The sequence below is a fragment of the Harpegnathos saltator genome, unplaced genomic scaffold (genome assembly GCF_003227715.2).
Source record: "Harpegnathos saltator strain DR-91 unplaced genomic scaffold, Hsal_v8.6 scaffold144, whole genome shotgun sequence".
In the NCBI taxonomy this organism is placed as follows: domain Eukaryota; kingdom Metazoa; phylum Arthropoda; class Insecta; order Hymenoptera; family Formicidae; genus Harpegnathos; species Harpegnathos saltator.
The window spans coordinates 380,044-451,821 of NW_020229922.1; the positions used below are offsets into that span (position 1 = coordinate 380,044).

The window sequence follows — 71,778 nt, forward strand, 5'->3', positions numbered from 1 at the left end:
ACCTTTTCTGCTGATGGAACCGTCTTTGCCTTCTTTGGTGCACGTCCACCGGCTTCAATCCATTGTTTTGACTGTTCTTTTCGCTCTGGTGTATAGTGGTGGATCCAAGTTCCATCAACAGTTATGAAAAGACGCTTGAAATACATTTTATTTTGTTTGAAACGATCCAAACACGCCTGAGAAATACGCATTCGAATGCGTTTCTGGTCAATTGTTAGCAAATGCGGCACCCATCTCGCACAAAGCTTTTTCATATGTAATTCTTCATGCAAAATATTTCCAATTCGTTCTTTTGATATGTCTATGGCCTCAGCTATTTCACGCATTTTCACTCACCGATCATCTAACACTATATCATGGACTTGTTGAATGTTTTGTGGTGTTGTAGCAGTTTTTGGCGACAACCTTCGCATGGATCATCTTCCAGGCTTGTACGACCAGATTTAAAAAGAGCAGCCCATTTTTTCACAATGGAAAGTGAAGATGATGCATCCTTATACACTTTTAACAATTTCGGATGAATTTCTGTTGGTGTTAAACCATCCAAAACAAAGAATTTAATCACTGCACGATATTCAATTTTTTCCATTTTAGAAAAGACAATGACACGTCAATATTAAACTGGTGCTACTATTCGAATGACTTGACAGATCGAAATAAAATTTTACATGGGTTTATATCAGGGATGCCACTTTCCAATACAATTATAGTTTGACAGTTTCTAATGCCATCTATGTGTCAGGCCAAGAACTTTTCAGACTGCCCTCGTAATTAATGCATTATTCATAGAGAAATATTAGGAAAAGATTAAACGCAGGTGAAATATCGGGGGATCGAGCCGAATGTGAAGTAATTCCGAGACGAGTGTTTTCAAGCGGTCTTGAAGCATCAGCATGGAGAAAACAGCGATGGGTAGCCGTTCGTAGCGTCGAATGTGGCACAATAGCCTGTGTATAAAATGTTATATCTCGAGACTCTCCATTTTGACCCTTGTCGAAAAATCGCAAGGTCAATGTGGAAGCAAAATTTCGAGTCTGGCAAAATTTCGGCTCTGTGATTGTAGTGCCTTTAAGAGAAGGGGAGGGGGATAATCAAGATCTCTAAACACACGCGATGAAAACGATAATTGACGTGAAAGATATGCTACGAGATGTAAAGTTACAGGGAAATTTTATTACGTTACAGATATCGTCCGTGAAGGACACTTCTGACGCAAAGGAACATTTGATTTGCGGTAGACGTAACAGGCGCGAGTTGCGAAATGACATGAAACTGTAAAATGTTCGCGTCTTTGCTCTTTTTTCCGTCTCTTCTTGAATTTACCCCCGTTGTTACCAATGCGCTCGTGTTGGCTCGAGATGGCGATTGCGACACACATACACATCTGTGTATATGCATACACAGAGAAAGAGAGAAAGAGAGAGAAGGGGAGAGGGGTAGAGGGAGAAAGAAAGAAAGAGAGAGATAGATTTACCGTGGGAATCGCGGCGATGGAGCCTATTGCCGGCGCGCAATTCCATCATGGTCGCGGATGCGATCGGTGCGCGATGGCGGCGTGAGTCACACGTGGCGGTTGCTACACTTTCTATGATTCAACGTGAAAAGAGAGTCGAGAGTACTACGTGTGTGTGCGCCATGCCGCGCGAACCGGCATTGCGAAACTATCGCCGATCGGCGGATTATTATTAGGAAGGTACGAGAGCGCATGAGCGTGAGCGCTCGTTTACACGCGCGAGAGCGGGCAATCAGCCTGGAAAGCGACGCGTGAAATTGCAACGAATAAGTTCCGCTGCGGACGACGGTGATACGCCAGCGGAAGTGACTAACGCGATTTTTAACCCTCCACCACGCACGGCGTCATACGCACGTCGCTTATGACGTCCATTGCGCCCCCTCCCGCTCCTTGCTCCCTTTGCTCCGGAACAACGGACATTATTTTCTTGACTATTGACGTGCTAGATCGAGCGGAGAAAGGCCGAGCTTACTTTGTTTATGTCGCGAATACAGCACCGCGAGAAGTACTCCGAGAAGTCGGTGTTACAATCGAGGCAACATCGAGGGTGAATTTGTCGCGGGATACGCCGTCCTAAATACGAATCCTATCGATTCTGTGCGACTCATTATATTTCGGTGAAGAAATTTGAAAAAATTGCATGAGGGAGATTCTTCCAAGTGGAAGAAAGAACACTTCATCGGAGATGCGTTGTCTCTACGTTTCCGACCGTCTTTATTCCAGAGAAGCAAAAGAGAGATGAAATATCGAAAAGAATAATCACACGATAGAAGATTAATCTCGGGTAATGATAGCGCTATATCGTAGAGTAATTTTTGTTCCAACGCAGAGAGAGGGAGAGAGAAGGAGAGAGATACGGACAAAGACGCCGCTTGGAAAACTCGTCTGTTACATAACGCTGTCGGTAATTGCAATTACGGTTTATCCTTCGTACTAATGCACAAACGCGATTGCGCACGCCTAAAAAATACGAGATGATCGGCGACGCCGCTTATATGTACACAGCGATCGATCGCGTCTCGGAGAGAACACGGCGCGGCGACGCTTCCAGTCTCCCTTCCAACAAGCTCGGAAAATCCCAAGACGATCGTATCTGCTCCTTGTTTTCTCCGCTTACACGATCTTCCGCGCTGCATGTATCGAACTACCGCAGGATCGTATCACGGATCGGAGATCATGGAATTGCGTCGATTTAACGATCTAATCGATAAATTAAACATTGGTTGGCCGGTGACGAGGTGCTTATCGGTATCTTTCGTGCCCTGCGGCGAAGTCGAGGGGCGTTACGCTTTCGCATAATTTTGCGTTCAGCTTTTCGATGAGCGAAAATCGCGCAGTTAACAATTAACTCTGTGCTTTTCGCTTCCGATCCACCGATCTTCGCGATAAACGCAAGTCTAAAGTCGCTGAGGAGGCCGTTTAACTCCGAGTTGAAATTCCTCCATAGCCCGCTCTAAATAAAAATCGGTATTTAATCTCGAGTCATCCGGCGTTAACTCGAAACAATCTTCGGCCGTGCAGTCGCGAGCGAATGGTAAGAATTATGACCATTAATAAAAATAGCCATTAATCGCAATTACCCGGCGAGCGTTCGCGGAATTTGTTCGAGTATACTCCTTCTTTTTCTTCAACTCGGTGAAAGTACTGGATACGCTCGGGGGCTCCGTTAATTTATTTAAATTGCCACGGTCTCTCTCTCTCTCTCTCTCTCTCTCTCTCTCTCTCCCTCTCTCTCTTTCTTTCTCTCTTCCATGTGCTTCCCGACGATTCGATTCGCCATTGTCGGTGAACGGTCGTTATTTATCGGCGCGTAATTTCGTTTCACAGTTACCAATTTTTGCGACGTTGACGTTGAAATTACGGCACGAGGGGGAGATTAAGACCGTGCTCTTCGTTTAAAGCGAAGATGCGTAGCGTACGAATATGGAGTAGATGAAGTCTTGAAAATAGTAGACAAACTAATAATATTTGCGTGCAATACGAACGGATGAAAGAGTCGGGTACAAAGTAACCGACGCAAATGTAAATTACTAATGTCTACTCGCACGTACGTCGAAATGCATTTTTAATGCATAACGTTGCAGGCTTATTACATGCATTAAAGCATGTCTACTTTTATATGTGTCTACTTGTATGCGTCCCGTATATGTTTATCGTGATACATAGCATGCACGTAGTGTCTCGTGAGTCAAATTATCCAATTATCTGTAATCGGAACTGTATTTTCAAGATAATTGAACTTCCCCGAATTTGGAATATTATCATCAAGCCTATAATTATCGACGTCGTGAAATCAGAATGGAATCGTGCAAGTGAAATCATATTTTTAATTAAAAATATATGTATAAAACAGCTATTCGCTAAAATATGTACATACACTGTAAATTAATCGAATATTATGATGTGATCAAAACATGAAAAAAAGGAAAAAAGGAAAAATGGAAATAAGAAAAAAATCAAAATGACGTATTTTAGCGGAATAAAAATAGAACATGTTATGCGTCACACACGCCGTAGCGCAAAAAATTTTTATCATACACATAAGGAAACTTTCAGTACTGCAGCGAAGGTTCCCTCGCGCTGCAAGAAGCTCGCGGCGGGAATAAACAGATTAATCTCAGAGTCACGGAAACTGCGCGAAAAAAGGCGCATCAGCGGCAATTAGATTGTTTTACGAGATATGGTGGAACTCGATTTACAATTCGTCCGCGCGATTATGTACGCGGACCGCCCGAGTATCCCATTAATAATCGACGCGTCCTTGTTTTTTGTCGCGCAGGAGAAAACCCGATCTGTTCCTCGCGCGGCAGATATTCGCGCGTAAACGCGCCGATATCGAGTCAATTATGATTAATCTCCGATCTGTTCGATGCCCCGTACATGCACGCGGTATGAGAGACAGGGGGAGGAAGGAAGAGAGGAAGAGAAGGACAGGGAGGAGGCCTCGTCATTTTCCGCTGTTCGACCGTTTGACGACTCCGTCGTCAATATGTCATCGCGAATAATTAATGCTCCAGAATCAAACCGGTGTTTTTCGCAACGACGAGAGGCAAAGAGCGAAGTGAGCGACAGAAAAGTTGGTCGCTCCAGCCGGTTTGGCGTTGCAACAAAATCAAGAAGAACTTCCTTCATTTCAAAACGAACACGCGAAATGATTCTCGCTGGTATACCCGCGCGTCACGTTGCGACATTGTGCATACGTTACGCACAACCGATTGTTTACGCGATGCTTGCGTATAAAAATAATGAAAACTTATCTTTCAGGTATAAGGGATGGATTATTACCTGTTTAGAATCAAATGAAAAAGCACCAACCCGCGCCATCTTTAGATTTATCGTGTTGAGTTGTATTATGACCTCGTGTCGTTGTAAAGATCAGTGGCGGCTCCTAGCGGAAACTTTGAAACTTTGAAACCAATGAAAGCAACATGTCGAAGAGCTCGGGCTTATGAGCACTGAACACAGAGAATCTTAAGCGATAAAGAAATTGACCAATCACAGCCCAGACAACACCGGACATCCAATAGATGTTCACGTCCAATTTATATCCGTGTATGTCCGATTTACGTTCGTGGATATAAATTGGACGTAACAAGGATGTCCTTATTGGACATCGGACCTGTAGGACGTCCGATGTCCGAAGTTGTGACAAACGTACGTCCTATGGACGTCCAATGGACATCCATGTGCTGTCTGGAAGTTGAATATTTCTGAGCCGTAAGAAAAATAATCAATTTTGATTAGTCAATTTTCTAACTGTTTTTGTATCTTAATGTTTAAGTTTTCCTGCATGTTCGGACTCTAATTATAACAATTTATTTCGCCACTGAAACAAAAGAGGAATCTTCTTTGATTTCACTGAACCAAGACCCGAACCACCGACGAGACACTAATAAAAACCATTGATCTTACGAGACTAAGAATACCAGAGAAATTTTGCTGAGCGTTACCGCCTTCTTAGGAATATCGTGGCTGAAATATGAAGCTCGAAATACGAATAATAGTAATAAATATTATAGGCAATTATAAGGAACAAATTAATTTATTCTGTGCGTGGCCCTCGTCTAGCGCCCTCTGTCGTACGGAGCATGAGTCGTGTAGACGAAACAGAAGATGATCCAGAGTAGGCAAGGAGTGTATGGCGGAGAGAGTATATGTCGCGACAGAGAAGGACGGAACGGCGAATAAAGAGGATCATCCTGTACGTTAACTGTATCGTATCGTATTATCTTATTGAGTACCGATTGCCAGATCAGTGTTTCCGATCCTTCCTCTTTCAAATTGTGACCACGCTCGATTGATATTGAGATTGGATATTCCCACAGAATCAGAAGTGAGATATGAACATGGGACATTAATTAACAATGTTCCTATCTCTCAGAAGTGGAATACTGTTTCCCACAATATGGAGTAATGGAAAAAGATACAGAAAAATATGAATATTGACAAGGTAATGCTAAAGACTGTCAGTCCTGAGTAAATTTTCATATGGGCAAAAAGGTTCAAGAAGAACATAACATTTGTACCTTTGCATAATATTAATTAACAAGTTCAGGCAATTTAAGTTTACGTATACGTTAATTATAACCTCTCAGGGACTACTTCTCTTCTTTGCTCTCTGCTTCAGAAATGAAAATTAAATTCTATAAAACATAAAAACAAAGAAAAGACAAATATTCATGTTATCTTCGGTGTAACTAAAATCATCTGTATTACTCTGACTTTTGAACTAGCTGAAAATCCCTCGGAGCCTTTTGTCAATATAAAAATTTATTTAGGACTGATAGTCTTTAGCATTACTTCGTCGGTGCCCAAACTATATTCAGTCCCACGAATCGCAATTAGCAAAGATTCAAACCTCCCAGGTACTCAATTTTTCAGAATTGCTTAGATGGCATTAGGCAAACCATTTGTTTTTCATTCAAATACTATACAAAACTTGGTATATATATTGATTAGTTATTTAAGTTATTTAATATGAAGATTTTTTTTAAATAATTTTAAAAAATAAAATGAATTCCAACAGTACATGATGTTCCCAAGTGGTCATCCATCCAAGTACTAACCGTGCCCAATGCTGCTTAACTGCAGTGTTCGGATGAGAACTGGTGTTTTCAGTGTTTTTTTTTAATTGTTTATTTATTCGACAACAGAATATATTCTATACATAGTATTTACTCCAATAAACAAAAGTATTTAATATCCGAACACTTAATATAAGATTTGTCAACTTCTAGAGTTATTTCGCAGATATTTTATCTTAACACTTTACTTACTACTAAGATTATTCTTAACTTATGCTTATATAATTATATGTTCTCAGGAACTGGGAACACTACTAAAGTGCTTCAGATACTCATTCCCAAAAAAAGTCGCATAAAAGGAAACTAATATATTGTTATATTTTAACATTTAATGTAAAAATTAACTATAGTTTAATTAATATTAATTAACTATACTAAAAAATAAAAAACAAAACATAAACATATATATCATACATTTTATTTATTCTTTATTATTTTTTTCATCCACCAATATTTCTCTCTATGTTTACTATATATATTGTGCTTATCTTTGGACGGTATTGCTTTATTGTATTTTAAGAACTTATCTTTTTTACTATCTAAATATGAATTGTATTCAATCTTTTTTCTGGCTTTATGTCTCGGTACGTGATAAATAATCGGCACTCCATGTTTATCCTGAATGTATCCATTCTTGTCTAGTATATGAAAGTATATGAAAGCTTCAGGAGGGATAAATCCAGTTGTCAATGTGTTTTTAATATAATTGTCATCCGGATAGGCAATCAAATATATCATGTTGTTATCTATTATTTCTGAGGATCTGAGAAAAGTCTCTCGTGAGTTTTATAATAAAATTATCAATTCTGCTGATGTTTGCCTTATCGTATATTATTTCATTACTTATATACTTTTGATAATTAGATTCTTTGGATCTGTAACTCTTTAGGCACGCTCTAAGACATCTTCTTTCGAATTTCCTAATTAATTCCATCATTGAGGCACTAATGTTATACCATATTTCACATCCATAAGTAATAATCGGCCTAATTAACAGTTGATAACATATGAGTTTTACATCGCTATTTAATCTCTTAGAATAGAATAGTCTTCCATAACTTAAGAATATCTTTTTTGCTTTGTTAAGTTGGATAAAATGATGTTCGTTAAATAGAAATCTCTCATCTATATGAACACCAAGGTATTTTACTGTTTTTTTGTGTTTTATATTTTCTTCATTTTCTTTGCCTCCTTTTAAATTAAAAAACTTATATTGTCTAGCTATATTCTGAGACGCAGTTCTAATTGATGGCCTGGATGGAATAAGATCGATTCACATTTTTCCACGTTAACTTTTAATTCCACGCATTATAATAATTGAATATCTTTATTAGCGCTTTTTGTAATTTGTCTTGTACATTTATCGGTTTTTTATCTGCGTAATATACAATGAGATCATCTGCATATGCAATAAGCGAACAATCCGTGTTTTGAGGTCCGAATAGGTTTATAACATCACTTGTAAAAATATTAAATAATATGGGTGAGTTGATCGTACCTTGTTGGAGACCATTCTTAAAAATGAAACTTCTTGATGAGATTTCGTTCTCACAGTACGCTTGGAAGGATCTGTTTACCGTCATGTTCCATATTAACTTTATTAAGAAAGTCGGAAAATTTTTTTATATTAACTTAAATATTAGTCCCTCAAACCATACTATGTCGAACGCTTTCTCTAAATCAACCAGGCATGCTCCTACACATTTACCACCGTTGAGTGCCCAGTTTATATCTGAAGAAAGTTCATTAATAGCGTGTACCGTGGAATGAAATCTACGAAAATCGAATTGAGTGTCTGGAATAATTTTGTTCTCATAACAAAATTGTACTATAATATCATTTATTATTCTTTCGTAAACTTTACCAATATTAGGTAATAAACTAATAGGTCTGTAACTATTGGGTTTTGATCTATCTTTATCTTTTTTTGTTATAGAAATTACCTTAGCTTTTTCCATTTATCTGGAAAATACATATGATTTAACATATTGTTAAAAAGTATTGTGAAATAATATATTAGTTTTTTGGGAATATTCTTAAGCGCTATATTAGGAATATTATCGTAACCAGCAGATTTTTTATTATTTAAAGTCTTAAATTTATTTACAATTATAATTTCATTTGAAAAATATAACGGAATATTATCTATTTCCTTAGGATTATTACCAAGATTGTTTTCATTAAAAATACAGACTGTGGCCTCAACCTTTTTATCTTGCAAAATATCGTTTTTCATTTTATTGCAAACGCTTTTTACAATATTGTTTAATGGCCTATTCCCCAAATTTTGATTTTGATTGTTGATTGAAGCAAAATGCGAACCCATGATATCGAGTTTATGATTTAAGTTAGTTATTAAATAATTTTCCTCGGAATCTATGTATGTTTTAGTCAAAAGATCAATGTTAATATAAGCTTCTTCTAGTAAGTTTTTGCTTTTTGTCGGAATCTTTAAAGTGGACAGAACGAAATAATCTTTTTTTCTAAATAGTTTATTAATTTCTGGGAACATTTTCTTCGATTCCTTCGGGTTGATTTTACTAATTCTGTTAAACTAATATTTACTGACCGATTCTTCAATTTTTCTTCTCAAGTTTATTCTTACTAGCTTGATTTTTCTTTTGAGCAATTTTAAAGATTGCATGGTTTATCTGTCTGTGTTGAATGATCTATTTAGTTTATGAATTTGAGAAAGTAGCTTACTTTTTTCTTTTTGTAATTGTCTAATTTCTTTATTAATATATTTATCAATGGAATTACTGTTATTACTTTTTGGGATTGAGATTTCTAAGGCTTCGGAGATTTTATTATTAATTTTTTCTAGAAAAATATCGATTTCAGATAATGTCAAGTTTCTATCGTTCGGTATATTAAAATCTAATTCGTTTAGAATTTTAGTAAATTCTTCCCACTTTACTTTGTTAAAATTTAATCTGCCTAAATTTGGAAAGGTGGTCATGTCAATTAATGTCTTTGCTTTCGACATTGAAAAGCAATGCTTCATGGTCACTTTCAAATGAAATATTATGTATTCTGTTATGTATGGTATCTGTAAAATTAAGTCTAGCATCCGCGAATACTAGATCTAGGTAAGATCCATTCTTAGGATATGATGGTTTTAGAGTGTGATAAATATTTATGCCATAATCAATTTTGTTATCTTCGAGCCAATTATTGAGTGCAATTCCCCTTTCATTATTCGTTGCGTTAGACCAGCTATGTCGAGCATTAAAATCGCCGGCTATGATATAATAATTCGAAGGAGGGTTGAGATTTAGCTCTTCATAAATTGCTTGAAATTCAGTAATAAATTTGTCGTTATTTCTTTTACTCATATATACGCATATGCGGAAATAATATAAAGTTTTATGTTATTTGTTAATTTAATTCTTATAATTGAATGCTCTAATGATTCATATTCTTTTTGTAGTTTAATTGTTGTAAATTTGATATTTTTTTTTAATTAGAATAGCGGTGCCCCCTCTTGTATTATTATCTCTATCGTTTCTGACTGTGTTAAAATCTTTAAAATAAAGCACATGTTTTTCGTTCAATTTTGTTTCACATAGAGAAACTAAATCCGGATTGTTATTATCAATTAAATTGAGTAGAGCCATTCTTTTAAAGTTGCTAATCATGGAATTTACATTTACAGAAATACATCTGAACGTTAATGTGTTAATATTTAATATTTTATTATTATCCATTATCTGTTACTATTTTTTTCTAATTGCCCCGCTATTATGTCAAAGTGAGAATATATATTTTCAATCGATTTTTCCAGAGATTCAATTCTAATTAAATTTTTAGTAATAAGATATGAAATGGGCTCAGATCTATTTTTACGGATTCTTTAACTATATTGAAATCCTTTATTTGTGTCTTTCCAGGATATACCCTTAAGAGATTAGAGTTATCCGATGCTACACTATTTGGTTTTCCTTTCTTGGTAGTGTCTGCATATGTCACGCCTGGTTTTATGTTTGAAATATTTTTGTTTGAAATTAAAACAGGACTGTTCGCTTGTTTGTTTTTATTATCTAACCTAAGCCTTATTTCTTTAATTTTTGGACAACCTCTGTAAGATGCTGGGTGATCAAAATCCTTACAGTTGATACAGTACACTTGTTTGACATCCGAGTTCAATATTTTACACTCTCCCGGCTGGTGCATTATTACATTTAACACATCTATACTGCATATTACAGTTCACTGCTGCATGCCCCATTCTTTGACATCTTCTGCATTGTATGATTTCTCTCTTTTTTAATTTTTCCCAGTAAATTACGTGGTGATTTAAATATTTGATTTCTTTTAATTTTGATAAATTGCTATCTGCTGCTAGCTGAACCATAAAGATAGGTAAGATTTTGTTATTCTGATTTGAGTGTTTTGTAGAGAATCTGTTAACTTTAATAAATTTTAGGCCCTCAATATCTTGACCCTGAAGCTCCTTAATTACTTCATTTCCTGTGTAAGTGAAATTTAGTCCTTTTAGTAAAAATACTGGATTTTTTCTGTTTTAGCAATATAAGAATAAAAATTTGTATTAGCTTTAGAGAGAACCTCTTTTGCTCTTTTAAAATTATTCAGTGTGTGAAATTGTGCAATATGTTTACTGTTATTTAATCTTTTAATATGAAAATTGTCAACTTTTAGTTCTTTCTCAAACAAGCATACTGTATCTTTAGGATCTTGGTATATGTTTATCGGTAGTGGTTTATCCTTAATCTTTATACCTTCACTAATGTTATACTTCTCTCTACATGTCCTGTTACTCGGCTTGTCTTTTTCGGTTGATTCCATTCTGTTTCTTGCCCTATGTGATTCTGATTGAGCCATGAGCGTTGAGGTTTTATCTGTGGATTTAGTCTTCTTTTTATTTTTCTTATTCAGCTGCTTAATAAAGGATTCCCCAGAATCTGAAGAACGTTCCATCTCTTGAGTAGATATCTCAACCTTTCTTTCCTTATCTAAAATTTTTGATTGTTGAGAAAGCCTCTCAATATTTTATTGTAGGGTTTCAATAGTTTTTTTAAATCTGCTATCTCTTCTTTTAAGTCCTTATTTTCCTTTATTATTTCGTTGTTATACGGTGATTGTTCATATTCCATACTACTCTTTGCAACAGATGTACTTGTTGACTCTGACCTGTTGTTTCTATTTTGTTTAACTATTTTGAAGTTTGGAGTGGGTTCACTTTTTCTTTTGTATGTATCTGTTGTCCTATTTTGTTGTAAAAACGAATCCATTTTTGATTGTGAAATAGGATTTTCAATTAATTTCTGTAATTCTTTATGTTGAGTATCCGTTCTTGGTTCAATATTTGAGGTTAAGTAAGGCTGTTATTATCGACTTGCATATCTATATTTAATCCAATGCTTGGATTTAAGTCTAAATATTTATTATTGTCCTTTTTAGCTTAAGCCAGTATGACTTAGACACCTGGCTATTATAATGCTTTTCAAACATTATTAATTTAATTTATTCGCACTCTAGATCGTAGACACACTATGTATTCAACGGCGTCCGGTGCGACACTGGTGTTCTCAGCGTGGTATGACCGTTGACGATAGCAGTATCTTGTTTTATGCGTAAATTGCGGAATTGAGAATCATTGCACAATTCCAAAGTTTTGACCATGTGTATTAGTAATAAATAAACATACGATTAATATAAAAAAAACACGGAGCAATAATTGAGAAAGAAAGAAGAAAAATTAGAAAGCTCATTTCTTTCTCAATTTCGTAAACAGTGGTTTGAAAAATATAGCACCGTTGCAAAATTTGTCTCGATCGAGTGTGCTAAATAAATAAATGTATAGAAGCTGTACACAGGAATCTCGAAAAATTATTCAAATAAATAAAAAGAATTTACGCCAACAGTACACGGTGTTCCCAGGTGGTCACCCATCCAAGTACTAACCGTGCCCAACGCTGCTTAACTGCAGTGATCAGACGAGAACTGGTGTTTTCAGCGTGGTATGACCGTTGACGAAAGTAACATCTTTTTTTAAGCGTGAACTCGCCAACTGAGAATCATTATATAACTCCAAAGTTTTCACCATGTGTATTAGTAATAAATAAACATACGATTAATATAAAAAGAGACGAAGAAACAATTGAGGAAGAAGGTAAAGAAAATTAAAAAGCTCATTTCTTTCTCAATTTTGTAAACAGTGGTTTGAAAAATATAGCACCGTTGCAAAATTTGTCTCGATCGAGTGTGCTAAATAAATAAATGTATAGAAGCTGTACACAGGAATCTCGAAAAATTATTCAAAAAAATAAAAAAAATTTACACCAACAGTACACGGTGTTCCCAGGTGGTCACCCATCCAAGTACTAACCGTGCCCAACGCTGCTTAACTGCAGTGATCGGACGAGAACTGGTGTTTTCAGCGTGGTATGACCGTTGACATTAGTAGTATCTTATTTTAAGCATAAATTGTGGAATTGAGAATCATTGTACAATTCCAAAGTTTTGACCATGTGTATTAGTAATAAATAAACATACGATTAATATAAAAAAAATACACGGAGCAATAATTGAGAAAGAAAGAAGAGAAAATTAGAGTTCAACTCACTTTCTTAATATTGTAAACAGTGGTTTCAAAAATACGGCACCGCTGCAAAATTTGTCTCGACCTTGTGTGCTAAATAAATAAATGTATGAAAATTGTATACAAGAATCTCGCGAAAATGTTGAAAAGAACAAAAAAAAATGAACGCCAACAGTACACGGTGTTCCCAGGTGGTCACCCATCCAAGTACTAACCATGCCCAACGCTGCTTAACTGCAGTGATCAGACGAGAACTGGTGTTTTCAGCGTGGTATGACCGTTGACGATAGTAACATCTTTTTTTAAGCGTGAACTCGCCAACTGAGAATCATTATATAACTCCAAACTTTTCACCATGTGTATTAGTAATAAATAAACATACGATTAATATAAAAAAAACACGGAGCAATAATTGAGAAAGAAAGAAGAAAAAATTAGAAAGCTCATTTCTTTCTCAATTTCGTAAACAGTGGTTTGAAAAATATAGCACCGTTGCAAAATTTGTCTCGATCGAGGGTGCTAAATAAATAAATGTATAGAAGCTGTACACAGGAATCTCGAAAAATTATTCAAAAAAATAAAAAGAATTTACGCCAACAGTACACGGTGTTCCCAGGTGGTCACCCATCCAAGTACTAACCGTGCCCAACGCTGCTTAACTGCAGTGATCGGACGAGAACTGGTGTTTTCAGCGTGGTATGACCGTTGACAATAGTAGTATCTTATTTTAAGCATAAATTGCGGAATTGAGAATCATTGCACAATTCCAAAGTTTTGACCATGTGTATTAGTAATAAATAAACATACGATTAATATAAAAAAAACACGGAGCAATAATTGAGAAAGAAAGAAGAAAAATTAGAAAGCTCATTTCTTTCTCAATTTCGTAAACAGTGGTTTGAAAAATATAGCACCGTTGCAAAATTTGTCTCGATCGAGTGTGCTAAATAAATAAATGTATAGAAACTGTACACAGGAATCTCGAAAAATTATTCAAAAAAATAAAAAGAATTTACGCCAACAGTACACGGTGTTCCCAGGTGGTCACCCATCCAAGTACTAACCGTGCCCAACGCTGCTTAACTGCAGTGATCAGACGAGAACTGGTGTTTTCAGCGTGGTATGACCGTTGACGAAAGTAACATCTTTTTTTAAGCGTGAACTCGCCAACTGAGAATCATTATATAACTCCAAAGTTTTCACCATGTGTATTAGTAATAAATAAACATACGATTAATATAAAAAGAGACGAAGAAACAATTGAGGAAGAAGGTAAAGAAAATTAAAAAGCTCATTTCTTTCTCAATTTTGTAAACAGTGGTTTGAAAAATATAGCACCGTTGCAAAATTTGTCTCGATCGAGTGTGCTAAATAAATAAATGTATAGAAGCTGTACACAGGAATCTCGAAAAATTATTCAAAAAAATAAAAGAAATTTACACCAACAGTACACGGTGTTCCCAGGTGGTCACCCATCCAAGTACTAACCGTGCCCAACGCTGCTTAACTGCAGTGATCGGACGAGAACTGGTGTTTTCAGCGTGGTATGACCGTTGACGATAGGAGCATCTTGTTTGAAGCATAAATTATGGAATTGAGAATTATTGTACAATTCCAAAGTTTTGACCATGTGTATTAGTAATAAATAAACATACGATTAATATAAAAAAAATACACAGAGCAATAATTGAGAAAGAAAGAAGAGAAAATTAGAGCTCATCTCTCTTTCTTAATATTTTAAATAGTGGTTTGAAAAATACAGCACCGCTGCAAAATTTGTCTCGATCGGGTGTGCTAAATAAATAAATGTATAGAAGCTGTACACAGGAATCTCGAAAAATTATTCAAAAAAATAAAAAGAATTTACGCCAACAGTACACGGTGTTCCCAGGTGGTCACCCATCCAAGTACTAACCGTGCCCAACGCTGCTTAACTGCAGTGATCGGACGAGAACTGGTGTTTTCAGCGTGGTATGACCGTTGACGATAGGAGCATCTTGTTTGAAGCATAAATTATGGAATTGAGAATTATTGTACAATTCCAAAGTTTTAACCATGTGTATTAATAATAAATAAACATACGATTAATATAAAAAAAATACACAGAGCAATAATTGAGAAAGAAAGAAGAGAAAATTAGAGCTCATCTCTCTTTCTTAATATTTTAAATAGTGGTTTGAAAAATACAGCACCGCTGCAAAATTTGTCTCGATCGGGTGTGCTAAATAAATAAATGTATAGAAGCTGTACACAGGAATCTCGAAAAATTATTCAAAAAAATAAAAAGAATTTACGCCAACAGTACACGGTGTTCCCAGGTGGTCACCCATCCAAGTACTAACCGTGCCCAACGCTGCTTAACTGTAGTGATCGGACGAGAACTGGTGTTTTCAGCGTGGTATGACCGTTGACAGCAGTACTGTCTTTTTTAAGCATGAACTAGTTAACTGGGAATTATTGACAATTATTAAACACAACTTCAAAATTTAGACAATGTGCGTTAGTAATAAATAAATATACGATTAAAATTTAAAAAAACTCGAAAAAATAATTGAGGAAGAAGAGAAAATTAGAAAGCTCACCTCTCTTTCTCAATTTCGTAAACAGTGATTTGAAAAATACAGCACCGCTGCAAAATTTGCCTCGGTTGTGTGGTGTTACGTCCTGCGGACTCCGCGTACTTTGAATTTGTTGTCAAGTAGGGCGGGTTGTATTTTATATTATACGATCAAATGTTCATATTCCGCGACCTTCCGAGAACAGTGATGTCACACACACAGATTTCTCTTTCTTTTTCTCTCTGCTTTAATCACCGGAGTTTCCTCTATTTCCGTCGGAAAAGATCCGCTGAGTTATTTTGGCCATATATCTCCTCTCCAAATAACCTTAAATAACTTCCCGTTCGGAGCAATAATTTTCTTTGAAGACGGACTGACCAGACAATCTTTCATGCTATTATATGATATTACTAGCCTTTGATCTTCGGAAACTCATGCTTTCCCATGTTATTTATAAATTCTTATCGCGCACAACCTCTGACTAACCCTAGCGGACCCTAGGCTTCTTTTATAAATAAGGGAAATCGAATTTATTACTTATCATATGGCCGAATGCGTTCAAGCATGATACCGCACGACGATATCTCTGGAATTTTCGATACCCCGAAAATACTAACAATCTTGAATCAACTCCTATCCCGTTTCCCACGCGCTTAATCATTGATAACAGTACCACGACATCGTTCTTAGAAATATCGATATTTAGTTCTTAAGATAACTGCCACGTTTTTTTATTTACAAAAGACTTTCGAAATCCTCTTATTGCCACATGCATCTTATCTCCTATAAAATAATCTTCTGGAACATTTCCCCCAAAACTCCACTCTCTCAACCGAGTTGACTTTTTGAGAAAAGTCAAAAGACTCACTCACTTCTCGCCGATCCAGCAACCAGGACAGACGCTTCTCTCCAGCACCCCTTCAGGGTTTCTTAACAATCAAGCCAACTTGTGGCTTAGACCGACCAGTATTCTTCACTTGTTAATTATTCGGTGTAACGATCTTGTGCCTTCTTGGGCCATTGAGAGCGATCCTGCCGAAACCAGTTGCCTGTCCTTGGCGCAGAACTTGAGGCATCTATCCTCACGGAGACGCAGCAACCACACCTTTCATTGTCTATCAAGATCAGAGAAGTCCAGCAGTAAGTTATTTATATTTTCTTTTACCTGAGTGACCTTTTTCGTTTCATTTCTTTTTATCTTTTCTTCTCTCTCTTTTCTTTTCCTTTCGTTTTACTTCCGTTTTCTATCCCCCTTGGCATTCCTCTTTAATTGTTAAATCAGACGCCAGTGGCCAATCTTTTCGATCACAGTCGGACATAACGAACATGGAATTTTGCTTAGACCGCGATTGTTTATACATATATATATATACGTACACATTATAAAAGCTTATAAATTTTATTTCATTGTGAATATCCGTCTAATTACTAATAAAACAAGTTGTTTGTAATTGTAAGCCAATCACGGTTTCCAAATAATTATTCTCAACCAAAAAATTCTCCCTTCCCTCAACCGTCGCTCCTATCCCAGGTAAAAGGATTCAGTTCCTTAACCCAAATAAAGGACCACCGACGTACGTCCACGACAGATAAAGGGGTCATTCCGGTCCTTGATCTGTATCGCAGACTTGCGAGTACGTCGGAGCTTGCGAAAGCAAGCGTCAAGTTGCGTTCCTCCTCCAGGACGTAACAGTGGGCTAAATAAATAAATGTGTGAAAGCTGTACACAGGAATCTCGAAAACTTATTCAAAAAAACAAAAAAATATGAACGCCAACAGTACACGGTGTTCCCAAGTGGTCACCCATCCAAGTACTAACCGTGCCCAACGCTGCTTAACTACAGTGATCGGACGAGAACTGGTGTTTTCAGCGTGGTATGACCGTTGACGGTAGTACTATCTTTTTTTAAGTATAAACTATCTAACTGGGGATCATTGTACAATTCCAAAATTCTAATTATGTGTTAGTAATAAATAAATGTACGATTAATATAAAAGGAGATACGAAGAAACAATTGAGGAAGAAGGAAGAGAAAATTAGAAAGCTCACTTCTCTTTCTCTATTTCGTAAACAGTGGTTTGAAAAATACAGCACCGCTGCAAAATTTGTCTCGGTTGTGTGTGCTAAATGAATAACATGTGAAAGCTGTATACTGGAATCACGAGAAATTATTTAAAAGAAGAAAAAAGAAATGACGCCAACAATACACGGGGTTCCCAGGTCACCATTCAAATACTAATCAATGCTGTTTAACTGCAGTGATTGGACGAAAATATTTTTTTTAACGAGAACTTTATTTCATATATAAACGAAATTTAACAAACAATTATCACAAATTATTCACTGTATTGCAGTTCGCTTTAACCAAACTTAGTCTAACTTTAACCTATGGTTGATACTTATTTTGTAAGTAAGATAACAAATTTATACTCATTTTTCGTTAATATAATTATTTTCTTTGGTTTTGTCTTATTTTTTTAACGCTTTATTGTAATTTATAGGAAAAAATAAAATAAAAAAACCTATAATGCTATTTGCATTTTCCGCATATTTGTTGCAGTACTTAAGTAATATGTTTTAATATTTTTGTATATTGCTTTGTAAAATATGGGTAATTTTTGATATGGCAATTTGTACTTAAAGTTACTAGGTATGTTACTAGGTCTTTGCGTATTGTTGTTATGTTTTCAGATAATTTATTATTTTGTAATTGAGTGTTATAGAATTTTTCTGCTATATCCATTATATATTCTTTTATAGGCATTATTTTCGCTTCATTGTGTAGACAATCAATTTTACTGTATCTGTCCCTATTCAGTACTAGTCTTAGACATTTATTTTAAAATCTTTGCAACGGTATTATTCTGGTCTTTGCTATATCACAACACACTGCAGCTGCATATGTGATAGCTGGACTTTTTATGATTTTGTATATTAACAATTTATTGTATTTACTGACTGCGGAGTCCTTTATCATTAATGGGTACAGTTGTTTTACTATTGCATATGTTTTTCTTAAGACAGCACTTATGTGTGTATTGTACGTTAACTTATTATCTATGTTAACACCAAGGTATTTGACAAAGGTTTTACACTAGGTTTTTTATTTGTATATTTCTACTGGCTGAATAATTTTAGAGTTTTTAAACTTTCTGCTGAATACTGTTACTTTTGTCTTTTCGGTATTAATTATAATTTTCCATTTATTAAAATATTCTTCTAATAAATATAAATTAATTTGTATCTGTTTAGCAGCAACTATGGCACTAAATAAGTGCGCAAAAATTGCTGTGTCGTCAGCATATAGCGCCATCTTAATTTTTTCGAATTTAATTATATCATTTATAAAAATTGTGAAGAGTGCTGGCTCAAAGACGGACTCTTGTGGTACTTCAGCCTTTATTCGTCTTTCTTTTGAATATGTATTATTTATTTTAACCTGCAATTTCCTATCGTACAAATATGAATGCATGAGTTTAACTATAAATGGGGGATATTTATATTTTATCATTTTGTATAATAGACCATCCAGCCATACTCTGTAGAAAGCTTTTTCTATGTCTAATAATATCATCAACGTTACGTTATCTTTGTTGAAATTATACCTTATGTCATTAACAATTCTGACCGTTTGTTAAACAGTATTGTGTCCCTCTCTGAACTCGAATTGCTCATCCATTATAATTTTGTTCTGCTTTTCGTGTTTCCTGATCTTAGTTAATATTAACTTTTCCACAACCTTACTTATATTTGATAATAAACTGATTGGTCTGTAACTGGCTGGTTTTGTGAGGTTCTTGTCAGGTTTTGGTATTGGTATAACTATTGCTATCTTCCAGTCTTTCTGATAGTATCCTATTCTCAATATTGCATTTGTAATATATATTAGCTGTACTTTTGCCTTTTCACTTAAATTTTTAATTAATATATTTTGTATGCCATCTTTACCAGACGCTTTTAATGCAGAAAGTGCAGGAAGTGCTAGTACTATTATCAATATCACTAGGCGTTACTGAGATATGCTTGTAATTTTGTTTTTTCTTATTTCCCTTATTGTTTTATTTACTATTTTTATTACTTCTTTTTGTTGTAAGTTATTATTTGTTAAATCTATATCGTGAGCTCTTTCATACTGTGTCGCTAATAATTTTACCTTTTTCTCATCAATGTAAGCTTCTGTATTACCCTCTTTGAGTACTGGTATTGGTTGAAATTTCTTTTTAAATATTTTTGTAGTTTTCCATAGAGAATTATCATGTATACTTATCTTTGAGTCTTTTTCTCCAGATCTCATTTCTGTATTTCTTTATTTGCATTCTTATTTATTGTGTTTGTTGCGTATGTCTTTTTTATATATTGGATTCCTATTTCTTTGCCAGTATCTTCTATTTTTATTTTTTGATTTATTTAAATTTAAAATATCTTTGGGAGGATCCTTCTCTTCACTTTTTATTTTATTTTTCTTTGCCATCTTATTGATAGCTTCTTCTACTTGTAAATTTTATTATTTCTACATCTTCTTTTGTACGATTATTTCTATATCTTCTTTTGTACGAATTTTATTGTTAATTGCTATGCTTGAATCTAGTTTTCCTCTAAACTTAACCAAGTCTATTTCTTGTAGTTATAGTTATATATTTGTAGCTCTGGTTTATTATCCTTTAATTTTCCAATTGTAAATATAATGGGTCTATAGTCTGAATCCATTTCATCAAGTATTTTAGGTTGTGTAGCAGCTCTTACATTCTTATTAATAATAATATCTATTGTTGTAGGTATGTCTCTGTTCTCTGGATAGTGTGTAGGTTCATCAGGGAAGACAATATTGCAATTATTCATTTGGCTGTATCTATACAGAGTATGTCCATTTTTATTATTGATATGGCAGTTCCAAGCCTTGTGTCTTGAGTTGAGATCACCTATTAAAAGAACTTTTTCTCCTAAATTAAATAATGTGTCTAGGTCTCTCTTAGTATAACTTGAGGATGGTCTATTATAACCTGCTATTATATAAATACCATTGATTAGTTTGATGCATACGTTTTCAATTATAACATTCTTAGTTTTAATTAGTTTATAAGATAAATTGTTCTTAATTAATATCATAACTCCTCCTGCCGCGTTGTCCCTATTATATCTTTCACATTTATAATTTCTGATATTATATTTATTCCTAACACTTAGCTTTGTCTCATTTATAATCATAATATCTATCTTATGACTATTAAGAAATTCTATTAGTTCATATGTTCTGTGTCGAATACCATTTGCATACCAAATGCAAATCTTTATTTCATACATTCTGTTTCTAACGTTTGACAAAATTCAATCAATATTTGAAACATTTCAACCTGCTCATTACACTGTTCCATTTCCTGATTTAATTGCTTTACTAACATTAGCATATTCTTTACGTTAAGTTTTGCATTTAGTTTTTTAATATCATTTATGAGTTTAATAAAATCTAAGAAATCATTGTTTGCATTTTGTACATTTTCAGTGACCTCAATGTCCTTTTGCTTACCTCCTATTCTATAATTACTATTATTTTTTATGCAGTCTTTATCACTCATTTTCCATCCACTCCCTATCTCACTTGTTCTTATTGTTTTTAATGTAGGGAATTGTATTGCATCCTTTAAATCAGGTTTATTGAATCCTCTCTCAGCATGATCAGTTCTTGCTTTCTTTGTATCTTGCATTCTTTCCACCCTTATCAGCCTCTTCTTGTATGCTTCACAAATTGTAGCATTAGCAAATGATTCTTGCCGCAGTTAATACATTTAGCTGGTTCGCTGACAGGCTTCTTGCATTCCTTAGTCAGATGCTCTCCTGCGTATTTTAGACATGTTGGATCTGCATAACAATTTATTGTAGCATATCCACGTTCTTGACATCTGTGACACCGTGTGTCTTCTGTTGTTAATATAATTATCCCATACTACCTTAGTGTAGTAACATATTGTGCCTTTTGTTTGAGCATTCCTAATTTTATTTTGTCCACTGTTAACAGAAACATTGATTTCATAGTTCCTTTCATTAGACTAACATTATATACTGCTATACCTAGTAGTTCAAAGCTTTCTTTGACTTCATGTGATTCTAATCTATTATGTAATCCCTTAACTATATACATTCTTCTATTGTCCTCCCTAGATGTGTATGTGTGAAATTTAATTTGTCAACTTTTTCAGATCCTGTATAATGTATCATAGCCCTTCCTGTTGTAGAGAAATACTTCCACACATTCTTCATGATATTTTAAATGGAACTTTTCGTCCACAGTTTGCTCAATAGTTTCTACAAATTTTTTATGTTCCTTTATGTTGCCATGTAATACTAGAGATGGTGGCTTCCTCTCCTTTACCTTCTACCTATTGTTTCTTTCATTACTGTCTTCTTCTGTGTTCATATCAGAATCTTCTTCTCTAGATTAGCTAGCTGTGCAAATTTATTTTTGATTTGTATGTATTTCAGAGTCGCACCTCTGAGTCCGTTTTTCTGCTCATTTTTCTAACTGCTTGTCCACTAATTTCAATATTAGTTTTCTTTATATATTAGCCTTAGAATAAACGTTATATTTTGTTATGTGTCACTATGATGTGTTATACCATTATAACCTCCTTTGCCATTGAGGTTATTTTGTATACTTTTACTGTTCCCAATATTTTCTTTGATGTTTTCTTTTGTTTTATCTTCCGACAGCTTTACCGTTGCTGTTATTTTGTACTTTATTTAATTAGCAATATATTGTATTTTACCCAAATATGCTATTTCTGTAATTTTTACCAGAGCACGCGTGTTATTCACAAGCGGGTTTCTCCGGACAAGAACTGATGTTTTCAGCGTGGTATAATTGTTGACGATACTAGCATGTTTTTTAAGCATGAACTATCATTGTACAAGAATCATTATACAACTCCAAAATTTTAGCAGTGTGCGTTTATAATAAATAAATATACGATTAATATAAAAGAAACACGAAAATATAATTGAGGAAGAAGGAAGAGAAAATTAAAAAGCTCATCTCTTTCTCAATTTCGTAAACGGAGATTTGAAAAATATAGCACCGCTGCAAAATTTGTCTCAAGTGTGCTAAATAAATAAATGTATGAAAGCTGTGCTCAGGAATCTCGAGAAAATATTCAAAAAAATAAAAAAAAATTAACGCCAACAGTACACGGTGTTCGCAGGTGATCACCACCCACCCAAGTACCAACCGTGCCCAACGTTGTTTAACAGCAGTGATCAGACGAAAACTGGTGTTTTCAGCATGGTATGACCGTTCATAGTACTACTATCTTTTTTAAGCATGAATTAGTCAACTGAGAATCATTATACAACTCCAACATTTTAACCGCGTGCGGTAATATTAAATAAATATATGATTAAAATAAAAAAAACTCGAAGAACTAATTGGGGAAGAAGGAAGAGAAAATTAAAGCTCATCAGTCTTTCCCAATTTTGTAAACAGTGATTTGAAAAATATAACACCGCTGCAAAATTTGTCTCAATTGTGTGTGCTAAATAAATAAATGTATGAAAGCTGTGCACAGAAATCTCAAGAAATTATTCAAAAACACAAAAAAAAATGAACGCCAACAGTACACGGTGTTCCCAGGTGGTCACCCATCCAAGTACTAACCGTGCCCAACGCTGCTTAACTACAGTGATCAGACGAGAACTGGTGTTTTCAGCGTGGTATGACCGTTGACAGTAACACCATCTTTTTTAAGCAATAACTATTTAACTGAGAATTATTGTACAACTCCAAAATTTTGACAATGTGCGTTAGTAATAAATAAATATATGATTAAAATAAAAAAAACTCGAAGAAATAATTGGGGAAGAAGGAAGAGAAAATTAAAACTCACCTCTCTTTCTCAATTTTGTAAACAGTGATTTGAAAAATATAGCACCGCTGCAAAATTTGTCTCGATCGTGTGGGCTAAATAAATAAATGTGTAAAAGCTGTACACAGGAATCTCGAGAAATTATTCAAGAAAATAAAAAAAATAAGCACCAACAGTACACGGTGTTCCCAAGTGGTCACCCATCCAAGTACTAACCGTGCCCAACGCTGCTTAACTGCAGTGATCGGACGAGAACTGGTGTTTTCAGCGTGGTATGACCGTTGACGATAGCAGAATCTTATTTTAAGCATAAACTGCGGAATTGAGAATCATTGTAGAACTCCAAAATTTGACCATTTGTGTTAGTAATAAATAAATATACGATTCATATAAAAATAAGACGAAGAAATGACTGAGGAAGAAAGAAGAGAAAATTAGAGTTAAGCTCACTTTCTTAATATTGTAAACAGTGGTTTGAAAAATACAGCACCGTTGCAAAATTTGTCTCGGTCGTGTGTGCTAAATAAATAAATGTATGAAAGCTGTACATAGGAATCTCGAGAAATTATTCAAAACAAACAAAAAAATGGATGCCAACAGTACATGGTGTTCCCAGGTGGTCACCCATCCAAGTACTAACCGTGCCTAACGCTATTTAACTACAGTGATCCGACGAGAACTGGTGTTTTCAGCGTGGTATGACCGTTAGCAGTACCAACCGTTCTTCATACATAATTCTGTGGATTATGCAAATAGAACAGTCGCATAATTAATATATGCAACATATGTAAAGAAATTTACCTATGCTTAACATAACATTGTATTCAGTTTTTAAAAATAATATGATCTTCAGATCTGCTCAATTGTATAACTAGTTTTAATTGTTTTACACTCGCGACTGTTAAGCGTCGTCTACAATGGCAGTAAGCAGTAAGAAGTAAGGGTGAACAATAAGAAATATACCAACCACAGTTGATTATTTTTGTCATAATCGATTGTGATTGGTTTATTTCTTACCGCTTACGCTTATTTCTTACTGCTTACTGCCATTGTAAGCGACGCTTATATGTTAAATGAACTGTATACGTTAATTCCTTCGATCGCAAGTTTTTACGCATTTTACAATAATAAGAAAAATCTGTAAAGATATATAGTTGAGGTTAGCTGTTATATCATTGTGTACTTCTAAAGTCTCCGTTACGAGCCGCCACCGTTCCTATCGACAAATCAAGCGTAGTACGACTCAACAACAAATCAGCCCGACTTTTACTTTTAAGTAGCATGACTCAACTTAAGTAGAATGACTCAGAATGTCTCATTGCCATCTATTATTTTTAAGTATCGACAAAATAGAGACACAAATCGCTATGCAATCAAAAAGGGGAAGGACACATTTGGTCATTTGAGCTTCGTATACACCTACAAGGAGTCAGTCAGTGGTATTGACGAGTAGCAGAGACGACGTTACTTCAATGGCGCGCAATGATTCAGCCGTCGCTTTGCGCGACGGTGAATCACGTACCAGCGACTGTAAAATCCTTCGCTGAAGGTTATGCTGGATCTAACGTGGATCACATGGTAATTGCCGTTTGCGTGTACAAGTACCCTCTGCCACTAACTCATGTATATTTTTATACGCCTGTATACGTACATAATCCGCAGAACCGTGAAACTGCAATTAACAAAACCACAGTCGCGAGGAATACTTCTAAAACTGTCTCCTTTTCGAGCGTGGCCTTTCCTCGCTTATTTTTAGCTGCGGATAATTATCTTCTCTATTATTACTTACTCCTTTTGTTAGATTGCTGTTTTCTTTTCAGTATTAATTAATAGTCTCTTTGATACTTCTACAGTTCCACCTACATCCTAATAGTATACGAAAATACAGACATAATATAAAACATACATAGTTACAAAATTACAAATATATGTAATATATATTTTATTTACATATATATTTTATGGTTACATATATTTTAATTGGAAGCCACCAGGAATATGTTATAAGAAGTAGTGACAAGCGTCAACGGTTATACTACGTTTTGGAGTTGTACAATGACTCTTAAGGCTCGTATACATTAGCTGTAAGAATAAGTCTGCAAGGTTGCAAGACACGAAATGAAATATTTTCATTCGCTGACAGCTTACGTTACAGCCTTACAGCCTTATCCTTACAGCTATTGTAGACGAGCCTTTAGACTTAGACGGGCAGTTCACGTTTAAAAAGCACACTCGTATCGTCAAAGGTCATACTACGCCGAAAACACCAGTTCTCGTTCGATCAGTGCAATTAAGCAGCGTTGGGTACGGTTAGTACTTGGATGGGTGGTGACCACCTGGGAATACTGTGTACTGTCGGCGTTCATTTTATTTTTGTTTTTTGGAATAATTTCTCGAGATTCCTGTGCACAGCTTTCATACATTTATTTATTTAGCACACACGATTGAGATAAATTTTGTAGCAGTGCTGTATTTTTCAAATCCCTGTTTACAAAATTGAGAAAGAAATGAGCTTTCTAATTTTCTCTTCCTTCTACCTCAATTGTTTCTTCGTATCTCCTTTTATATTAATCGTACATTTATTTATTACTAACACACATAATTAGAATTTTGGAATTGTACAATGATCCCAGTTAGATAGTTTATACTTAAAAAAAGATAGTACTACCGTCAACGGTCATACCACGCTGAAAACACCAGTTCTCGTCCGATCACTGCAGTTAAGCAGCGTTGGGCACGGTTAGTACTTGGATGGGTGACCACCTGGGAACACCGTGTACTGCTGGCGTATGTTTTTTTTATTTTGTTGAATAATTTTTCGAGATTCCTGTGTACAGCTTCTATACATTTATTTATTTAGCACACTCGATCGAGACAAATTTTGCAACAGTGCTATATTTTTCAAACCACTGTTTACAAAATTGAGAAAGAAATGAGCTTTCTAATTTTCTCTACCTTCTTCCTCAATTGTTTCTTCGTCTCTTTTTATATTAATCGTATGTTTATTTATTACTAATACACATGGTGAAAACTTTGGAGTTATATAATGATTCTCAGTTGGCGAGTTCACGCTTAAAAAAAGATGTTACTATCGTCAACGGTCATACCACGCTGAAAACACCAGTTCTCGTCTGATCACTGCAGTTAAGCAGCGTTGGGCACGGTTAGTACTTGGATGGGTGACCACCTGGGAACACCGTGTACTGTTGGCGTAAATTTCTTTTATTTTTTTGAATAATTTTTCGAGATTCCTGTGTACAGCTTTTACACATTTATTTATTTAGCCCACACGATCGAGACAAATTTTGCAGCGGTGCTGTATTTTTCAAATCACTGTTTACAAAATTGAAAAAGAAATGAGCTTTCTAATTTTCTCTTCCTTCTTCACCAATTATTTCTTCGAGTTTTTTTTATATTAATCGTATGTTTATTTATTACTAATACACATGGTGAAAAGTTTGGAGTTATATAATGATTCTCAGTTGGCGAGTTCATGCTTAAAAAAAGATGTTACTATCGTCAACGGTCATACCACGCTGAAAACACCAGTTCTCGTCTGATCACTGCAGTTAAGCAGCGTTGGGCACGGTTAGTACTTGGATGGGTGACCACCTGGGAACACCGTGTACTGTTGGTGTTAACTTTTTTTTTGTTTTTTTGAATAATTTCTCGAGATTCCTGTGCACAGCTTTCATACATTTATTTTTTTAGCACACACGATTGAGACAAATTTTGCAGCGGAGCTGTATTTCTCAAACCGCTGTTTATAAAATTGAGAAAGAGAAATGAGGTTTTAATTTTTTCTTCCTTTTTACTAAATTATTTCTTTTCATATTGTCTTTTTAATCGTATATTTTTAATATTTTAATATTTTTAATCGTATATTTGTTTGTTATGGTCATACACAATCAAAATTTTGGAGTTGTATAATGATTCTCAAATGAATGCTTCAGTGCTTAAAAGAACGCAAATTAGCGTCAACGGTCATATCAAGGTGAAAACACCAGAAGAGTGGATAGAAGACAATGTTATAAAATATAAATTAAAATTATACAGATCTGACACACCTTCCTACCTTAGGGGAATATCTTATATAAATCTTGTTTTAGCAGGTATAAAGATAGGCCTTCAGTCAATTTCAGATGGAGTTCTTAGTACATTATCTCTTGATAGATCTCCTTTAATTTTTCCTTTTGTAATGAATAGCTAGAAATAAATTCTGTTGAAAATGATAATTTTAACTATAACAAAGTAAATGGGATAAAGTTTCATAACTTATCTACAAATTCTAAGTTTGAAGTTCCAAATAATAGGAACATCAGAATCTTAGCATCAAAGAAATAGATGATTTTATACATTTGTTAGAATTTATTATTAAGGATACAATGACTAAAATTATCCACCAAGTCAAAAACCCAAACTAGATAGATAGACAAATATGTAAATGCCGGAGTCAGAAAATTGCAAAAGCAATAAAATTACGTGTTGTTTTTAATTCAACGTTGAGAAAGAAAATTTAAACCTATAGATTCAGAAATAAAGGGACTTGGGAGATTGCTTCATGACCTGAAAATAGAATTAAAACATGAAATTACCAAATCAGTGAATTTTTACTGGGAGGAGAGAGTTAAAAGTATATCCCACACCAATTCTAAAACATTTTTCCCCAAGATCAATAAAATATTTGGACAAAACAACATATAAAAACAACATAGAAATTCCCTATCTTCGTATACCTGAAAACAAAAAAAATATATTAGGCCTGGCTAACATCAATAATCACATAATAACATAATAAAAGATAACCTAATAACTTTCTGATTCAAGAAATGGAATTAATGTTAGATGTACCTGGCTCTCACTTCGCCTTGATTAATGATTAAAATAAAAACATGGGTAAATCCAGATTTAATGAAATCATAAACAAGAAATCAGATAAAATAAAAAGTGAAGCAGAATCGTATAACAAAAATAATATTACTTAAAATAATATTTACACCTTTAATGATGATAATACTGCCGACATGCCATCGGAACAACTGATCACATCATACTATTTTACGAACAAAACAATTTTAACAAAAAAATTTAAATATCTTAATATAAAAAAATCTTCGGGCTTAAATGGTACACCAAACATTGTCTTAAAACATATACCTGCTAAAATCATACATATATACACGATTCTTTTTAATAATATGATAAATCATTGGTATCTTCCCCAAAGTGGAAGTGACAAGAAGCAAAAGTAATCTCATTACTAAAAAAAGACAAAGATAAAGTGCTTCCTTCTAGCTATAGACCTATTAGCCTCTTTCCAAATATAGGCAAAATATATGAGATAGTCATAAATGATATTATTGTTATATTCTGTGACAAGAATAACTGTGATAAAATAACATACTTCCAGAAAATCAGTATGGTTTCAGAGCGTGACATTCCACAATACACGCAATTAATAAACTAGTTTCGGACATCAACTGGGCTCTGATTAATAATGATTGTCTTGGTGCCTGTCTAATAGATTTAGAAAAGGCTTTTGATACTGTCTGAAGGGACTTATCTTTAAATTAAAAAAAAAAACTTTCCTTCAAATCTTGTTAAATTCATCTGGAGTATGATCAAAGATAAATCATTCGTGACCAATCACCTCAATATGACATCCAAAAATAAATATACATTGTCGGACGGTTTACAACAAGGTACAATTAATTCACCTATATTGTTCAAGATATATATACGGCTGATCTCCTCCAACTCTTCGATCCTAATATTAAATGTTCATTGATTGCGTATGCCGATGATGACCGTTTTTTGTTAGCGATTAAAATAAAAAATCTATGTTTTTCCTCCTAATTGTATCCTGTGCTATGTTATAGTGCTATAAATTTGTGTTGTATTATGGTGCGTTTTGTGAGTGCCAATCAGGCCGTCGAGAACAATCTTATGTTAAATTTATTACTGTTTATTGTAATTGTAAATCACACGATTATTTGCATTGGTTCTTCAATAAACACCTTAAAAATAAAAACATAAAAAAACGCTGAAAACACCAGTTCTCGTCCGATCACTGCAGTTAAACAGCGTTGGGCATAGTTAATATTTGGATGATGACCACCGGGGAACACCGTGTACTGTTAGCGTATTTTTTTTAATTATTTTTTGATAATTCTTGAAGATGGTAATTTTTTCTATCTAATTTATATTATTAATAATTTTTAAGACAATTTAGTATATTTTTTCTTTTTAATATTTTAATTCATCTTTCATACACATACACACACACATACACACACACACATATATATAAAAGTTACTTTTCAAATATATATCTAAAGCTATTCTATTTTTTCAGAGATTTTCAAGAAATTAGTGTTTTAAAAATTTCGGCAAATTACTATCATAACTTGGTTATTTATAAAACTTACAGCCGGTAACAGTCAGTGATTAATAATTTTTACAAGTCTAAGCTCGGTTGTGTATTTAGTTTGATTTCATATATGTGAAATTTGTCTGTGAGTAATGTTGAATGAATGAATAATGAGAGTACTCAGTTACTCTTGGTTGCTGCAAAATACGAGTAATCGTGAGAGCTTCAAAGCTCGAACGAGGCGAGAGCACGGAACATCAATTTGCTGCGATCTTTCAGTCATGGGTGGTGGAATTTTTGAGAGTCAAAGTTTCGTCTGAACTTGATTATTCCTGACCCGATTCTTCTTCCGGAATTCCAATTGTTATTATTGTAATGAATGTAATTTTGCCGGCCTCGTGATATGAAAAGCGCTCGAAAATTTATATTAGAAGCTTGCAAATGCTCATAGAGTTGCCGATAATTTCATCAACTCTAAAGAGGAATTATTTTACAAACGTGGAATCAAACGATTGCCAAAAAATACTAGCAGGAAGTACTAGATTATGATGGCAAATATTTTGATGTTTGATCGTTTTATCGCTATCAATAGAAGAAACATAAGTAGAAATCCAACGATCGCTTGCAAACCACTAATAGATGTGTAGACACGAACACGCAAACACCTGCATAAATTTAATCCTGAATAGAATTCCGTCACGAATCCTGTCGCGCGAATAATAAACGGTCTCTCTATCTTCAAATGATATCGACGGAATTTCTCCGTAAATTTTATGTGCCACATAATAGAGAAAGTGTTCGGGAATTTATATTGAAAGTTCATAGGATTGTCGATGCTTTCATCGGCTCAAAATATGAGTTATGAGTACACAAATGCGAAATCTGGCAATAATATGGAAGGTAACGAAAAGTGATAGATACAAGTACTTTGATTACACATAACACTTATTACTCTGCACGACTTTTCATAAAAAAATCATGCTTGAAGATCCAACGAACTTGTATAATGCTTTAATAGATATGTAGAGGCACAATACACGTTTAAATTTAACTCGTTGAAGATCACAATTATTTCTCAAACACTTTTTGTTAAAAGATTAATCCGTTTATTTCCTAGATTAGGAAGTCTCAGATTGGTTGTAGCACAATTATTAAAAGTACAAGTACAACAGGGTATATATATCCAACGCTGGAAAAATACCGAAATGAAATCATATCTTATGACCTAACAATTTCATTCAATAAAAAAGAAGCATCCCATAAACAAGGCATCGTCCATTAGCAGGTTAATCTCAAGTAAAATTCCGCTCAGAGATCTGTCGCGACGATAATAAACGAATTCTCCCTCTCTCTTTTTCCTTCTCTCAATGTCCAAATAATATCGTCGGTAGCTTTCGAGGACGAGACAGAAATTGATCGCGCATACATCCTCAACGTTCTGCGTCCCGGACGAGGCGTGCTACGCGACGCTACATATGGATAACCCGCGGCATCGCGTCGCGTCGCGCCGCGCCGCGCCGCACCGCGTTGCGTTGCGTCGCGTCGCGTCGCGTCGACCGGTTACTCACCGCGGGCGACGCTCCATCGATCGTGTCGGTCGCGAGGGACTGCAGGGGTCGAGAAAGAGAGCGCGAGAGACGAGACAGGGGTGGGATAGCCCCTCCGGCAGCGGTGTTTGCCCCTGCGGAGAGCGCGTCTGCACGGGGGTGGATATACACTCGCCGGCGAAATAAAGGAGTTGCCGGCAACGCGCGAGATAAGAAATTAACGCGTGATGGAGGGAGGAAGAGAGAAAGAGAAAGAGAGACAGAGTGAGAGGGGGAAGGGGAAGAAAGAGAGGGAAAAGCACGCGTGGGTGTCTTTAGCGAATGAAGATGAAAAGTACAATATTTAATTTCTCAAACGTTCGTCCGAGATAAGCGCTATCGCGCTCTTTACTCCAGATTTAGCAATTAATTCATTTGATCATTGTGTCTGTGCGTATCAACGTGCGCCATGAAGGTGTGTTTAGCGAAAAAGACAGCCGCGGATAGATGTGCCGTCTGTGCTCGGTTATTCGCCTATACGAGAGCTCTAGACGGCACGATATAAATTCGAAATGTAATTATTATTCAACGTTGGGAAATTAGTTTGTTGTGTCGCGCGAGTTAGAGTCGAACACGCATTTGATACCTGGTAAAGCGGAAGGTAGAGAGCGTCCACCCTGTGCGGTCTGGCTTGCTTTTGGCATTTTTTCCCAATCGATCCGCAGAGCCCCGGCCACTTCCCGACAGTGGTGTGTAGTTTGCGGTTATTTCAATATTTCAGTGTCTGACTAATACAGCAATACTCCGATAGTGACATGTACATATCAAACGTAGTATCAGTGTATACAAGACGCTTGTCAGAATAAGCTAGAATGAAATACGTTGTCGAGTTAACTCAAGCGGCAACTGAGGCAGCTTCGGCGACAGTTTCCTGAAAGGTGAAGAGTTTGACAATTATTATAAATATGCAATTTTGTTCGCTTTAAATATTGAGATATTATATGCGGATATAAATAAAGATAACGATAACATCCAAAGCGTCAAGTAGATATAAGTAGATATAAGCATATACAAGTACATACCGAGTATTAGGTATAACATATATTAATAACAAAAATTAATAAAGAAAAATATCACTAAAGTGAGAGAAATAATTAAAGCAAAATAATTGGGAAGTCTTTAAATTTATCGGAAAATACCTTCCCAAAATATTCCTGAGCTCGCGCGGAGCATTTTCTGTAGCTGTCCAAAATATACTTGCGGGCATGGCGACATAATATTACCCGGCGATGAAATAGTTTCGGAATAGTAATCCCAGTAATCCATCGACGTGGAGATGTTTTACGAGGTGCCGTTTATATGGCGTGGGGTCGTTGCTATAAGGAGCGCTGCGCGATTGGAAAAGTTCCCAGAGTTTCTAGCCGTAATGTAGAGGAACAGTTATGTACTTATTTCTCGGTTATATCTTCTCGTGATCAAAGAGCTTCTTATCCTTTTCTCTTATTTTCTCGAATATGATTCGCTTGACGAAGACTGCCAGCGATCTTCCGTGCGATCGTGTTTCGATCCTCTATCAACTGCAGTTTCCAGTGTACTTATCATATTTTCATTTTCTCGCTATCCCAAAAACAAATATACAAATAGTTACATTTGAAAGTAGCATAAGGCATATTTGTATCAGTGCTCAATTAAGCTTAAGAAGCAGGCAACCGTTATTTTACCTTGAATCAATTATTTTTCTGTTTTGTTGAATCTTGTTGTTAGCCGAAAGAGTCTCCACTTACGTGTTTGGCGCAGAGCTGTTAAAATGGAAACATAAGGGATTTTGTACACAAAATGCAAAGAACAGTTCCATTGTGAGGAGACAGAGAAAGAAAGAGAAAGAAAGAGAAAGAAAGAGAGAGAGAGAGAGAGGGGGGGGGAGAGAGAGAGAGAGAGAGAGAGAATGGCAACGCATCTGGTATCCGATGGATCGATAAGATCCATCCCCTAAATTACTAAAAAAAACAGGGAGAGAATCACTATGAGAGAACAAGAACAGCATGATTAGGGAACAAACTCTTTCTGCATAAAGATGCATCGCGAGACTCACTGACAGGGGACGTCTTAACCGCCCCCCGACTTAAATCTACTAATCATGTTTCCTTCTTCGATCGCCTTGAACCGGCGATTCGCTCATGAACAACCGTAATCTTCACCTTAACCTCAAATCTTAACCTCTGACTCGGCGCGATACACTCGATATGCTACTCTCACTGCACACTAACGCCCTCCCGTGATCAGTGAGGTCAACGACCACGCGCTAATGTGATCGCACGATTCCCCAGCTTTGCGACGTGCCGTTCGGCCTTGCAAATGTGCTGTTCGACCTTGTGACGTTGGCACAAGAGTGGTGGGAGATGGTGTGCGGCTGCTGAGGAATGTGGTTATGCAAGTTGGCAGATAAGATTTCGCGGAAACGCGTCTGCGGAATGCAGAGCGTGTGCTGCCACCCTCGCTTGTTTCGCGCGACAGGTGGCGGTCGCCTCGCGTCGCCTCGGCGCAGCGTCGAGCCGATCGAGCGCGCCGCTCGATACAGACGCCGATGTAACTTTGCTCCTGGAGCTCGTAGCGGCATGGAACAAAGCGCATTGTAAAGCTGAAACTCCCGTGCTTCCGGTGGGTGTGCAGTGATCCTTCCCCGAGGCGATTCACCATTCATATTGGATCATTGTTATGGATTATGCAAAAGTTAACATCCGAACTCGAAAGTTGCGAGAGGTACTGATCGCCCTCAAGTTTAAGCAAATATTTATTCGCGACGGGAATCGGAGGGTCTATTTGAATCCATGATATTGTGGAATGTTTTCTGTTCTTCTTTCATTGACATACGTCAATATAGCTGGAAATATATCAACGAGAGCTGTCCTCTGCTTTCGATATCTCTGATGATTAATTCACTTCGCGAAAATTTGTGGAAGAAGGATAATCGTCGAGGTTTTTGCGAATATATACATATACTAAATATCGCGATTTGAAGCACATGAATTATTTTAAGAAATAATTGCTGATACATTAACAGTACGCTCCAATACCAATATTTTTATAATAATCGTTCATTATAAAAGAAAAGAGTAAAAGGAAAACAATAACGCGTCGCGTATTTTCGTGTTGCATCAAACGCTATTTTCTTTGTTAGCCGGATAGTTATCGATTAGCTGTAATTTGAGTGTCAGTGTCGACGTCTTCACCTGCACGGTTACGAGTTCACGTGTTAAAGACGACGGCGTCATAATAATTTAATAGACAATAAGTTGCACGCGAAGAGAGAAAGAGAACGAAAGAGAGAGAGAGAGAGAGAGAGAGAGAGAGAGAGAGAGAGAGAGAGAGAGAGAGAGAGAGAGAGATATTACACTGGCTTAATGTAATACTGAACTAATGAAAATGTTAAGGGGCTGCGTTATGTTGAGAAGCGCCAGATGAAGTTAAATTAACAACAGACAGACTGCATTATACCTAGAACATTCATCCGTCTGCAAATTCGCTAGAAATTTTGAAATATTAACATACACAGCGATGTATGTACATTCGTTTGGAGTCGTAATTTGTTATTAATAGTATATTAATCTCCCTCGCGTCGATAATATACTTTGTATATAAATGCTTTTACTGCGTGCTATTTTACTACGCGCTATAAATTATTACACTTCACCGGCGGACAATATTGATCATCTCCACGCGATTCTTTTCTTTATAATTTGTCTAGAGCTCGCGCGACCGAGTCGACATTTTGCTTTTACATTTAACCCGCAAGTCCCCTCGAATTTGAAGAACCAATGGAGAACGCTCGAAAAGTAATATTTCGTAAGTTATTATTTTTGTTGTGCAGCAAATAATTATCTATTATTTATCGGGATTCAAAGAAAAATTTATTCGGGAATTATTTAATATCTTATCACTGCGCATTCTCTCGAGTTTCTTTCATCCGATTTACAGTCAGAGACACATTTGCTTAATACATAGGCGGTGCCAAGGATGGGCCTGGGTGGGTCCTGGCCCACCTAAAAATACGCTGATCCACCCTTTGGTTCCCCTAAAAAAGCCTAAAATTTTAACATAATTATGCTATCCTATTCTGTAAAAGTTTTCAGCTTTTTTATATGAAGTTATTTTTATAATTAAAATTCTACAATTAATTTTAAATTCTATCTTCATAGTTAATTTTTCCTAAGGACAAAGCGCAACGGTTAAAACATTAAAATGAATGATAAAATGATATATAATATAATATATAATAAATGTGGTCAACCCATATATAGGCGCTGGCTCACCTGTAGCCCACCCCCCCGCATGAATAGTTCTGGCGCCGCTTATGGCTTAATATTAATTATTCTTGCACTTACCTTCCTCCATTTTCCTTCTTAACACGATGAAAGTTTCTGTAAATGAATGTATAAGACCCTTTGAAGCAAACAAAATACTTTATTGTTAGATATTATAATACAGTACGTGTAGCCCGTGACACATTAAAACAGACCATTTAGTTATATCCTAAATAAATAGCCTTCTTATTCCATAACCAATGTTGATATGACCCATTAATATCTCCCACTGACCTTCCGTGCTTCCCTCTCACTCTATCTTATACGTCTCATACTCTCTTTCGTTTCAAGAGAAATCACTCTTATCACTCCTCCCCTTCTTCTCTCTCTCTCTCTCTCTCTCTCTCTCTTTCTCTCTTTCTATTTGCCTCTCTCTATTTTTCTCATCTACGATCCAACTATTTCTTGCATGTCTCTCCGTTTCCATCAATCGTTAACAAGGAATCGATTTTAGGAGAGCATAACAGGATAGAAGATTATTATCATGAGGTGTGGACGAGTCTTCATTAGAAAAAATATTTCGCGCTCAGTATTTTTCTTTTGCACGGACACGACAGACGCGGCACGCGCATAAGCATGCTTCCATAATTTTTTTTTTTAATTTCGCTCCTCGGTTCCCTCCCGGACTAATGTCAAGCTAGCTCCTCCGCGCTCTCAACACACGGAGTGCATTCATAAAAGAGAAAAAAGGGAGGGAAGGAGCGAGGAGTGCGAGAGAAAAAGCTAGAGAAAGACAAGGAGGGAGGGAGGGAGGGAGGGAGGGAGAGAGAGAGAGAGTGTGTATATCTGAGAGTGAGAAAGAGAGCAACGAAGAGCCGAAAAAATTTATCGTTGATCCATTTTTTATGTCGCTATTCTCGTCGCTTTCCTCTCACTCCACGCGGCTCTCTCTTTCTCCCCCTCGTTCTTAGTACAAGCCGAAGCATGCACGAATGCAGCTCCTGTCGTCCAACCGCAATCCTCGTGAGCTTCGTCCTCACATACTCGCGCGACTTAAAAGCTGAGAATCGCGAAGCTACTCGTGGCCAACAATACCTCTCAATCTCGACTCCGAGCGATCCGTGCTCTCCCGATGCAATCAAGCACCTGAGCTCACGCTGTCCCGTCGGATTTTTTTTTTCTCGTCAAAAAATAGCATTCGTTTCTCTCCAGAGAAAAAAAGAGACGTGTTCCACGGAGGTAAATTTGAAATTCGGTATATCCGTTATCGATGCAAAGCTGCACCCGGCTTCGTCGATTGCGTTCGCGATTCTCAGAGGGGTCCAACTCTCTCACGACTGAAAAAAGTGGCACAACCTACATATATAGACACGTATATATATGTACGTATGTGTGTGTGTGTAACTCGCGTATCATTATTACTTCGTCTTCTTCTTCCGCTCTCCTTTCTTGTTTTTTTCTTTTGGGGTATTCCGATGTTGTTACCATCTCTCTCTCTCTTTCTCTTTCTCTCTCTCTCTCTCTCTCTCTTCTTCCTCATCTTCATCTTTTTGTTATGCGGGTACGGGTACGTACGTATAATCGCTACAAATATAAGTCACAGGCCAACATTTCGTAGTACAACACAGCACAATCATTGTCGTATCATTATACGTTTTTCTCTTATTTTTTTTTTTTTACCTTTTCCTCACGTTCGACAGGTTTCCACATCGTTAATATTACAGTATCAAGTTTAAATCATATAATCGTATAGTGTAATATATAATATATATAATATATATAATATTAAAATTGACGAGATATATTCTATTGACTAGGCACACTTAGTTCATAACAAGAAAAAAATTGTCTCTCCCTCTCGCTCGCACTCACTCGTATCCGATTTGCCTTCACTCTGCCGTCCCACACTATCGCGTGTCCTTATCGCTTCAACTCGAGTAACTTCGCAACATTACTGCTTTATCTTTACCACTACGCTTCTCTTTCCCTTTCTCTCTTTCTCTCTTCCTCTCTCTCTCTCTCTCTCTCTCTCTCTCTCTCTCTCTCTCTCTCTCTCTCTCTCTCTCTCTCTCTCTCTCTCTCTCTCTCTCTCTGTCTCGTATCGTTTACCATAGGTAATAACAGACGGGGCTCGAAAATTGAAAGAAAATCGGAATCAGAGCTTCGCGATGAGCTTAAAACATCGAAGTTTCATCTGCCTCACGAATTTTCTTATATTCTGCTTCGATTAAGTTCTCCCGTTTTCTACACAATTGCAACAACTCCCTTAATTAACACGGCGGACGTGATTCTCGAGCCCCGATGATGGACACTGCTAAAATACCTTCCGCAATCTCGTGGCCTCTTTTTTAATACTTAACAAACCATGTCGTTATAAAACTTGCTTCGCTCTGGTTACTTTTTTTGTTTCGTTCTTCCTCTCTCTTTCTTTTTCTCTCATTCACTCGACCATACGTTACACCACGTGCTCTCTCTCTCTCTCGTAATCATGCATACGTACACACAAACGCACACACATACATACACATATATCAGTAGTAAATATTATCGCCACCTTTCTCTCTCTCTCTTTTTCTCCCTCTCTCTCTCTCTCTTTCTCTCTCTCTCTCTCTCTCTCTCTCTCTCTCTCTCTCTCTCTCTCTCTCTTATCGTATTATGGAAAAATAGAAACTTCTGACAATAAAAACCAAACAAACGTGAATCGGCGACCGAGGGGGGCTTTGCAACGTGGGGTTGCGGACGTCGTGCCGATCCTTTGCTGCCACTGGCATGAAAAATTCTCAACCCTTCTCGACGTGTCGTACCCGCGATATTTGAAAAAATCCACGTATTCTTCACCATTTCTCCTTTTCTCTCTCCCTCTCTCTCTCTCTCTCTCTCTCTCGTTAGCTGCCGTTCGAAATCGTATCGCGCGAGCACATATGCGCGAATCCGTTCTATCAACAATGTCACTGTCCCGTATACGAGCGAGAAGTCTGACGTACACCTGAGGACTTCGTTCTTCGGAAGCGACCCCCGCTGGCAAAAGGCCTTCCGCATGCAAACAATGGAATGCAGAGTGACTTTTAGCGAACGCACGCCGGAGAGTTTTACTCACTGACGACTGCAACGCGCGACGTTGAAAATCCTCAGTCAGTCGGTGGAAATCGAGAGTGACTCTCTCTTTCTCCTCTTCTCTCGCTTGACAAAAGTCGATTTCGCGTAGTAAAATCTTGCATGACGGAGTCGAGGGCGATCTCCGTTCTAGGAGAGGTTTTCCTCTATGAGAAGAAGAAGAAGAAGAAGAAGAAGAAGATGAAGAAGAAAAACATGAAGAAGAAGAAGAAGAAGAAGAAGAAGAAGAAGAAGAAGAAAAAGAAGAAGAAGAAGCAGAGGAAGAACAAGAAGAAGAAGAAACGAAGGTTGTATGCCCTTAGGTGCACGCCCGACGCCCGATGCGGTAAGAAAAATACACTCGCGGCCGGCGGTCGATCCTCTCTCCGCGATCGAGGAAGAATTGAGCCAATTCCAAGCGCGCACGAGACACATACACAATACATACCGCCCCACCGAGTATACATACTACATACATATACTCCTCGTTACACCGCAAAAATTGCACACTTACAAACGACCGAGTTAATAAAATAATTATTTCAACTGGAAAACCCTTTATATACAGATTTACAGCCGTTTTTTCGTCGATTCATTATGCAGAACGAGATACACCGTCGATCGCTCGGAAAGCCGGTTCAATCGCCGAAACGTTCTTGTCGTCATCGTCGTCGTCGTCGTCGTCGTTCTCGTTCTCGTTCCCGTCGTTGCGAGCGTCGTCGTTCGCGAGTTTCGTCCCGCTTTCGCGACGTTATCAAACAGGAAGCTCTCGCCGAAGGAGCTCGCGCCGCGTTATCGCCGCTCTGAAGTTTCCAGCGGTGTAATTGTGACGACGACACCAGGAGTAAACGCGCGACGCGTATCTTCCAACGAACGAGCGAAGCGACGAAGCCGTTTTATATGCGCTTTGTGCGACGGCACGCGGGGTCAATTACTCGTGAAACGCACGCATTGTGCGTCCCGTGACAACCATGGACGTGTCCTCGCTTCGATTTCGCCCAGGTCGCGAGTTTTCGCGGAGACAGCGCGAGCAACCCGTGAGCGACTCCCTGCGCTTGCCGCAAATTGTGCAATTGAAGAGCCACGCTCTCGTCCGGCCTGCCAATATTTGGGAAATATTCTCCCTCGCGAGAGAATCACGTTTCTGACAAGACTGAGAAACGGCGGATCCGCGAGAAATAATCCCGTTACGGAGAAAATGGAACTTCTAGTCCCTCCCTTCTAGTATCTCCCATATTAGATCCTCGGAATGCAATCGTGAGCTGGAAAATAATAAGGGAGCTAAGTATCACTCCTCGCTGGGCGGAAGAGTTCGGAGTTTACTCGCAGCGATTCGTTTTTAGCGCCTCCGCTGTTTCGACAAAAATAATCGTTCTACCTCTCTCTCTCATGCTCTCTAATGCTGAAAGTTTCACTCTTCACGTAGTCTTCTCGCGATCCGCCGTTTCGCTGATTTAAAATCATCTCTTTCTTTCACTCCCGTCAAATTTCAAATTCTGCTCAAACTTTCTCTCGTCTCCTTCGATCGCTCCCGACGGCCGTTGGAAAATGTCGTCGCGCTGCGCTTACGGACACACCAGTCACACAAGCACTCCGACGAATCTCTCCCTTTTCCCCTGCCGATTTCTCGTTTAATCTCGCACGAAACATCCGAGAATTATCATATCGACCACGCGCGCACACCCCGCGCCCCCCGCGGCGCTTGTTTAACCGTTTACAGTCATCATCAATTATTATTCACTTCTTCGTCTTTCTTCTCCTCCTCTGTCCTCCGTCTGGTCACTCCTCACACATTCTTTCGCTCATGCTCTCTCTCTCTCTCTCTCTCTCTCTCTCTCTCTCTCTCTCTCTCTCTTTCTCTCTTTCTCTTTCATTCTCTTTCTCTCTTTCTCTCTCTCCCTCTCACTCTCTTTCTCTCACATCGTCCTCGCAACACGCAAATTTGATTTCTTGAAGTGTGTAGCCGTGTTTTTTTTCAGCTTACGTTCTACTTCGCTTTTTTGATAATATATGTATATATATTACAAGTGTGTACGTATAGATACTCGTGTGTACGCGTGTTCGTGATTAATATATGTAAATACGTACGCAATAATTATGCAGTTACCATTCATACGGATTCGCGGATTCCCACGAGGATTCGTACGTGTGTGTAAGTATAGGTGTGAATATGTGTGTGTGTGTGTGTGTGTGTGTGTATATTTTATAGATGCTACATTTGTAAAATGTACCGGCCCTCAGCCGCACGATCGACGCGTAAAATGTGCGAATGGCCGATCGCCGATGGCGGGTTAAACCGGTGTCCCTTTGTCCTCCATTGTTCTGTACTTGGAAGGATCGGTGAGAGTATGAAAACTTCTCGTGTGTGCATGTGTATATGTGTGTGTGTTGTACGCGCGTAGGTAAGTAGGTAGATTTGTTCCTCACATGTGATGTGATTGTGGTGCGCGCGTATGTGTGTCTTTTGTTTGTGTGTATGTGTATGTGTGTGTGTGTACGTTCATACACGTGTGTATGTACGCTACACTGCGTTGGTGTGCATTTCCTTTGGCCGATCATTAAACGCTAAGACTTAACAACGCCAGATAAACGCGATATAAAAGAATTGTCCGCGCCGTTCGAGACTGAACTTCGAGTTTTATTTACTTTGTTGTCCGTTGATTTAGGATCGCTTTTCCTCCTTTTCCTTTCTTTTTTTCGTTTTTTGGTTATTTTATCTTATTATCTCTTTTGTTCTGTGGTGCGCCTGTTTGAGAAGAAGATGCCGCGCCTCGGGCCCGACGTCGCTCTCCTCCGCCTTCCATTCTTCCTTCCTTCCTTCCTTCCGCGATCTCACGAGCCACCGCGCGTCACCCACCCACCCACCCACCCACCCGCTCGTCCCCCTCGAATTGCGTAACTTGCGAGCTTGTGCGAAATTAGTCGTAACAAGTGCCATGGCATCCGTGGAGAACGCGTCGGTGTCGCACCGTCTCGCATTCCTGACACGCACAAAAATACGAATATCGCGTGGAGCTCGCGATAAATATACGGAGAGACTCGTTCTCTAAAAGTTTTTGATTTCGTAAGCGTCATCTCGACGCGTCGGTGAGAAAAGAGCCTCGGGAATCGACAACAGGCGAATACCGTATCGGTCGCAGCGATACCTTTTAGAATCGATTCTCATTGCGGAGAGTGTGTATATATATATATATAATATATAGTACATGTAGCGGCTTTAACAGCTTTTTTTCTTATTCAAATATCAGCAACTCACACACCGTCGTCTTCGAGCAGACTGACGACTCGTTTGACGTAGAGAGTCCGTGGGGAAAGGATTCGAGGATTCACCTGATATTCGTATAAACGCGATAACGCGCATCTCGTATTAGATATATACGCGCGCGTATGTGTGTGTGTGTGTGTGTGTGTGTGTGTGTGTGTGTGTGGGTGAGGATTTTCGTACAGTATAAAAATAATTTCTAGTAGATCGACCTATTTTTAGTGAAAGAATCCCCCCTTTGCCGTGCCACGTAAAATTCCGAATGGAATACTTTTGGGAGACCGCGGTAGAATATTTCCATAGCAGAAACTCGTCGCTTTCCCAATCAGACCTTCTACATTATCCCTCTCTCTCTTTCTCTTCTCTCCTAACTCATACTCTTATTTTTCTTTTCTTCTTTCTTTTTTTTATTATCATTTCTTTTTCTTTGAAAAACTGTCATCGAGGACGAGGCGCGGCGTACGAGCGTGAAATCGGCCTAATAAATCCGATCCGGTAGTTTTGTGTGTGCATACGTAGTTCGAGTCTTAAGTGGATCCGCATTTCTGCGCGCAGAGCTGAGTGAACGAAAGGGAATGAATTACGATTGCCCGTAAAAGGAATTTTTAAACGTGACGCGATTTCTCTCATCTCGTTTGGGCGAGCTGATGAACGAACGATGCGAAGTTAAAAAGGTGTATGTAGGTATGTACGAGTGAATGTATGTGTGTGTGTGTGTATGTCTGCGCGTGCGCGCCTCTTTTGTGAAATTTTGATGGTTCACCCTGTGCTTCCTTCCCTCTCCTGCGGAGATCCTCGAGCGAACCTCTCGCGACTACCGCAGACGCAGCTAGCCTCGTTTTTCGTTCGTACGGCGGATATAATTCTCCTCCCTTCTCTCCTCCACTTTCATTCTTTCGGGTTTCCCGCACGAGGTGATGGTTGATGGGTAAAAATATTTCGTGCAATACGGAAAAGGGCGGCTCATTGTTCCTCCCTTGTTTCTTCTTTTCTAAGATGCCCCCCGCTACGACCCAGCTCTGCCTGCCAACGGAATATCGCGAACGAAAGATCGCGATTGCGCTGCTCGCGAGAGCGCCGAGCTCGGTTTTGCACACGCCGCAGCTACCAGCGGGGAAAGTCGACCTTTCGATCGACCGAGTCGACTTTTCGTTCTAGTGTAACACAGAACGCCTCCTTAGAGCGCGTACGAAGCTCGAGGAACGCCTGGCCAGCTCGGAAAAACAGCGACAAATCCGAACTCGCCGCGCCTAACACCGCAGCCTCTCGACACAGCCCCGCGAATAATGATACGCGTCGCCGCGCGGACCAACGGTAAGAATTGAAGAGTCAATCGTCGAGAGTAGAAAGGGAAACAGACCGAGTCGTCTGCGCGAAAACGAGCGACACCGATCTGTCGCAGTGGGCGGCGGTGGGTGGTGTTGCATCGCCAAGTGCAACGTGAGTCCCGTTTCCTCCTTTCACCCAGTAAAGTCTGAACCTTCCTGTGTCTGCTTCCTTCCTTCTCGCCATCCCTCCCATCGTCTCTCCCCTCTCCCGACTTTTCTTTGTCTTTTCTTCAGCGCGTCTTTTTCTCCCCCTCGTTCTACCACAAGCACGAAACACCGTTGGTCGATTAGCTTACGAGTCAACGTACAAATATAATTAGAAAAATATAATTGGTAGAAGAATATAGAGATAGAGTTAGAATTAATTGTCATTATGTTTTTTTTTTCTTCAACTTTTTCTCTCCCTTTTTTTCTTCCCCTCTCTCTCTCTCCTTCTCTCTCTCTCTCTCTCTCTCTCTCTCTCTCTCTCTCTCTCTCTCTCTCTCTCTCTCTCTCTCTCTCTCTCTCTCTTTCTATCGATTGCTCCTCGATAATATCCTTTTTGCCCTCCTCCGTTCCCATTCTCCCCCGACCACCCCTGATCTTCTTTCCCAGACTCGCTAAGCCTCTCTGCAAGCCGCATGACGCGTCTTCACTCGGGAGTTTCACCCTCTCGGCATGAGGAGATCGTCCGCTTTCTCTGCGAATATACTTCTCCTCCGAATGCGTTTTCTCACCTCCGCGGAGGCTGAAACCCTCGAGTAGCGCAGCCCCGACCCTAACACGTCCGAAACGCGTATCAAACTTTCGCGACGAAAGACACACGCTTCGAAAGACTTTGCGCTCGATTTCTCTCACACATTCTCTCTCTTTCTCTCTCTCTCTCTCTCTCTCTCTCTCTCACTCTCTCTCTCTCTCTCTCTCTCTCTCGCTCGCTATCTCTTTCTCTGTCCCTCTCTTTCGCAAATTACTTATCGTCGAGGAGTTCACGGTTTCTTCCATCTTTTTTATTTTTTCCCTCCCTCCTTGTGTTTTTTACGTTTTTTTCCTTTTTTTTAAGAAACGAGGACTACACGCTTGTGCCGCGTCTCCTTCAGAAGTCTCGCAAGGATATCTACGAAGAATCGTTCAGTCTTAAAGGATGGGTGAAGGTGCGGCTGGTAGCGATGTGTGCGACTCCTAAAAAGTGTGCGGCCCTCTCCTCCCTCGCGGCGATCCCCGTCAATTTTCCCCGAACCCTTTCTCATCCACCATCTAGCTCATTCCCCTCCTCCTCCTCCTCCTCCTCCTCCTCCTAAGTCCCACGGTCCGTCAGCCTTCACCGCGAGTCTCAGCCCGATACAGCGTGATAATCCGGCCGGATGTATTCTCGGATATCCAAAGTCGTTGAGAAAAACGAAACGTCGTCTCGCGGCGACGGCGACGGGGATCTCGCGAAGCGAATGTTCCTTTTTCCGCGAGAACGATAAACGCGCGATCCTCCCCGCCCATCACGAAGACGCCGATCCCTCCGCTATAGAGATACGCTCGACACGAATTAACTCTTCGATCGACGTCGAAAGGGACACGCGAGTAAAATCGCGGGGAGAATGCGCGAATATGGCGAGTGTGAGTAAGGGTGTGTGTACGTGTGTATGTATGTGTACGTGTACATACGAAACGCTCTCTGCAATCTTCCCCCGCATGTGAATAACAGCTATGTGCTAACGGCGATTTCTTTATACAACACTGTGTGATGTATGTCCGTATGTGTGTGTGGGTGTGTGTATGTGTGTGTATTGTGTGTGGTGTAATGTTGTGCGCACATAGCATATCGCGTACGTGTACGCGCCTCGCGTCTATAAATGTGCTGCTTACATTAATCTCCCCCCTCTCTCCTTCCCTATTCACGTGTGCGTAAAAAGTGCGTATGCGATATCGCGAGTCCTCGCGGTTCGAACCGGTCGGAGAGAGACAGAGAGAATTCTCCGGTCGGATCGTCCTTTCTCTCTTTCTCCCTCTCCTGCCCTTCCCCTCTCCCTAAGCATCTTCCGCTTCTACCGGGTCAGTGGATCTCGTTCTGCTTTTAATCACCCTCTCCGCCTACCCGCGCAGAGAGCGGGACTCCTCTCTGTTTGCCGAACACTAGAATGTCCGGCGGTTTTTCGCGATCGAACTGCACCCCGCGCTCGCGGACCGCTCGCTCGCGGCGCGATCAATCGGAGGCCGAGTTAAGCGGCGAATAGTCTGTAAGAAGGAGCGAGAAGAACTTGCCGACGACATAGGTAGGTAAGCGACCGTGTGCGTGTTGCGACGGAACGTCGAAGACGCGCGCGGATCGAGTCGTCTGCGCGGTATATTTAGGCCCCGGCAGCGTTCGAAGACGAGGAAGCGCGATCGGGAAACATATCGCGTTCTCCTCTTGTCTTCTCTTCCTCGCGATGCGTCTTGACGAATCTCCTCACGGGACAATCGCGAATTGCGGCTCCGCCGGATCGCGACTCGCGCGGCTCGAGTCACGCGGGCGCGCGAGTGGCGAACGAGCGTCCGTTCGCGCGGGGGTGATCTAGCGTCGGTGACCTTCGACCTCCGGAGCCGCGAGACCGACGAGAGACCCGCGGCTCGAGCGAGCCGTCACGAGGGTCGCGTCGCGGGAGTGTGTGTGCATGTCGTTTCGACGAAACGAAAGTAGCCGGCGCGCCATGCGACGCGACGGCGCGCCGTTTTTCGCGTGAGTGGTGTGAGTGCAGTAGAAAAATAAATTTTCTCAAACGTTTAATAGTGGCGATATAACGCGAGGTGTGTTCTTCTCAACGCGCGCCGCGTGGCTTCTCGGGATCCATCTCCGTCGCTTGTCGCGATTGTCATCGTCCTTGCGCCTCGCGACGTTCTCTCGCGCTCGTTCGCGATTCGTTCTCTCTCCTCTCTCTCTCTCTCTCTCTCTTTTGTCATACATTTGCCGTGTGCTTAGCGAGGATCTTCCTGTCGCCGTATATCGCCGCTGCGACGCGGGCTAAGTGAGAAAGGAAAGACGGAACGGCTCGTCGGAATCTCCCTCGCCGCCCGAGGTTCCATTCCGACCTCCCTGAGACACTTGACGCGCGTTCAGAAGGAACACCCTGTATATCGGCTACAAGAGCATCCAACGAGACAAAAATACGAGACCCTTTTCTGTCCGATGACCCTTGGGCGATCGCTTTTGGCCTTTGGCGGGGGACTCACGACCAAACGAGAGGGTGCGCGAAAATTTGCCATGTCCTGAATATGATTGGAGGCGGGGAGGGCTACTCTTTCTCTCTCTCTCTCTCTCTCTCTCTCTCTCTCTCTCTCTCTCTCTCTCTCTCTCTCTCTCTCTCTCTTATATTCGCAAAGGGGCAGAGGGGGAGGTAATAATAAATAGGTGCGTCGAAATGAGATCTCACTACGCTACGCTCACTATTGCTAATCTACACGCGTGACCGCGGTCGACCCTGAGGTGGACCCCGCCTATAATACCTATCGACAAGAAGAGAAAAACCGAGTGACTAGCTTAAGGTCCTTACTTAAAGAGATCCTTACAACAGGCCCGGGCGCTTGCGCCCGGAGCACCCGGCTACGCGACTTAATACGAGCGCCCTATACAAGTGGCCTAAATTCTACGGGGTATGTACGCGCGATCGTAACGTCGCCGGAGGAAAATACAGCGACCGATTCGCTCGCGATTATTATGGGATAACAGACCGCGTTTTCTCTCTCTCTCTCTCTCTCTCTCTCTCTCTCTCTCTCGACACCCCTTTCAGCGCACGATGCGCTTGCTGTTGCGTCCGTTTCGAGCTGACGATGTGTGTCGTCAGCCGTCAGTGAACGGCGGCGATTGCCAAATCTGTCCGATGTCTTTCCCCTTTCTCGCCCCGATCTGCTTTACGCCTCGGAAAAGTGCAAGCAAGGAAGAAAATCTTGCCGACTTTTGCGTCGTGCGCGTTGCTTCTCCTGACCAAGTTCAGTATGAAAATTTCGACAGACGGGACTTGTGCTTGAAATCGGATGAGGAGTAAGAATTTTTCATCTTGATCGAAGCGCGGGGATCCTTTGTCGTCAGACCGGGGCAGGATTCGCGAGACTGGAAACGATCATTCGCGCGCTAAAACGTGGCCGAGAGCGCGAGATAAGCGCTGCGCTCTCTCGAGAGACACTCGTCGACGAGTCGCTTGCTTGCGCTTTTCATCGCTCGACGAATCGTTGGTAGCCTTGTACGTGCCGATTTTACAGCCCGAAACTAATGCTACCGCAAAATGGGGTTAGATCGCACCGGCGGAGCTAACTTTCCCCTCACCCTGCTATACGACGAGTGAAAACGTCTAATATTCAACAAACATCGAATCAGCCTGTTTGAACATCGAGATGTATCGCGAAGCCTCCGTCGTACTTGCGCGGCACGAAAAGTTACGTCTACTAGCAATTCTTTAACCACAGTTCACCGCGCGACAAATGTTTCATTGTGCGTGACGAGATTAAAAACGAAGAACGACGGATATACACGTATACAGTCAAACAATGCTTGAAACAACTATCGATAGAATAGAACGACGATTACAGCGCTAATCCGATTAATCAGTACTCGCGTCATCACGCGTTAATCCATATTAACTCACCAATTATCTCTCTCCCTCTCTCCCTCTCTCTCTCTCTCTCTCTCTCTCCCTCTCCCTCCCTCTCCCTCCCTCTCCCTCTCGCCCTCTTCTCTCCCTATTCCTCTCGGTAAAAAAATATCTCGCTTACAGAAAAATATTCTAGTCGGGGGAACGATCAACGAATCTTAGAAGAGCAGTGTGATTTACACCATACGTTAATAATTTACCACTTAATAGGGATTAACCAACTATCTCAGCAACAAATACAGTATACACTTTGCGCTTTCGCTCGTGACAGTCTGCGGGCAAAACACGTGTCGCCTCTCGCACATCGTGTCCCGACGATAATGCACTGCAATACTGGATAGAGCGCAGGTTATCGGCGCGAGAGATCGATAAGATATATATATGTATGTACATCTACACACACACACACACATATATATATATATATCGAACATAATCTCTTCTCTTTGGCCGCGTCGCATTTTTCGGCAACATATGCGTCTTCGATTATTATTATACACACACACACGGAGCGAACTGTGACAAATTTAAGTGTCAGGCCGATCGGGGGGGGGGGGTGATGCAACTCGCGCGACAAATACCGTCGCAGTTTGTCGAACGGCCACGACGGATTAAAAAACAGTCTCTCCGAGAGTTTCGATGTCGATAAACAATACGATATACTACAGGGCTAATCTATCGCAGCGGCGTTGAGCGCTTTCGCGATGATCGATGCGAGGAAGAAATATTTCGCCGGTGGAACGCCCGGGTGATGGTCTCTCTCTCTCTCTCTCTCTCTCTCTCTCTCTCTCTCTCTCTCTCCCCCATTCTCACACTATCTCTTTCTCTCGTGATCGATTGGTTTGTACACAGCTTTCGGAATATAAAAAATCTGCCGTCGCTCGTGAACTCGCGCGGGAAACGCCGGAAAATCCGCGGCGATTTTTCGCGGAGGGAATTTTGCGTTCATCGCGTAGCGCGCGAGTAGATTCGATTCCGCCGTCTCGACGCGCGCGTACGCGCGGCAACTGAGGACACGACTTATTAAATTAATTATCGCGAGCGTTAGATCGCGTTCCTCTTTTTCTCTCTCTCTCTCTCTCTATCTATCTCTCTCCCTCTCCCTTGTTTGCCGTTACAACGGCGAACGTGCGTTTCGGAAACTGAAGCGAGATTCGTTCGCGCACCCGCGACAGCAATCCGGCGTTTAATAACGTCGCTTTAACGCGATCTCGCGATCCGGCGTTGTGCGCGCGCGAGGTAAACGCAAAAATGCGCAACATCGCGGAAATTACGCCGTCAGCCGGTAAACTATGCGTGTCGCACGTAGCGGCGGATTGTTGCGCGTTAATTGCGACGTCATTTCCCAATTTCCGGAAAATCGGCGAGAATTAAAGATAACGTATCGAGCGCGTTATCGGGTATAACGCTTGACGCACGGACGCGTGTGGAATGTGGGTGCTCGTACCGATTGCCGGTATCGATCTATTGACATTGTCGCGATAAAGCGAAGCGGAGCGAGCAACGGCGTTTCTGCCGAAGCCGAGCAAGAAAGATCGTTCGGTGTAAAGGATGCCGTCCGTGTTGGGAATCTCGCGGGAGATTTGCGTGATTCGATTATCAGCGATAACTCGTCACGTTCCTTTCGCTATCGCTGAGTTGTGAGACACACCTCGACGGTCGTATAATTTAATCACAGTCAAATTTAATAACGTATCGATGGAGAAGAGAGCGACAAATCTGTCCAAGATGCCGCGCCCATGCGGTTGCAAATACCGGAAACGCGCAAACTGGTAGACCGGGCGGGATTTTTTTATACGGGGAGAAAACCGATATATTCGCTTTCGCTCGATACGGCCGGCTAAAATTACAGCGCGTTGCGCGAATTGCGCAATCGACGCCGGGGAAAAAGTCCGCGCGAGATCGACGTCCGCTCATCTGAAAGCGGTTGCTTACGTGACGTGTAGATTATTGTTTTCCAAGCGTTCGGTATCGATTTCCGATTACGGCTCCGCGGTTATCGCGCGCGCCGCCGCGGCCGCGGCGGAATTACGACGGCCGACGTCATTACGATTTGAAGTACAATGTAACGCGGGGGCAGCGCGCCCTTTCGGGCCGGCCGCGGATTATTTTTCGATTTCGATAATCGGCCGCGTACAAAGCCGTCAATCGCTCGCGGTGCCGCGAGCTATGAAATTAATATAAATCATACCGCCGGGGGAATATATGCATACAGGGCTCGCGCATTCACGGGCGAGCGCGCCGAGTGATTTCACAGAGTGACGGGCAGCGCGGATACCCTTTGACGCGCGCGCCGAAACCGACTCCCTCTCTTGCCGAGGGTGAACGTGTCGATCGCGATCGCGTAACAATACAGAGGCCAATTAAAAGCGACGAGCAGTCCGCGAGTGATCGCGAGAATTGAACCCGGCTAAGTTCAGGGGAAGGATGTCGGGAACCACACACACGGTGACGTGCGATTGCGTGCTGGATGACAGTCGCGGAAAAACACCAACGTACGCGGTCAAAAGCGCAGGGGCAGGGAGACGGGGGGGGGAGGGGAGGGGAGGGGTGAAGAGAGATGGGGCACGAGGAACGGGCTATATCGATACAATGATATTGTTACAGTATTGGTGTTCAGTTACAGTTTATCGTTACTTCCGTATATTGTTCCCTCTCTCTCTCTCTCTCTCTCTCTCTCTCTCTCTCTCTCTCGCGCGCTACGCTGGAGAGTTAGTTAAATGCCGATTATACATTACACACCACGGCGGGGCGAGGGTGGGGTGGAGGGTGGGCTGGCGGCGCCGCGCAGCGCCGCGCCGCTTGAAAACGTGGCCCGTTGTGGCGCGTTAACTCGCGCAGATAATGGAGAATAGCGCGACGGACAAACACAGCGGGTAGCTTACTCGCGCGACGGAGGATACAGCGACGCTGTTGTGTCGTGCGACTTACACACACACACACACACATACACACATACATGCGCGCGGGCGGGATATTTACACGGAGCTTTCGCTGGCGAGCGTATGCGCGCATAAACACACATATATGCGTATATGTATATGTATGTGTAATAACGTCTCCAAGTATAATAATCGCGGGAGCGGTTAAGCTACTTCTCGACCGAGCGATCGAGCTGAACACCGCGCGTTCGAGGGGGTCGGAGGGTGCCGAGGTCGAGCGGCGGTGACGACGGCGTAGTCGTAGGTGTTCGCGTGTTAATGGGTTTAGCGGCGGCGATAGTGGCCGTCGTCACAACAACAATAATGATAGCAATAATAATAATGATAATGACGTTTCTCCTTTAGTGCTCGGTTCGGTGTGCTCGCGTGCGCGCGAACTGCGCGACGTTGCGTAATTGTGTACGAACGGTACACAATGCACGCACACGCGCGAACGAACGTGCAGCCGAACGAACGGTGACCGTTCGCAGATTGGAACTTCACGGCCTCTCATTGTGTCAGCGGCTGTTAACAACGTTCGCACCGTGAAAAACAATCTCGCTCGCGCCACTCGCCCGCGTCGACATGTCGGCGTCTTCCTCCGGCTTTTCCGCTCGCGTCTCGCTGATTCTCACGTCTTCGGAGAATAGCCGCGCGCGACTCTATTCTCCGGTTACACCGGCGACGCATCGGAAAAGGACAGAAGAAAAAACGATATTTCCCCCTCCTCGCGCCCTGAGGGAAAATATTTCGCGAGATTGCTTCCGCTCGCGCGCGAGACCGGCGGCGAGCTTCCTTCCGGCCGGGTTGCGGACGACGCGCGGGTGTAATATTTGTCCCGAATTCTGAATGCGCGTATCCCGAGGAAGATCACATCCCCGTGTCGGCGGAAACGCCGGGGGAGACCGCCGGGCCGGAAGTAGCGCGATCGAATATTCACGAGGTTCCTCGCTGACAACATTTGCGCCTGGAAATCGTACGACTTTCTTCTCGTGACTTTCTCCTCCCTCCCCCCTCCTCCTCCTCCTCCTCCCTCCCCAATCGCACACCCGCTCGATCACGCAAAATCCGCGAACGCGGAACAACACGAACATGCTCTCACACGGTGCGATATTTGTCCTCCTCCCTCTTGCAGCCTCCCCCACCCCCAACCCCGCCCCCAACATTGTCCATCCCGCGCAACATGAGCAAAACCTCGCAGAACGCAGTTAATCGATAATGAAAATTTTACGTACAAACACCGCTCCCGTTAATGTACCCGACATAAACGACGATATCGTATAGTTTTCGATAATTAGTGTCTTTTACTATATCTATATATACGTATATATGTATATGCGCGTACATCATTAGTCTCGTTTAGTCGATACGTTGGCTAATGCGTTATGTAATATTATAAGTACGATAAGTGTGTCGCTACCATGACAAAATAACGCTCTCGAAATCTTTCTCCCCGTCTCCCCCCCCTCCTCCTCCTCCTCCTCCTCCTCCTCTCCTCCTCCTCCTCCTCCTCCTCCCGCTACGCGTCCCTTTCTTAAGTCTGTCGGTCGTGCCACTTGACGATTTCATTCGGTCCTCCGGCGAGCGGGTTCTCGGGGAGGGCTTAATTCGTTTGAGCGAGCGAGACATCCTCTGTATCAATCCGCTCGAGGCCCGCCCCCACGCGGCCGCCTTCAACATCGAATAAATATGCGGACACAGGGGGATTAACAGAGCTACATTATCGCCGGATCGCGTGGAAATGGGTCTCGAAAGCTGGTCGATATTGATATCGTATAGGCCGGATCCAGATCACGTCTGCGTTAGTCGAGCAATGAGGAAGCCGAACGAAAAGGCCAAGTTTTTCTCTTTTTCTCCTCCCCCTCTCCCGCCCTATTTCAAGTTGCCCCCGCGGTATTGAAAAGCAAAGGTGGGTATACAAAGTGACCGAAACCCTCCCCCCCCCTCTTCCTGTTTAACGATCTCTTTGCCGAATTCGGAAGCAGTTAAAAAGAGACGTTAGTCCGCGGCTATCGAAAACGAGTGAGAAAGAATAAAAATTTCTCCCGCAGAATCCCCGAATTGCTCGAAGAAGGATAGCAGTTCACTCGCGAGCGATGCGCGAAACGCAAAGCTACGCTCTTTTTCTGCATTCGACCTCGCGATCTTAACATTGGAACTACCGAGCGGTCAAGCGTGATCGGCTAGTAATTTCTTATAAAAATCACTCCAACTTTTTTTATGCAACGATGCATTTTATATCTTCGACGGACGTTGAATAAGAATGAAAGAAAACAGGAATGAAAATTTTCGTCCTCTTGCGTAACGTATTTTTTTTTCCAAATCTCGGTCGCTCCGGTAGGTCGCGTTGATCGCTCGGTAGTTCCACCGTTAACGAAAAGCAAAGTCTCAATTGAACGTTCGCAGATACCGAAATATGTAACAGCGGACATGGGGATAAGTCGATTGATTGCGCGAGAGAGACGATAACGGCCAATCGAATTTCCAAAGATCTCGTCGAAAAAGGGGGAAAAAAACAGGGAAAAGCGCGACGCGCGTTTATCAAATTTAGCTGCGCGCTAGTGCACAGGCGCGAATTGCGTAACGTGTATAAAATAAACGGCTTTATGCGATCGCAGAATGCAATCTGCGCGCGTCGCGCGTTCCCCGATGCTCGGAAAGAAATCGGATAGAAATCACCGACGGCCGTCGGTGATTGCGCCGCGACTCGCGAAACTCGTCATTCTCGAGGCGGCGGGATTTTGCTTCATGCTTCGTCGCCAAGTCCTGTTTACTTCCGAGACGAGACAGCGGTCGTTCGTTCGACTGACCCCGGAGATATGTTCTGCTTGAAACGTTCTCTCGTAGTCGAAGCGAGACCGGCCGATCGGGATCGCGCATCGTGCGCGAGCCTGCGTATGATAAAATCGCTCCTAAGCGCGAGAATAGCGAAAGAGAATGTTACGAGCGAGCAGTCTCGATTGGAAAATTTGCCGACAATTCGATGCAACGGTACACACGCGGATCGCGCGTTACGTTTCTCTCTGCCTGCTACACTTTTGCAAATTTCGACGAGTCTCCGGAGATTACATCTCGGTATACACGGCTGACGCCGACATTTTTGCCTTCACACTACAGCATTAATAATTAAAGAACAGGATTGTCTATATAAATCAGAATCGTCGTCTCGTCGTCTATCAAAAGCGCGATTTCACACGTAAGACGCCGTCTCAGTCGTGAAGACAACGCGCCGCGCGCGTGCGCAAGATTTCTCCGCAATTTTTCGTTCTGCAAGAAGGAACAAGAGGATCGCTTGCGGATTCGACGTGACAACGAATGTAGCAAACACGGAGGAGACGGAATTTCTGTTTCATAAGCGAAGCAGAGACTTCGTTTCCTTCGACTAAGGCGCGTTCACTTCACGACGTTTGTGTTGCCACGTTAATTCGATCAATTCTTCTCCCTCGTATACTTCCAGTCAATTGCACTCCCGGTTACCTCAATCGAGTTTTAACGCATTTGAACGTTCAGATGAATGTTTTCGGTCGCCGTAACGGAGATGTGTCATTTATCATCACCGAGATTTCGTCTGGTCCCCCCCGCCATTCAGTGACATGAATTGATATCTGTTGTCCGCGCGCTTGTATTTTCAAGTATTCTCTCCGCGATTTCTCCCTACCCTCTCTCTCTCTCTCTCTCTTTTCTTTCTCTCTTGCTCGCGCGCGCAACGCTCTGTGATTCTTCGGAAATGATCGCACGTCTTGCTCGATCTTACGTGTGATAAAAGTATCCTAATACCTAACGAATTTACACGCACGCGATTATCGAAAGTGGAATAAGTCGATACAAAGTATTGTGCTCCGATAACGTAACGACTGTGGATTTGGTTCGTTAGACTTTTAAGGAGAGAACACCTCAACGATCAGACTTGCTGAGCGAATATCCTCGCGCGTTTCAGTCCGGTCCCTCAATGTGATCGATTATGTCGAGAAGAGTACTTCTTGAGTCGATTATCGAGCATCGGTGCTGTTTTTCTTTTTTTTTTTTGTATGTGTAACCGCGGTTGCGAAAGTCCTTAAGCCTTTCGAGATTCCGGAGAAATCGTATCTCAAAGAGAGAAAAAAATGTTCAAGTGCCTGGAAGCGGATCCTGAAGACGCGCTGCGAAAGAACATCGCGAGATGTCAAACGTCGGGTGTCGCGCTTGTGAAAATTAGGATTTCGGCAACTACAGCTCGAGAAATCGATATGTCGTGAACTTATATAGTCTTAGTTAATTTTATCAAAGGATATCAAGGATCTCCCTTAACGAATGCATAATTTCGCCTACTAATCAAGGATATGCTTTCTCTCTCTTCATTTTTTTTCGTTTTGAATTTTAAGTAGTAAAAAGCGCCTCGAAAGGATTAAATCGTATATAAAAGTGGACTCAAAATTTGCGCGTGTCGTTCGCAAAAGGACTAATCGCCTTGCTCGCACGCCATTTTCACCTGTCACGTTTGTGTAGCGCTCCCTCTCTTTCTCCCTCTCTCTCTCTCTCTCTTTCTCTCACTATCTATTCTTCAACTTTTGCCAGTCGATCGGCTCGGAGGGAACGTTTATTCTTTCGCGTTAGGAATTATAACAATGCACGCGGTAGGTTTTATCTATCAAACTGCCGTCTCTCCTTTTCTCGGCACTCGATATATTCTATTACAGCTCTCTTTTTCTCTCCTTCTCTCGGTTTGCTTTGCAAAAATAAAATTTCTAAGAAATAACCGATATCCGATCAACAATCGTCGGTATCCGTCGACTAAGCGCGACGATCAACGATCGTTCACCGAGTCAAGTCAGCGAGAGTCCGACAGAAGTCGGCTCGCGCTTCTCTTACTTTTTTCTTTTGCTTGTCTTTTCTCTTCTTCTCTCGTTTTTTATTTCCTTTGTTTGAAGTGCGAAAGTCGTAACGGTACCTTCAAAGCAAATTTCGGTCCCGTTGCCATAATTTCCAAGAAAGAATCGGGCGTCCCGTCCGAAACCTGTTCGAGTTCCTGTCTTTCTCTCTTTTCCTGTTACTTTTTCGCTCCTCTTTCGGGATGAATCGCGGATTCCGAGCTGCGAACGGCGCTTTTCGCGTGGTCAATGCGGTTCCGCTCTCCTTTTGTCCGCGTGCTTTGTTTGTTTCGCTTCGCGTCAGTGTGCATAGAAATTGAACAGTGTGTGTGTGTGTGTGTGTGTGTGTGTGTGCGTGTGTATGTATACCTCTCTCTCTTTCTCGCTGTTTTTTACTATCTGTTGTGTGTATCTGTGGCAAGAAGAAGCGGAAGCGGTGGACGAATCGGTCGACAACCGGATGCGCGTTAAAAGTACATACGTTAGGGTGGTAGAAAAAAGATTCTCGCGGGATAAAAGGTTTCTTTGGTGGTTGCAAAGGTTACGTCTCACCCTTGGCTTTGATGTTCCCTAGAGTAATTGACATGAAGATACTTATAGTTTATATATCTCTTTTACTGAACGGCCCGGCACGATTTCCCTTCTCCAGAGCTTCCCTAACCAGTCAGTCACACTTACGTTTTCTCGCGACTCGACGCGCTTCGCCCAGCGATGGAAATGGATCTTGGATATTTAGAATCTACTTAGAACCACCGACGTTCCGCGAGAAGGTGTGTTCGCGAAAAAGGAGCGTGATTTTGTGTGTAACAACACAAGACATACACACTTCGCTGGTCCTCAGTATCCTCTCTCCGACGAGATGAGAGATTAGATATCCGTGAAATCGCACATTTTCGATAATAAAAAAGGTCAAATTGAAAACGATGCAAAGAAAAAAAACAAATTTGTAAATAAAATGTAAAAGGTTTTGCAAAGATGTAAACAAATATACAAATTTACAAATTACAAAATAATAGGGAATAATGAAACTTAAGAGTACTAGGAACGTGGAGGAAACTTAATGAGGATGAAGGTTTAAAAATTTCTGCTTCTCGACCTAAAACTAAAAAACTAAAAAACAAGCTTCACGAGGTAGGAAGAAAGGAATGCACGATTTCTGAGACCTCTTGTACACGAAAGACTAGATAGACGTACGAATGTAACAAATGCGGATGACGCGTGACTTAAGAGAGCCTCGAAAGTAGGTGACAAGAAATTTGTTCGCGTATCGAGACGCTCTCTCGAGCGATGCAATTTCCAACGCTAAACGCTATTTCTCCTCCCACCGTCTCGCGCGCGCTGTCGAACAACTCGCGCGTGTAAGTGACGAGGAGCGTCGATAGAATAGGAAAATTTCTCGTGAAACGACGCGCGTCCAATGTATTTCCGTTCACGGCGTTTACAACGTTTAAAACGACGACGTATCCGAAACTATGTTGTCCGTCGCGATCTCTCGTCCCGTTCGACCTCTCTCATCCATCACCCACTCTGATGAAGCACCCGATACGCGTCGCATGTCGCAGACTCTTTACGCAAATTACCGGTCGCGCGGCATAACTAACCGCGCTGGTGTTTTACCGTAGGTCGTTCTAAACGTCCGTTAATCGCCGGAAGCGTTACGGGCTATGTATCGATTACCGTAATCCGGGATCGTTGCGGGAGAAAACTGAAGAGCCGCGGTATCCGCGTTCTCTCAGCTATTTCCTTATTCTCTCTTTCTCTTGATCTCTTCCTCTCTCTCTCTCTCTCTCTCTCTCTCTCTCTCTCTCTCTCCCCCCGCGAGTCGCGAAATCACATAGATATCTGTTACAACGGCGATCGCGGACACCCCACTGTGTGTTCTTTGTATAAAGAGCGTAATATGCTATCGTCTAACCAAAATTATGCGAGAAACGTTCAACCCTCTCTCTCTCTCTCTCTCCTCCACTCTTTCATTCTCTCCTCCGAGTCTCGGTTCTATTCTCCCCCGCATCTCCCTGCCGCCTTTATCTTCCCATTATCTCCCTCGCCTCTCTCTCTCTCTCTCTGTCTCTTTCTCTCTTCGTCGTACGGCGCGTTATCAACGCGGGTGTATGCCGTGTGATGTCACCGGCGGTGCACGGCTTAAATAGTCGTTAATTAATAACCTACAAAATAGTACTGTTCCCAGGTTTTATTTATTCATCGCGCCTCCCTCTCACGCTTACGCACACAATTTTTTGTGTTCTTTGTTTAATTTCAAAATTTAAAAAAATACATATATATTCTCAACCGGACGCGCGCATCGCGACGGGCGCGGTCTAACTATTTACTTTTTTCTTACTCTCTTTTTTTTTTGTTCAACTTGTCAAATAACGCTCCACTCCTTCCGTGCTTCTCTCCTCTCTTTCTCACATTTTCCTTTCTCTCCCGCTCTTTCTCTCACTCTCTCTCTCTCTCTCTCTCTCTCTCTTTCTCTCTCTCTTACTCGCGTTAACTGCCTTAATAAAATCCTACCGACCTATGTGTAATAATAATAGTTAATTTAAATATGCGTGTACGTCGTATATATTATTTATAATGTAATGTATTATGCATATATTATGTGTCTGTATTATGTCGATTAGCGAATATAGATATGAATAGGATTTATATGGAATATAATGACGTATGTTAGGTAATAATTTATCGGTAATAGTGACAATAATAGTGGTCATAATAAAAAAATAATATTGACAATAATATAATATAATAATAATAATAGTGTAATATTAATAATGAGTAATAATTAATAATAATAATAATAATAATAACTAATAATAATAATAATAATAATAATAATAATAGAGCAATTGCAATAATAGAATCGCATCGCGGAGATCAATAATTGGCGACTAGAATTGTATCGACACCACGATGCGCGCGCAAAGGTATAATGATAGAAAAGTCGGCGATTTACACGTGATACCCCGTAAATGCCACGAATCGTAATAATCTTAATAATCGCAAAGATAATCCACGGCCAAGGCAATAATAAACACGTTACGTATTCCGTAATGATCCGATAATAATTGACAATCGCGCGTTTGGCAACAGATTCGACGGCGGGGATAATAACTGTCGTATGCCAATAATAATTAATGACAATAATAATGTGACTGACATCACGACGATACACGAAATAGCAAACCTTATTACGTATCCCCTTACTTAATTAATAATAATAATAATAATAATATAATAGCAATAATAATAATATATATAATAATAATGAGATAATAATAATAGTTATATCCCTGTGCTCCGCGCACGTGTTCTCCCGTATGTCACGTCTGTGTGTCTGTCTGTCTCTCTCTGTGTGTGTGTGTGTGTGTGTGTGTGTGTGTTCGTGCGCATGTCTTATGTATATTCTATACATACGTGTGTGTATGTGTCTCCTTAATGGCTAGTAGTGTTAATTATTACATAATACGCTGAGTGTTTAACTTGTTTTACACGCGATGCGAAGTAGCAAAGGTATCCAGAGGCCATGACTAGACATTCAATCGTATAAGTTTCTTGTCTTACGACTTACAATAGTAATAACAAGACGGCGGGCGGCACCGGAAAAATGGCCGATGAATAAAACACTCGACTTAATTATATATTCATATATATATAATATATTATTACATATAGCTTCTACTCTCTCTCTCTCTCTCTCTCTCTCTCTCTCTCTCTCTCCCCCCCCTCTCCCTCTCTGTCTCTCTCTTCTCCACGTTGTTCTCCTCCTTCTGCTGCTCACAAGCTCCATTTCGCTTCTCTAACGTAGCTACTCTTACTTTCAGTATTAACTCCTTGAACGTATCAAAGGAGATTCTCGGCGCCCCTCTCCTCCCTCCTTTTTTCTCGTTCGACGATGAAAATCAAAGAAGAGGGACAAACGATCGACGATATTACGGTACAGACATCATGGAATACTGGAGGCTTCTTAACACTACACCACATAGCAAAACTTCGACTCTCTCTCTCTCTCTCTCTCTCTCTCTCTCTCTCTTCATGCATTCCTGCACTCTATCGTCTATCTCTTCCGCTGTCGCTCACACCGCTCTCACGCATTCGTTCGCTCTCGTTAGAGTTAAATCTTAAAAACGCACGAGATCTAAGCCTAGAAAAACGTACCTTATATGTATAATTATTACAACACATACCGTACCACGTGCTGTGCCCAATCAACGGCCACCAGCGATCGTTCATTCGATCTGCCCCTCGCCGCTCTCTTTCGTCTTCCTTTTCTCCTCACTTCCTCCCTGTCTCTCAGCCTGCCTTCCTTCCTTTCCCCGTAAGAAAATAATGGCGGATCGTCGGGAAAAGGAAACCGTATTTCGTTCGCACCCCAGACGCGCCGGTGCGATCCACGCGCTCCTCTCTCCTTTCTCTCCGCGTTAGTTTCCTCTTATTAGAATGTGTTAGTTAATCGCAAGTGGTCCACGCGAGATCTGTGTGTGTTACGACACCATCAATTACGATTACCTCGTCCCGATGACTACGTACGTTCACCGGGAAGGCGCTAATATATTGTTTCGCGGCTATCGCGAGTGTGTGTGTGTGTGTGTGTGTGTGTCTGCCTCCCTTCTTCCTCTTGGTCGGAACCGGGGTACGCGCGGCGGCCGCGTGCCCCCCGGCTGTGTTACTATTTGATTAGCGGACATGCAACTCCAGAGATACCGTAAAGCGCGCGCGTCCGGCGAGAGAGATCGGCGATTCGAGAAACGCGAGCCGAGCTCGAGAGCCGCGCGCGTCTTTCCCGTTTCTCCGCGGCGATTCGAAGAGGATCCTCCGAACAGGAGACTCTCTCTCTCTCTCTCTCTCTCTCTCTCCCCTCGCGCGCCTTACGGTACGTGAAAGATTGAAAAGTTCGCGGTTGCCGCTATAAATTCGGGAAAATCTTACATAAAACTTAGACAAAGTGAAGACTCTGGATGGCGTGATCGGAAGATCGACAGCGATTCTTCGACGAGGAGGAAAAAGACGCGAGGATAATATCTCCCTTTTTTTTCTTATTCCCTCTTTCTCCCTCTCTCACTCTCTCTCTCTCTCTCTCTTTCTCTCCCTCTCTCTAACTTTTTTGTTTCTAATGGAAACGCGAAGGGGGTCGGTCGCGCCGTTTTCGCCATCACGCTTCAACACACGGACGATCCATTAAAAACTTTTCGCGAGGTAAGTAAGCAGCAAGAGCGGTTCAACGATCAACGATAACTGTCCATTCAACATCGAGTAACGTCTTAAGATCTACTTAAATTCCCGAGGGGGGAACGGCGCGACCGTCCCGGCAATTTGCTCGTCGATCAGGCTGCAATAATGAAAAAACTTGTCGCCATCTTTCTTCTTTTTCTTTTTTGTACTTCGAACGTACACCTCGACTTCTTTTTTGTTTTTCTTCTCTTCGAGCCCTCCCATTCTTCCCTTTCCGCCTTTCGCCTTTTGTACCTGTGATTCACGCTGCGAATAATTCGCGTCGTTTTATCTAGGCGACCCCGTCGCCGTCGTCGTTGTCGTCACGTCGACGTCGACGATGGCGGCGGCGCGGGGCTTTCTAAAAAAAAAAAAAAACGTCGCTGTCTCATCGATCGTGACCGCAAAAAATCAAGACTCGAAGCAACCTTGTGAGAAAAAAGCTCAGCTTTGCAGGCTGCGAGTCTCGACTTCTTCGAGGGCAAGAGTTACCCCCTCGGACAAGAATGCCACCGATATATTATGCATATCCGTGCTTTCCTCGAATGAGGGCGGGACACCCTTCGCCCTTCGCGGATCTTTCCGTCTTCGATCTGTACTTTCCAGAATTGCATGCTCGAGCAACGGGAATGAGCTCGCACGTCGAGAAGCTCGAGCCGCCGCTCGAGCTCGAGTTGCTCGAGAGCCGTGCTCGCCGATGCGACGGGCATAACAACCCCGAAGATCGGCGGGATCCGATCTTCGGGGACATTCGAAGCTCCGGGGATTAAAACGCTCTCCTCCTCCTTTCCTCCCTCTCTCTCTCTCTCTCGTTCTTTCTCTTTCGCGTATCATCTCTTCCTCTTCCATGGACCTCTTTGTCGGCCGAACCGTCGATTGGCGCACGTCGCGCGCGGATACGTATACACCACGTTTAATCATGCTAGTGATATATGCGTACGATAATCATAAATTCGCGTATATCGCTTACGGACTAGGAAATCGCGCGGAAGTCGCGCGCGTCGCCGTCGGCGTGCCGTAGCCCGCGCGTCAGCCGGGGCCGATTCCGGTCGGCGAGGATTCTCGCTGACTCATGGATCCTCCCCGTCGTGGAGACGGAGGGCGAAAGGTGAGTGGGTGTATTTGCGTGTGCGTGGCTATGTGTGGTATGTGAACAACCGGAACCGGCGTTCGGCGCGGGCGAGCGACTCCGTCGTCGCGACGCGCCGATCCTGCCGTTTCGTTTTACAGCGTCGTAATCCATTGCGTGGTGTCAGAGAAGTTGCCGAGGCAAGTACAATATATAACTAGGCATGCAACAATACTTGGAGTAGTACTTTTCTCGAGTTAAAAATAGCGATCAACCAGTCAATCTCTCTCTCTCTCTCTCTCTCTCTCTCTCTCTCTCTCTCTCTCTCTCCCTTGATCTCCCACATATTTCTCCTCTCTTTCTCTCTCACATACATTCTCTCTCGCGGTTGCTTTTTTTACTCATTAAGTAACATTACTTGGGCCCAGGAAGAATGTAATTTTTCTTCTTTTTTTCCTTCCTCCCTTTCTCGCGAAAGTTACACAGAGTCGCCGCACGCCGCTAATGTCTTTGCTCTTGTGTCGCGTGTGCCTGTGTGGCGGTTTGGTGTATGTGTGACGTTGTGTGAGTAGTTATTAAAAAAAGATACCCCCTCCTCTCCAAGTGCACACGGATAATCGTCTTTTCTCTCTACTTTTGCTTCCTACGGTTCAATCTCCTCTTTCTTTCTCTATCTTTCCATCTCCCTCCGCTCTCTCTTCCCTCTCCTCTCCTGTACGGGGGAAGATTTGCTCTTGGTGTTCGACCGACACAGAGAAGTACTCGCGACGGATGCGTCTGCGATTTCATACCGGTCGAAGAATCCCGTGTACGCGAGTCAAATAGCAAGTAAGATAACGTGGCGAGCCTCTCTCTCTCTCTCTCTCTCCCTCGAGGGAGAGAAAAGCACCGTTATCATGTACGTTATCACGAATGTTACGGAGACGGATTTTGATGAAAAGTCAAACAACGTAATCTCTCTCCGAGTCTAGGTCGAGCTTAAGAAAACAGTACTGTTGATCTCAGAGAGTTGCATTTTCCCCTCACCGGTCCCCCCCCCCCTCTTTCTCCATTCTTCCTTCTCTTCCGTGTTATCTCGACCGAAGAGTCCGCGGCTGGCACCGTGGAGGAACACCGGCGCGGGTTTTATGCGTGTGCACAGAACTCCGCCGTATGCGACGGAGAAAATCGCGCTTTTGTCTCGCGCGAGAGCCCTTGCCGAGGATTTCACGGTCGGCATGAAATCGCAATCGTCATCCATCGGACGCGGGGTCTCGACCGGACGAGGGTCCGCCGCGCGGTACAGCGCCGCGGATCTCTTCGCGTTGTCTTCGTTGTTGTCGGCGACGCTCGCCGCGGTCGGCACAATTAACGCGCGCTGCGAACGTACAAAAATATATTATGTGACATCTATAATCCGCTATAGGTTTCTAAAAACTCGTCTCTTTCTCTCTCTTTTTTTTTTTTCTTGTTATTAATTCACCGGCGATCGACGTCGTCGAGCGCCGCCGAGGGAGAGCCTGCGCGCGCGCACAACCCCTCTCCTTTTTCTTCCTCGCGGGAACCCTTCCGGCCGGACGAGACCTTGTTCCGTTTCGTCGTTTCTCCCTTCGTTTCTCTTTCTCTCTCTCTCTCTCTCTCTCTCGTCCTTCTACCTCGTAGATCGCCCGTCACGAGAAGTCGTTCAGCGTGGAAAGGAAATTGTCGGGAAAAGGCGGGGGACGTTCGAGCGAATTACGTCAAGAGTCGGCCAAGTCGCAGTTCCGCGTGAAATCTCCGCGTTGTTGCGCGCGGATTAAAGAGAGAGAGGATCAAATGTGTGCGCGCGGGTTATAAATAATTAGGAAAATATACTTGTCTGTAATTAATCTTATTAACCCTTCCGTCGGCGCGAGGAGCAGAGGTCCGACTGACTTCCCTCGTCGCTCTTAACTTTCGCAAGCGTCTACTAAGCTCCTTCCTCGGCTACGAACTTCCAACAGTCTCCGCGTGTCGTTTTCTCAAACCGGAAAAACCTTTCCAACTCGTCGAGCAGGGAAAGGCCGCACAGGCGCACGCGTGCGGAAGGGTTAGTTGAAGGTTTGGTAATTCGCGACAAAAGCGACCGCCCAGGCCGTTGTTTGACTTAACCGTATCGGCTTCTAAGACAAAGTTGCTACAAGCGGTGTCCTCCGCTCCACGAGCGGAGCGTTTTTGATCTCTTGCTTCGTTTTCCTCGACTCGCCCGTCGCTCTCTCGACTGCCTCACCTTTACTGGAACGGAAAGGAAACGATCCCCGATATTATTGACTATTGACGGGACGTCGATCGGAGCCGCGCGGCCGCGGCCGTACGAAAGCAATTCTGAATCGCCGCGGAGGAAACTGCAGCGGTCGCGCGCCCACGGTAACGAGGACACCGCGCGCGCGCGCGCGCGCGTTCGTGGTGAACAGCTATAGCTATGCCGTAAGAGAGAGATCACTATGATTGAAAAACAGGAACACAGTGCTACGTAACGCACACACACGTTACAGTGGAATGTACTGATCACCATCGACGGGGGAGAAAGCCTCGCCCTAGGAGGCGAGTCCTCTCGTCGATCATACTTGCATGATAAAGCGCACATAATGATACACGCCTACAGAGGAATTGATAGCAGACGGAAACCCGACCGCGACGTGAGAATTCGCCATCGGGGGTGAGAGGAAAGAGAGACACGCTCGACGGGTCGGTTCGGAAAGACGACGCGGCTCGAAAGATTCCGGAATGATTGTTTCACGACTATTTTAATCATCACAAAATCCACAATATACAAGATATACAAGTTACAATATAAATTAATTACAAGAAGCGTTACCTCGTCCTTTCCCTTTTTCTTTTTCTCCGTCCGGCTGATAATCGGAATGATTCGTAATGAGTAATTGCGCGTGTACGCAACAAGGACGCGAGAAATCGTTTGCCGGTAATTATATCGCCTGAAAATAGAGTTCCCGGGGCTCGACCGAGTGCATTTCTCTCAAGAGCTGCGTTTCCACTCGATGCATCAAAATGGACTTTTCTCAAAAGAGTGGATATTGATTTTTCTGAACCGCGCCGTCGACGTCCATGGGGCAGGGGAAGGGGCACAGCCAGCTCGCAAGGCAAGAGACGTAGAGAAATAAGAATAAGACCAATGCTCGTGCGTAATGTGAACTGAAAATATTATTAAAAAGCATTTTACAACAAAAAATAACTAAAAAACAAACAAAAATCGATTTACAATTAAATTAAGAACAGGGGAGTTTTATCGTCTAAAAATAATAATATAATAATATAATAATATTAATAATAATAATATTAATAATAATAACATAACAAACCAGTACAAAAAAAAAAGAAGAAGAGAGACTGACAGTGAAGAGTGATAGTGTTTCGTATTTTTCTTTTTTTTTCTTTTTTTTTCGAGACGGTGTTTCCGCTTCTCATCTCGCGCGCGTCTCAGGGCGTCTCGTTTCCTTTTCTTTCTGATAACGCGACAGCACGAATGTGGGAACAAGCGCGCGCATATATATATAAAACACACACACAGGCACGTAGTAACATATACACACACACATGTACATCTCGGTTCTTACTTTGGGAGCAATGCGTAGGAATGGAATTTAATCTCTTGTCTTGTGGCGCACGTCGCGCAGTCGATCACTGCGACGTGCGGCGGTAGTGACGGCTAGCTGGCAAGGTGGCGCATCGTCTCTTTTTTGTGTTTTCTTTTTCCCTTTTCGATTCTCGTGACAACGCAATGAATACGCAACGATAATCATTGAATAGTAGTAGTAATAGTAATAGTAATAATAATAATAATAATAATAATTATAATTGTAACTAATTAATTGATAATTATAAAGTAACTAATTGTCATACAATAGCAATAATAATCATCATCATAATAAATGATAATAAAGACAAAAAAATAATGGTAATAATATTAACGCTACAGATCAACGTACACTCTTAGGCGGTATAAATACTAATGGACAGATACCTCGTGATGCCGTCTCTCTCAATGGTGCGAATCTATCCTTCGCGCATCCCCCGAAAACCTCTCGCTCTCACAAGCCTGTGTTTTCGCTGAAAGGGATCGAGAATTTTCACGGGTGAACTCTTTTGCGCGCCGTCCTCGTCGAGTTATATAAAAGAGATTCAGATCGAGAGGCGCGCGCGCATGCACGATTATTAATTACGTAGAAACGACTCGGCGGCTCGTCGAAAGGGTGGAAAAAACCGGAGAAAAATTTACGGGATCGGAGCCGGCGTGGAAATATCGCCGAGTCGTGCGACTGGAAACGAAAGATCGGAACGGAATCGTCGCGGAGAGAAATACGGCGGCAAGTGGTCGAGATGATTTCGAGACCTCTGCGTCTCATTTTTTTTCTATCTTCCTTCGCGAGCATATATGTATATTGGAGGGGGATGGTATCCGTCGTCCTTGTTCGTCCTTATGGATCGTCTTCGTAGCAAACGGACGTAACACCGATCGGAAAATGTGTCCAGGGCAATTTCTCGGTCGAAGACGCGACGCGTGGAAGGTCGTCTCTTCCATTCGGGATGACAAACGGCAGGTGCGCACTACGGTGAGTTGGCGACCGTGATCTTGGCCGTTGAATTGAAAGAACACAGCAAAGGACGCATCCGCGGATTATACTCGACGGGAGAAGAGTGAGGCGAACAAGGACGTGGATTCCACGACGATCACCTGGTTCGGTAGTCCTCGACAACAATTCGCGTAAAGATCGCAGGATGCACCATTCAACTTTTCCGTTTCCGCACGTGTGCGAATCTCGCATCTCTCTCGAATATCATCGACTTGGTTGATCGCGCGCGGAACCTAAGGTCTCTAATTCACGAGCGTGGATTACGAAGACCTCGTGTCTATTACAACTCGATTCAACCGAAGCAAAATACTTAGACCTAAAATCGCGGTATTATCGATGAAGAGATTACAGTTAGTACAAAAAGAAAAAAAAAAAGAGAAAGAAACGCTTGGATAACTCGTATTTTTTTCTTTGCAAATATCATGTACATATATATATATATAATCTAATAATAACGCTATAAATTCGTACTGGCTGATTCAAAAACTCAAGACGTTCGGATTAAAGTCCCGCTGAAGCTCATCACAAGGATTTACGTTTACGGATCCGATCATGACTACCGAATCAAGCAATCGGGAAGCAGCGATAGCCACGAATTGTCCCAGGATCCTCGCGGCCGCGTCCGATCGCGAAAATAATACCGAGATGTAGGAGCGTTCAAGCGTAGCACGCGTAAGACGCTCCTTTTCGGTCGAGCCGCGAAGGGTTAGCCGTTAATAGACCATCGTTTCAACTGTGTGATTCACTCGTTTCATCACTCGCTTAAAAAGTCCGTCACTTTCGTTTGAAAAGGAAAAGAGTATTCGCGACTCGACTGAATAAACCATGTTCCCCGCTCCGGTCGCGCTCGTCCGACGGAACAACGGAAAATCAAGCTTCGTAAAACGCACCGCCGATCATCAAAAGCATCATCACTGTGTAAAATTCGTCGTATCGTTCGAATGACGTAAGAACTCTCTTCCCGTAACCGAACGGATGAGACGACGAACGCGGGAGCCCGGAAATTTTGGACCGGCCCAGGGACTTTCCGAAACTTCCGGCGCTATACGCGAGAGCGTCAAACAACGTTTCGCCTCTATTGCGACAATCGACGACCGAGAAGGAGATCCTGGTGCAATTCGCTGATCCCGGATGACCGAGTAATGGAGCCGTTAGAAGGACGTGCCAGCTAGCCTTTTTTCCCCTCGCTAAATTCCGGGGGAGCGTACGATTCACGTATCGCGTCGATCAACGAAAATCGCATCGAAAGCCGCGATACATCAATAATAATATAATAATAATAATAATACAATAATATTAATAAAAAAATAATATATAATAATAGTAAACATGCATGGAGTCGCGCGGTGAATAGCCGTGGAACTTCCGGCGACCCATCCAACAAAATATATTAATACTATAGGTTCGAAAGGGTTGGGGATGGATAGAGGGGGGAAGGAGGAGGAGGAGGAGAAGAATGAATAACGCCGACGCGAGCCTAAAACGGTCGCACGCGGCAATTCGGGTGAGGCTCGGAGAAGGTGGCCAGTGTGGCTTCTTATCGTTGACGGGGTGGATATGGTGAGTTTCGTCGAAATCCGAGGACGCAAGCTACAACAACAACACACGTATGTTTTTGCTAAGCATAGAGCGACGCAAGAGGAGATGAGAGGAACAGAGTTGTGCGCTTCTCAGGCTGCGACAACGTAACTAAAAGTGCGTATACGGAGAGAACGAAATGTACAGAGCTAGAGGGAGAAGAAAAGTCTTATACGATCAACTCTACGACAACTAGTGGCTACTATACGTTCCGCTAAAAATACCTTACTACAGTATATAATAAAGAAGTTAAAATAAAAAATAATAATAATAATAATAATAATAATAAAGAAAGAAAGAAAAACGAAGGTTTCATCGATGGGGTGGGAAACATTTGGAGAAAGCGATGATCCGTCTCTCTCTCTCTCTCTCTCTCTCTCTCTCTCTCTCTCTCTCTCTCTCTCTCTCTCTCTCTCTCTCTCGCCCTCCCCTTCTCTTTCTCGTTTGCGTTCGTTGATCATGACAAACAACAGCCATGATCGACGGCCGTCCGCGTCATTCTGTCACGATGGGCGAACCGATGGAACGGAGTTTCGCGACAACAACGTAGCTTACGTAACGTTGATGTACGTTCTGCGCAGGAGGGGGGGGGGCCCACACATGATCAGACATCCCCGATGACGTGTGGGGAGAACGTTTTTCCCCCGAGATCTTTACCTTGCGATATCGCGCTATTCCGATCTCCCTGTCCGCGAACCTCCGATTCCTCGTCGATTATTCGCCTGCTCGACGAGCTCGCAATCTCCCGCTTGCTTGAGAGTCCCCAGTACTTCGTTCCCAGCGCGGTCCCCCGGAAAATGGCGCTTCGGAAGGTATCAATCGGGACACACGAGGATGTATCTCTTCGAGCGATGGATCTCTAGCGTGTTCGCCGGCAAGAGGGGACGCGAACACGACGAAGCTCGGCGTAAACTCGAGGAGGGAAAATGGGAACGAAGGGCGCGCCTGGCTCTCGGCTGACTACGAACGTGAGGAAAGCGAAGAAGGAAGAAATAAGGAATACTGGCGAATACTGGAAAAGAGGAGCGAATGTGTGCGCGAAAAGTGTGTGCACGGATATATTTTCGAGAAATTATGCGATGCAGCTCACGTTCATCACGAAATTCCCGGCGGCGGGGACGGTCGGTGTGATCGTCACATAAACGAGAGAGAGAGAGAGAGAGAGAGAGAGAGAAGGCGATTTCGTGCGAAGTCCGAAAGAAAAGGTCGGCTTCGAGTGGAAAATTTAACAACGCACCACCCGATCCGCAACGACACGGTCGTGCTTCTATGACAACGTGAATTTTTCGACGACTCGCGCGCGATGATTGCCAACTGATCGACCGTCGTCTTCGATCCTTCGTGATCTCCAATTATCGGCGCGCTCAAGGTCTGCGAGCGTTACGAGGAAAGTAAATACTCCGCAAGATCCCCGCCAATTCTACGGTTCGCCGAATGGACTCTCCGCGGAACCGGCGGTGATTTTTGCCCGGACACACCGGACTGATTTAGTTCCATCGTAATGCGCAACGCGCAATTCGTGCGCGAGACGCGCGATTTCGCGCACGATTCACCAATCTGCACGAAATCGCTGTCCAAGTGTGCGCGCACGAATCGCACTTGACCTTGAAACACACGCCTTTCGTTTTGTGCGTGAGTTTTAGCGTTACTTAAGAAAGCTCGTTGTGCAAACGTTTCGTCTCGGCGAGGCGCTCGGATCAATTGTTTGACGTCTCGTCCCGATCGACCGACCGATGGGGAGCCAAACGATTATCCGTACGCGCGCACGCAAATTTTGGAAACGGAGAAGAAACCGTCGCGAGAGTAATCGCGCACCGCGCGTCGATCGGTGTGCGGATTAGTTTGACCGCCAGCAAAATCAAGCAATCCAGATACTCGGACAATCGGCGCGACGGACACGCGTGCCATCGAGATGTGTGGCTGTGTGTTTGTGTGACGTCGACGGTTTATCATGTTGGTTGATTGGTTGGAGCAAACGAAGGATCGCTGCGTCCTCTGCGGGACGTGCGGGGTCCGACCAGGTTGCAGGAGAGTTGTCGAAAATCCTTGCGTGTGCGGTCCTTAGTGGAGCGCTATCTTTATCTGGAGAGAGAGAGATAGAGAGAGAGAGAGAGAGAGAGAGAGAGAGAGGAGGCGGGAGAGAGAGTGAATGCACGATTAAACGGACGACTACAGCGGGGCACCGACGCGTTCCTCGGGATCTTCGCGAGATTTCGAGCGCGTTTCGCAGGCGAGTCGACCGGGCGACGGCATCCGTCAGCCGGTCGTTCTGCTCGATCGAGTCTTCGGCAGGCCGAAGACGAGGGACGTCGCGTCGACGATTCGAGTACGGGTGCGATCCCGATCAGTCGGCGGCGAAAATGTCGAGAGCGTTGGCCCGAGGGGATGTCCGCGACGAGCGGAAACGCGCCTCTCGGTGTTGGTCGTCGAGTCGGAGTGGTGTGTCTCAAAGAGAGAAGATCGTTGATTTTCAGAATGGAACGGGGGGTGTGACAATGTGGTCGAGGGTATGACGATGCGTGTGTATTTTCGTGTACACGTGTGTACAGGGAGAGTGAGAGCGTGTGCATGTGTGAGGGGAGGAGGAGCGGAGGGAGGCAAGGCGAGGGGGAAGTGACTAGCGGCGGCGAGCTCTACAACTAAACAACAACAACAGTATTTTCAGTATTATAACAACATTAACAAGTACGTTTCCTTTTTTTTTGTGCGCACGCGCGTGTGTACTGGGGCGCGTACACGCGAAGAAAGGTGTGCACGCACGCGAGCGCGCGAATAGTCGGGACCAGGGCTCTGTGATTTACGTCCTCCTCTCTCTCTCTCTCTCTCTCTCTCACACACACACACACACACGCACACACACAAACACACTCTCTCTCTCTCTCTCTCACGCTTTCTATCGTCGCGGCTCCTCAAGATCCAACATCGCGAGGGCGCACCGCCCGCGTCGGGGCCACGTGACGCGGGCGCGCGGCACAAAGTAGAAGAGCACTCGCGGAGACTCGCGAGGAGGGTGCGTGGATATCGAAGGGGAGCGCGCGCGTGCTTTCTCGCATACCGTCGATGATATCCGTGGCTCGCCAGAAGTACACAGGAGCGGCTCGGGGAGTTCCTCCGGCGAGGAGGAGGCTTTCTCTCAGTTTTTCTCTTTTTTCCTGCGCTCTTGCCGCGAGAACACGACACACTCACGCTCGCTCGGAAGTCGATACCTCGAGAATAATCACGCATCATAGTGCGCGTTCCTCTCGTCCTCTCCCTCCCCCCCCCTCTCTCTCTCTTTCTCTCCTCATGGTCGGCGGTCTGTGAGGCGCCTGCTGCTGGTGATGGTCGCTTGTCGGTGATGATAGGGCGGACGAAGAAGAAGGCGATGGTGGTGATGATGAGTCGAGCGTACGCGAGCTCAGTTATCGTAGTTGGTGGAACGGGAGTAGGAAAAGAAGAAGACAGGCGAGCATGAGTGAAAGGAAAGATCGACGAGGAGATCGCGCTGCTGCTGTTGTTGCTGCTGCTGCTGCTGCTG

General features: G+C 42.1%; 1 protein-coding gene and 15 non-coding genes across 16 annotated transcripts in view; 3 read left to right on the forward strand and 13 right to left on the reverse strand.

The window, feature by feature from the left end:
• Positions 1–12,473: 12,473 nt before the first annotated feature.
• On the reverse strand, positions 12,474–12,592 carry LOC112590764 (5S ribosomal RNA). Its single transcript, XR_003114451.1, has one exon. It is a non-coding gene; the product is annotated as a 5S ribosomal RNA (ribosomal RNA).
• A 305-nt stretch (positions 12,593–12,897) lies between these two features.
• LOC112590771 (5S ribosomal RNA) lies at positions 12,898–13,016 on the reverse strand. The gene has a single exon (XR_003114458.1). It is a non-coding gene; the product is annotated as a 5S ribosomal RNA (ribosomal RNA).
• Positions 13,017–13,325: 309 nt separating this feature from the next.
• Positions 13,326–13,444, reverse strand: LOC112590763 (5S ribosomal RNA). Its single transcript, XR_003114450.1, has one exon. It is a non-coding gene; the product is annotated as a 5S ribosomal RNA (ribosomal RNA).
• A 306-nt stretch (positions 13,445–13,750) lies between these two features.
• Positions 13,751–13,869, reverse strand: LOC112590761 (5S ribosomal RNA). Its single transcript, XR_003114448.1, has one exon. It is a non-coding gene; the product is annotated as a 5S ribosomal RNA (ribosomal RNA).
• Positions 13,870–14,174: 305 nt separating this feature from the next.
• LOC112590765 (5S ribosomal RNA) lies at positions 14,175–14,293 on the reverse strand. Its single transcript, XR_003114452.1, has one exon. It is a non-coding gene; the product is annotated as a 5S ribosomal RNA (ribosomal RNA).
• A 305-nt stretch (positions 14,294–14,598) lies between these two features.
• Positions 14,599–14,717, reverse strand: LOC112590772 (5S ribosomal RNA). Its single transcript, XR_003114459.1, has one exon. It is a non-coding gene; the product is annotated as a 5S ribosomal RNA (ribosomal RNA).
• A 308-nt stretch (positions 14,718–15,025) lies between these two features.
• On the reverse strand, positions 15,026–15,144 carry LOC112590762 (5S ribosomal RNA). The gene has a single exon (XR_003114449.1). It is a non-coding gene; the product is annotated as a 5S ribosomal RNA (ribosomal RNA).
• Positions 15,145–15,452: 308 nt separating this feature from the next.
• On the reverse strand, positions 15,453–15,571 carry LOC112590775 (5S ribosomal RNA). The gene has a single exon (XR_003114462.1). It is a non-coding gene; the product is annotated as a 5S ribosomal RNA (ribosomal RNA).
• Positions 15,572–17,487: 1,916 nt separating this feature from the next.
• LOC112590768 (5S ribosomal RNA) lies at positions 17,488–17,606 on the reverse strand. Its single transcript, XR_003114455.1, has one exon. It is a non-coding gene; the product is annotated as a 5S ribosomal RNA (ribosomal RNA).
• Positions 17,607–23,314: 5,708 nt separating this feature from the next.
• On the reverse strand, positions 23,315–23,433 carry LOC112590767 (5S ribosomal RNA). Its single transcript, XR_003114454.1, has one exon. It is a non-coding gene; the product is annotated as a 5S ribosomal RNA (ribosomal RNA).
• Positions 23,434–23,738: 305 nt separating this feature from the next.
• On the reverse strand, positions 23,739–23,857 carry LOC112590774 (5S ribosomal RNA). The gene has a single exon (XR_003114461.1). It is a non-coding gene; the product is annotated as a 5S ribosomal RNA (ribosomal RNA).
• A 305-nt stretch (positions 23,858–24,162) lies between these two features.
• Positions 24,163–24,281, reverse strand: LOC112590782 (5S ribosomal RNA). The gene has a single exon (XR_003114469.1). It is a non-coding gene; the product is annotated as a 5S ribosomal RNA (ribosomal RNA).
• Positions 24,282–26,240: 1,959 nt separating this feature from the next.
• Positions 26,241–26,359, forward strand: LOC112590777 (5S ribosomal RNA). Its single transcript, XR_003114464.1, has one exon. It is a non-coding gene; the product is annotated as a 5S ribosomal RNA (ribosomal RNA).
• Positions 26,360–26,664: 305 nt separating this feature from the next.
• On the forward strand, positions 26,665–26,783 carry LOC112590766 (5S ribosomal RNA). Its single transcript, XR_003114453.1, has one exon. It is a non-coding gene; the product is annotated as a 5S ribosomal RNA (ribosomal RNA).
• A 306-nt stretch (positions 26,784–27,089) lies between these two features.
• Positions 27,090–27,208, forward strand: LOC112590773 (5S ribosomal RNA). The gene has a single exon (XR_003114460.1). It is a non-coding gene; the product is annotated as a 5S ribosomal RNA (ribosomal RNA).
• A 36,318-nt stretch (positions 27,209–63,526) lies between these two features.
• brat (tripartite motif-containing protein brain tumor) overlaps positions 63,527–71,778 on the reverse strand; it is a 66,027-nt gene continuing 57,775 nt past the window's right edge. The window contains exon 3 of the mRNA XM_025308219.1: positions 63,527–71,778. This exon is cut by the window's right edge and continues 2,282 nt beyond it. The gene's annotated coding sequence lies outside the window, so the exon portion shown is untranslated.